This window comes from Chlorocebus sabaeus, chromosome 25 (assembly GCF_047675955.1).
Source record: "Chlorocebus sabaeus isolate Y175 chromosome 25, mChlSab1.0.hap1, whole genome shotgun sequence".
NCBI classification, from domain to species: domain Eukaryota; kingdom Metazoa; phylum Chordata; class Mammalia; order Primates; family Cercopithecidae; genus Chlorocebus; species Chlorocebus sabaeus.
This window is the reverse complement of record NC_132928.1, coordinates 17912242-17984330: the sequence shown is the minus strand read 5'-3', so window position 1 is coordinate 17984330 and position 72089 is coordinate 17912242. Positions and strand designations below refer to the sequence as shown.

At 45.4% G+C, this 72089-nt stretch overlaps 1 protein-coding gene and 1 pseudogene across 1 annotated transcript; one reads left to right on the top strand and one right to left on the bottom strand.

Annotated features, from left to right (window-relative positions):
* LOC140710163 (histone-lysine N-methyltransferase SETMAR-like) overlaps positions 1–28523 on the top strand; it is a 32294-nt pseudogene extending 3771 nt beyond the window's left edge.
* A 21817-nt stretch (positions 28524–50340) lies between these two features.
* SLC30A1 (solute carrier family 30 member 1) lies at positions 50341–57944 on the bottom strand. Its single transcript, XM_007988520.3, has 2 exons — positions 56730–57944; positions 50341–55085 (listed from the first exon to the last, which is right to left on the bottom strand). Exons 1-2 carry the CDS (start codon positions 57349–57351, stop codon positions 54184–54186), a joined length of 1524 nt encoding a protein of 507 aa, XP_007986711.1. The 5' UTR covers positions 57352–57944; the 3' UTR covers positions 50341–54183.
* Positions 57945–72089: the final 14145 nt, after the last annotated feature.

Genomic DNA, 72089 nt, shown 5'->3' with positions numbered 1-72089 from the left:
CCTCCCAAAACCAGGGAAAGAGGTCCTCCGATTTTAGGAGTGTTCCTGGCTCTGTTAGACTGGTCTTTGGGATGTTCTTGTTCTGACCCTGAATGTCCCTCTTCTAGTCCGATCATGGACCAACCTGAGATCCCCAGAGCCCTATTCTTGCATGGGAAACCCTAGGCCCCTCATCCTTATTTGAAGGAAGGAGAAAGAACCGCATGTGCTGCTGCAGCTCATGGGCAGGCAGGTTGAGGGTCAAAGGCATGGACTGTGAAACAAAGGTGTTCCTTGCCACAGACTTTCCAGGACACTTCCCCTAAGGTTTTCCCTTTGCAAAATGACTCCTCCCCTTCTCTGCTGCTAGCCTGCTCTCCCCTGAACTTTCTGCTTTCTGCACTCTTTCCAAAAATGTGTTATCAGGTGTCCATGCAGTGTTTGCTTATTTCACAAATGACCCAGTTCTTGATGATGTCCCAGGTCCCATTGACCTTTCTTGGCTAGAGTTAAGTAGCCCATGGAATAATATCTTTCTGGAACTGTTTGACACCTAGTCCCTCTCCTGGGTCCTGACTGAGAGCTAAGAACCATTCATCCAGGGCTCGTTATTAATGACCTATTATGTGCTAGACACTGGAGATGTAAAATGAACAAAACCCAGTCCCAGCCCTTGAGAAACCTTTCTGCCAGTGATTTTGAAGTGTGATCTGGACCATTTCCTCCTAAATTCATTACCACCCTCTTCACCATATTAAAACCTCTTTTCTGCTCACTTGGCTTTTGAGTTGTCTCAAAGATCATTAATGCCAGTGGCTATCATTTACCGAGGGCTTATTATGTATCGGTCTTAGTAGAAAGCACTTCACATCCTTCATCTCATTTAATCTTCCAAACACCCTGTGAAGTAGGTTCTGTTTCTCCCACTTCACTCTTGAAAGCCTGAAAGAGATTAAGTCACTTGCCTGAGTTCAGACAGCTGGGATTCAAAACCAGCTTTAATCTGACTTGAAAATACCTGGCTCTTAACCACACTGCTGTTGCCACCTTTGATGGGACGGATGGCTGCCTGTTTCCTGAGAAGTTGGTGTTAGCTACAAACTGCCAGGTTTATTTGAAGGCAGACCCCGGGAGTACAGGAATCTTGTCTTATTTAGCCCTTATCCCAAAACACCGAGGATGGTGCCTAGTAAATATTTGTTGAATGAATTCGAATAACTGAAACTCTTTGCAAATCCCCCTCCCCACTCACCACCACCAAGCACAACCTTGAGAACTATCAAAGGTAATGTGTTCAATACATTAGCATAATGCAGAGAATCTCTAGCTGGAAGACTTGGAGTCCCCTCCAGGCTATAGGCCCAAAGAAGTAGTTTCTCTTTATTATTATTATTATTATACTTTAAGTTCTAGGGTACATGTGCATAACGTGCAGGTTTGTTACATATGTATACTTGTGCCATGTTGGTGTGCTGCACCCATCAACTCGTCAGCACCCATCAACTCATCATTTACATCAGGTATAACTCCCAATGCAATCCCTCCCCTCTCCCCCCTCCCCATGATAGGCCCCGGTGTGTGATGTTCCCCTTCCCGAGTCTAAGTGATCTCATTGTTCAGTTCCCACCTATGGGTGAGAACATGTGGTGTTTGGTTTTCTGTTCTTGGGATAGTTTACTGAGAATGATGGTTTCCAGCTGCATCCATGTCCCTACAAAGGACACAAACTCATCCTTTTTTATGGCTGCATGGTATTCCATGGTGTATATGTGCCACATTTTCTTAATCCAGTCTGTCACTGATGGACATCTGGGTTAGTTTCTTAAGTGGTTTGTTAAACCATTAGCAACTGGATAGCTACTTCCATGGCTCGGGTGTGTTTGAATTCCTTCCTTTTATACTAAGGAGCCTAATTCTAAGATACCACTTTTATCTACCAGTGACCTTTAATAAAGCCAAGGTTTGTTTGTTTGTTTGTTTGTTTTTAGCAAACAATGATGCAATTACTTTTGAGAAAAAAAGAGTAAATAGAAATAAAGTTTATTATTTTCAGGCTGGGTGGGATGGCTCATTCCGGACAGTGCACGTGCAAAGGCCCCTTGGTATGCTGAGCCTGTGCCTGTGCCGGTGGCAGGCAGCTGGCTGCTTCGTCTTCTGGTTCTGGAAATGGCCTCCTGCCTCATCTGGGCCAGCCTTCCTCAGGGAAGATGAACTTCAGCCATTTCCCGGGAATTGGGTCAGCAGACCGTGGGCTGCTCTCCCAGCGGCTTGCCCTGGCTAGTCCTGCTTTCTGAGGCCAGGGGAGGCCTCGCCAGTGTGCTGAGACTTCCCCAGCGTGCCACACTTGTGCCTGGTTTTGTTTCTGCTCCAAGCAGGAGGTAAGCCCCAGCTCCCTGAGCTCCCTCCCTGCCACCCAACCACCCCCCCGCCTGCCCCACGTCTGCTCCTCAGGTGGAGTAGCCCATTGCCAGGAGGATAAAGCAGAAGACCCAAGCCCCTCCCAGAGCAGAAGGAGCTTTGGCAGCAGCAGCAATGGGGGAGGCTGGGTATGTCAGGGGAAGTGCCCTGGAAAGGGCTAAGGGGTAATAATTATGTATTCATAAAGAAAACAAATAAAAAGGCCAGGCCTGATAGCTCACGCTGTAATCCCAGTGCTTTGGGAGGCTGCGGTGGATGGATTGCTTGAGTCCAGGAGTTGAAGACTAGTCTGGGCAACATAGAGATCTCCGTCTCTACCAAAAATTAAAAACACACACATATATATATACACCTGGATGTGAAGCACACATCTGTAATCCCAGTGCTTGGGAAGGCTGAGATGGGAGTGTCAGAGGCATTTGAACTAGAGCGACTCCATCTTGAATAACGGGGATTGGGCGGGGGAAATAAGGCTGAGGCCTGCTGGGTTGCATTCCCAGGAGGTTAGGTGTTCTTAGTCACAGGATGAGATAGGAGGACAATACAAGATACAGGTCACAAAGACCCCACTGATAAAATAGGATGCAGTAACAAAGCTGACCAAAACCCACGAAAACCAAGATGGCGGTGAAAGTGACTTTTGGTCATCCTCACTGTTCCTTATATGCTAATTATAATGCATTAGCATGCTGAAAGACACTCCCCCAGCGCCATGGCAATTTACAAATGCCATGGCAACATCTGGAAGTTATCCTATATGGTCTAAAAAAGGGAAGAACCCTCGGTTCTAGGAACTGCCCACCTCTTTCCCAGAAAACTTATGAATAATCCACCCCTCATTTAGCATATAATCAACAAGTAACTATAGCTATACTCAGTAGAGCGGCCCATGCCACTGCTGTGTCTGTGGAGTAGCCATTCTTTATTCCTTTGCTTTTTTTAAAATTTTTTTGCGGCAGAGTCTCACTGTGTCACCCAGGCTGGAGTGCAGTGGTACAATCTCAGCTCACTGTAACCTCCACTTCCTGAGTTCAAGTGATTCTCCTGCCTCAGCCTCCCGAGTAGCTGAGATTACAGGTGTGCACCACCACGCATGGCTAATTTTTGTATTTTTAGTGGAGACGGGGTTTCACCATGTTGGCTAGGCTGGTCCTGAACTCCTGACCTCAAGTAATCCACCCGCTTTGGTCTCCCAAAGTGCTGGGATTACAGTCGTGAGCCACCGTGCCTGGCCCCTTTGCTTTCTTAATTAACTCACTTTCACTTGACTCTCACCCTGAATTTTCTTGCCCGAGGTCCAGGAACCCTCTCTTGAGGTCTGAATCAGGACCCCTGTCTGGTAATAGGAGGATCACTTGAGACCAGGAGTTCAAGGCTGCCGTGAGTTCTGATTGTGCCACCACACTCCAGCCTGGGTGACAGTGCAAGATCTTGTCTCAGAAAAAAAAAAAAAAAAAAAAGGCAAAAGAGTGAGCAAAGAAAAATAAGAGTCAGAAAACAAAAGGCACAAAGAAGTGGGACCTCCACAGACCAGGGTGGGGACAAATTTTTCACAGGTGACCCAGGGTCTGTGCCCAGGACACCCTGGGATTAGTCACTCTTGACCAACCAGAAACCAGCTGAGACCTGGCATGGGCACCCCAGCCATGCCTGGGGGGCCCATCCAAGAGCCTTGAGACAAAGGGGTCCCAGGACCCCTGCTTTGCCTGATCATGAGCCCAGTCAGCCACCGTGATGCAAGACAGAGGAACACAGGCTCTGGTCCTGATGGACTCCTCCCTTCTGCCCAGAACTCCCAACGTACCTATGAGATGGGCCAGGGCTGGGACTGAGGAAGGGTGGGCAGGGTGGGAATGCAGGGCCATTGGAAAAGAAAGGCATTTGATGTCAAAAGCCTGCTTTGCAACAGGAAACAAAACTTCACGAGGATTCAGGAGGAGGCACCTCATCTGGCTTCCTTCCTTCCAGGCCCTGCATCAGAGAGAAGCCTGGAGCCAGAAAGCTCCTCACCCCCAGACACCTTGCCCCCTCCACCCCCATCCTCCTAGTAGGAGGGTTCCCTCCTCTCACACACCTTCCTCTACCCCTGGCTTCCCTACTGGGGGTGAAAGGGAGCATCCTTTGCTCAGATTAAGGGAATGCAGCCTCCCCTCCTGCAGCCCCCACCCAAACAGGGCCATGATTGAGGGGGAACCCCATCCACTTCTTCCCAACCTAACCTTGCCCTGCCCTGGCACATCAGAGAGGGAGGGCGGGGAAAGAGCAGGGCCTGGGGGAATTCCCTGCGCTGTTCTCGACAGTACATGAAAAGCATGCAAATGTCCTGCAAAAATAGCATGCAAATCAGCACATCTTCCACCTCAGCATCCTCTGTCCATCCCCCACTCCACAGGGTCCCCGGATCCTTCAGGTCCATACCCCACACAGCATGAAGGGGGAGGCTTTATTATCCTCCCCTCCGCTGGAACCTCTTCTTTCCCTTCCTCCCCCGCCCCTCACCCAATCCTTCCTCGTCCTCACCCTGCCCCTCTCAGTGTCTGACCTTCAACAGTTTGAGAAACATTGTGATTTGTATTTTCAGCATGGGAATGCATTTCAAGCCTTAGAACCCTTGGCGTGTTGCTGGAAGGTCCAGATACTCTCCCAGCAGGACGTGGCAAAGGTGATCTCTACCTCCTAGTAGAGTCCTCCCAGCAGGTTTTCTGCTGAACCCCAAGTTTGAATAGTACTATTGATACTGATTTTACCATTAGGGCAGGAACCCCTAGAGCCCAGAGGGTGAGATTCATAATAAAGAGCTGCATGGCTGTCAGCCCTGAGCTGAAATAAGCAGCCAAGTTTAGAACCCAGCATTGGGAGAGTTGCATGCAAAGCAAAGGCCTGAAGCTACCTAGAGTACTTTCACTGATGCTGGTTCTTTTAGTGAACTGCCTTGGGCCCTGCTCAACCTCAGGCTGCCTCAGGGGGACAGAAATGGAGCTTTATCCCCCCGTCCTCAAAGTGCCAGGCTGGGTGCCTCTGCCCCCTGCACGTGGTCCATGACTGATCCCAGCAGCACCAGCTCAGCCTGGTCCTGCCTCCTCCCCAGCCCGTTCCCTGAACTGGAAGGAAGGCCCCCACACCCACTGCCTTCCCGAGCTTGGCCCAGACTCAAACAGATCTGGCTACAGCTCCTGGAATAGAGAGGAAACCCAGCGACCCATGAGCCTCACTCTGCCTTGGACAGGAAATGCTTCAGCAGGTTTCAAAGGCACAGGAGCCAAGGGAAGGAAGCTACTTGGGGAGGGTGCCCAGGGCAGACCAGGGCCTCCGGAGGGTGGAAGAAGTGAGAATGCCAGGCCTTGAGCCCTGCAGCGAGGTCAGAGGCCTTGTCCATGACTGAGCTACGGAGTTCAGTGGGAGCAGGTAGCAGTACTCAGATCTGCCACTGAATCCAGTACCCATGGACAACTGAGCTTGCAGCCACTTCCACACTAGCCGCGCCTTCTTTTTTTTTTTTTTTTTGAGCCGGGGTCTCACTCTGTCACCCAAGGTAGAGTGCAGCAGGATCTCAGCTCTCTACAGTCTCAACTCCCCGGGTTCAAGCAATCCTCCCACCTCAGCCTCCTGCAATTGCTGGGGCCACAGGTGCACACCACCACACCTGACTAATGTTTGCATTTTTTGTAGAGACGGGGTTTTGCCATGATGCCCAGGCTGGTCTTAAACTCCTAAGCTCAAGCAATCAGCCTACCTCGGCCTCCCAAAGTGCTGGAATTACAGGTGTGAGCCACCGTGCCAGCGAGCCATGCCTTCTTCATGGCCCAGCCTCGAGGGGTGGCAGTTGCATGGTTCTAAGTGACCACCACTCAGTACATCATTCTTCTATTGAACACAGTTATGTTGCCAGTCAGTCCCTGCAAACCACTTGGATTTAACCAATGTGTCCCCAGAGCAGTCGGTGAAAATCCTAGGATATCAGGTCACCAGGAAGGCAAGTGTGATGGAAGGTTGAGGAGCTATATACAGAGAGGACACATTTTTGATCCCTGGTTCCACCACATCTTCTCCGTGTTGCTGTGGGCAGGTCACTTAATCCTCTGAGCCTCCTTTGTCTCATCTGTAAAATAGGATGGTCATATCTATCTCAAACAGCTATTTATGGGTTGAATGAAATAGATCAGTGTTTGCCTGGCACACAGTGGTTGTGAAATAAATAGTAGTTCTTAAAATTAATTGGAGAGACAGAACGTACACATCCAAATAGAATCATTCAGCCACCCCCACACCAACCCAAAGTAGTCTCGCTCCCACTTCCCCAGCCTTGCACACAGCTCTTCCAACTCCTACACCCTCTGCCAAAACCCCCAGACACGCCTTCTGCAGCAAGCCTTCCAGAACGAACTTGTCTATTCATGGCAACTGTCCCTTCACGCCAGACTTCCACGATGTCCCTGCTGCTCATGGAATGCCACTCCCGTGGTTAAACTTGGTCATCTTCTCCATTAGACATGAGCAGGATCTGCCTCTCCCAATCAGCCTAGTATCCAGATGCTAGCCACTCTGGAGCCCTTCGTGCAGAACCTACAGAAGTCATGCTCCTTTCCATCTCAAGGTCTTTGCATGTGCCCCTCCCTGGGCCTACAATGCTTGATGCTCAGCCCCCTCACCCACTCCGCTCAGCAAGTGGCCAGAAGAACTCTTAGACTGCCTCCAGGACTCAGCATAAATACCACTTCCTCCAGGAAGCCTTCCTTGACTCCCAAACTGAAACAGGTTTCTTATTTTACCTTTTCATGCAATCCAGGAATCTCTTTCAGAGCACTGGCAGCTAAAAATAATTAGCAACACTCCTTTAATGCTTGTCCCACATTAAGCTGCAAGTTTAACGAGGACAGCAGCAGGTATATTGTTTTCCCTGGTATATTCTCAACACTTAGCTCAGTACTCGGTGTATAAAAGTGCAATAAGTACTTGTCAAATGAATGAATGAATGAATAAATGAATGAATACAACCTCTCCCCACCACACCCAGGTTTCAGCATAAATCTGTTCATATAACACACTCAGGGGCCAAGAAGGACAGACAGAAAGACCTTCTGGTTCTCGCTGTGGTATATTTCTTCCTGGGAACATACTGCCTTTTCTTGGTTGAGTCTCCAGGTTTTCTGTACACTGCGAACCACCCTTTCCCCTCCCTGAGGAACACATTCCCCAGTAAGAGGAAGACACCCCAAAGGCTTCCCCCATTGGGAAAGGCTGGGTGCTAACCACATCAGGTTAAATATATGGTTTGCATCCTGTTTGCTTTGAAGCACATCTGGCAGACATGAATCACAGGCTGGAAATCACCCCCTCACCCACTTACTCGCTCCAGCCCCACTGGGCAGCCCCCACAAACCGTGGCTGAAACAGCCTATCTAGATCCTGAAGTCCCCTCCCACCCCCAGTACCCCTCAATGCTTATATTTGGCCTTTGCCCAGTTCTAACAGGGGATGATCTCACCAAAGCCTTGGGCAGCAGCCAGAACCCCTGGGGCTATGTAGTGTGGACTGTGGGCTGTGGCCAGGTGAGCACTGAACCAGGAGACCCATGGTCTGCTCACTGTCTGCCTCTTCCTACCTCTCAAGCACTTAGCTCAGTACTTGGTGTATAGAAGTGCAATAAATACTTGTCAAATGAATGAATGACTTCACTTCTCTGAGCTTGTTTCCTTGCTGATAAAATGGGGGCAATGGAGTGATGATACCTGTGCTTCCCACCTCACCAGGTGGGTGTAAATGCCAACTAGGAAAATGGAGGTGAGTCTCTGCAATGGGCTGGACACCATGCAAGGCACTGGGGAAATCAAAATGAAGGAGACCAGTCCCTGCCCTCAAAGAAATTGAGTCAACACTAAACAAGCGAAGAGGCCCTCGTAATACAGCATGCTACAGGAGTGAGAGGGTTGCTGCCAAGGCGGCCATGCCACCCATGAAAAGACCTAATGCCAAGGGTCACAGACAGCCTCGGAGTGAGTAAAACATCACCAATGGGGAACTCAGGCCAACCTGCTAGTTGCTCTTGCACACTTGCTCTGTGACCTTGAGCAAATTACTTGCCCGCTCTGTGCATTGAGATGGGAGAAATTCATGAATGAGCACATATGAGGTGCTTGGAATGGTTCTAGGGCAAAAAGTAGGGGCCAAGACAGTGTCAGCTATGATTACTGTTATTCTGTTTTTAATCCATTCAACAAATGTGTACAAGAGTCTGTGCTGGGCATGGGGAGTGTGTCGGTAAACCAAAAGGACTGAAAACCCTGCTCTCGTAGAGCTTCCATTCTGGAAGGGAAAGAAGCAAACCAAATAAGCACAGTAGTTAGTGTATTTGATGAGTAGGAGTGCTTTGTAAAAAAAGAAAGCAGAAAGCGGGTATAAGGCGTTCCATCACTGTGGGACGGGTTCCCCAGGGAGGGTTCCGATGGGAGGCACCCAGTCAGGGAAGAGGCTGGGGTGAGCAAAGGCCTGGAGGAGGTGAGAGGAGCCATGGATTTGGCCGGAGAAAGTGGTCCAAACAAGAACAGCCGGGCCTTATCCTGTGTTGCTATTAATACATCTTCAGCTGCAAAATGGAAATGAGAAGTTGCTGTGAGGATTAAATTAGGTAACAAATGCCCGGCACATGGTGGGCACAGAATAAATTCTAGTGCCTCCGCCACTCCCTTCTCATTCCACAGGGCTCCACGCAGTTATTAGAAGTTTGGGTTCCCCAGGCCAGATCATGCTTCCTCTCTGGTGCAGGGCCTCTTCTGCTGGTCTCCCAGTGGCCCCTTGAGCACTGCATGGGCTGGGATCTGGAGGAGGGGCAGCAGGCTGCTGAGGGCCCTTGGGATGACCTGGGGATCTCAGACCAGAGTGTGGAGGGCAGACACTGGCCTGTTGCCTTCTAACTGTGGGATCTTGGCCAGGGACAGTAATAACAGTTGTCACCTACACCAGCACATTTTATCGCTTAATCCTTCTCCTGCCCTGGGAGGCAGATATGGAATGTGAGCCTCAGAGAGGTTCACACAGTGAGAAGATAGAAAAGCCGAGATCTGAGCCTAAGGTATGAGACTCCAAAACCCCTGCTCTAGGGAGGGTTGCCAGATTTACCAACAACAAACAAAAACAAAAGCAGTACACCAGCTTAAATTTGAATTTCAGATAAACAAGAAATAATTTTTAGAAGTACAGCTGTCCCTTGGTATCCCAGGGAGATTGGTTCCAGGACCCCACAGATACCAAAATATGAGGATGCTCAAGTCCCTCATATAAAATGACAGTGTTTGCATATAACCATATAACTGCCCACATACTTTAGCTGATCTCTAGGTTACCTACGATACCTAACACAATGTAAATACTATGTAAATCATTGTTAGTTATGCAGTATTTTTTATTTGTATTATTTTTATTGCTTTTTAAAAATGTTTTCTATCTGCAGTTGGTTGAATCCATGGATGAAGAACCCACAGATATGGAGGGCCAACTGTAGATTCCCAAATACTACACGACATGTTGATAGTAAAAAAGTATTCGTTGGCCGGGCATGGTGGCTTATGCCTATAATCCCAGCACTTTTGGAGGCCAAGGCAGGTGGATCTCTTGGTCAGGAGTTCGGAACCAGGCTGACCAACATGACAAAACCCCATCTCTACTAAAAATACAAAATTAGCTGGGCGTGGTGGTACACGCCTGTAGTCCCAGCTACTCAGGAGGCTGAGGCATGAGAATTGCTTGAACCTGGGAGGTGGCAGTTGCACTGAGCCGAGATTGTGCCACTGCACTGCAGCCTGGGTGACAGAGTAAGACTCTATCTCAAAAAAAAAAAAAAAAAAAAAAAAAAGAGGTCAGGTGTTATGGCTCATGCCTGTAATTCCAGCACTTTGGGAGGCCGAGATGGGTGGATCACCTAAGGTCAGGAGTTTGAGGCTAGCCTGGCCAACATGTCGAAACCCCGTCTCTACTAAAAATACAAAAATTAGCTGGGCGTGGTGGCAGGCACCTGTAATCCCAGCTACGCAGGAGCCTGAGGCAGGAGAATCACTTGAACCAGGAAGTGGAGTTTGCAGTGAGCCGAGATCACGCCATTGCATTCCAGCCTGGGCGACGAGAGCAAATCTCCATCTCAAAAAAAACAAAAACAAAAACAAAAACAAAACCAGTATTCATTGTTTATCTGAAATTCAAATCTAACTGGGCATCCTGTATTTTTATCTGGCAACTCTAGCTCTCAGCCACTCTGCAGTACTATCTTCCAGAATCAGAGGCCACTGCCTGTAGGGATGTTAGAAATACTAGAGATGCCCAGCACAGTGGCTCACGGCTATATCCCCAGCACTTTGGGAGACCAAGGCAGGAGAATGGCTTGAAGCCAGGAGTTTGAGATGAGCCTAGGCAACACAGCAAGACCCCACCTCTACAAAAAATACAAAAATTAGCTGGGCATAGTGGTGCTCGACTGTAGTCCCAGCTACATGGGAAGCTGAGGTGGGAGGATCACTTGAGCCTGGGAGGTCGAAGCTGCAGTGAGCCATGATCGCACCACTGTGCTCCAGCCTGGGCAACAGAACAAGACCCTGTCTCAGATGAAAAAAAAAAAAAAAAAAAAAAAAAGAAAAAGAAAAGAAAAGGAAGAAAGAAAAAAAGAAAGAAAAAAAAGGTGAAGACACCAAGGGTGCCAATCAATTTTCCAATGATGCCCCTTGCTTGAGATTAGTTCTCACTTGAAGACGGATTGAGGCCCACCTCAGAAAGTAGGCAAAGGGCCCCCTGCTCTAGGTCCTGAGCTTTTTGGGGACACAATCTGACCCTCTTCTGGTCAACCCCCTCCTCACAAAGAGAGGAGTCTGCAAGTCCAAGATACATCCACCCAGAACCTGCCTCCCCCACCACTCCCTAGCCCGGGATTCTTGGAAGGCCCTGCCTAGCAGGCTCTGAGCCCACTTGCAGGGTTTTGAGGGCCTCCCAAGGGCTGATTATACTGCTGGTGGAGGCACCACTGGCTGGAGCTGCAGATAAAACACAGGATTCCCAGTTACATTGGAATTTCACATATATAAGGAACACTTTTTTAGTATAAATATGTCCAAATATTACAACCTTTCCCTGGGCCCAAGAAGTGGCCAGGGACTGCTGTTTGGTGGTGTGTGTTTGTGCAGGCTGGGTGTCCACACAGATATTGGTGTCACTGGTGACCTCTCATGGTTCAAAATGGTGCCAAGAGTGGGAAGAGAATCGGGCATGGGCTGTGATCTGGGAATATCATTTGGTCTCCACTGGGCCCACAAAAGCTAGGGCAGCCTGCTTATTTCAATTTATCTGCCTTCTCTTACCACCTCTGAGCTACCAGCCTGCACTCCCCAGAGGGAATGCTCTGAGCTAGGCAGTAAATGGCTGGCTGGCTCCTCTATGTGGGGAGACTGGTTGCCGAGGCTGGGACACTGAACTCCACAGCCCCCAGCCCAGCCCAACCCAGCCCAGGACCCCCTCCTGCCCTCTGTTCCCCACTTATCCCCATAGCTTCCTCTATTCTCTCTCTTTCTTTCTTTTCTTTCTTTTTTTATTTTTTATTTTTTTTTTTGTGAGACAGAGTCTCCCTCTTTCACCCAGACTGGAGTGCAGTTGTACGATCACAGCTCACTGTGGCTTCAGCATCTTGGATTCAAGAAATCCTCCCACCTCAGCCTCCTGAATAGCTGGGACTACAGGCACACACCACCACACCTGGCTAATTTTTTTATTTTTTTGTAGAAACAGAGCCTCACTTTGTTGCTCAGGCTGGTCTCGAACTCCTGGCCTCAAGCAATTCTCCTGCCTTGGCCTCCCAAAGTGTTGGGATTACAGGTGTGAGCCACTGCATCCAGCCCTCTCTTAATGTTTGCTTTCCCCAGGAGGGTCAGAGGGCATCAGCCCCAGAGGTGGGCTGGAGAGACTGGGTCATGATTGCTTTGGTGCAAAAAAGTCTGATCTGGCCAGCTCTGAGCTGACGGAGGTAGGAGTGAAGGCTGCGGGGACTTCCACTGGCCTCTTGACCTGTTCTAGAACCCTGTGGAAAATATGCTGTTCTCCTCTGGAGGAGCTTCCCAATGACTGAGGTGCGCTGGGGCTCTGCTCTGATGTCTCCCATGCCCTGCGTGGGCCTCGATCCTGTGCATACATGCACATATATGTAAAGTGCTTAGGACGGTACCCAGCACATGTGAACACTGAATGTGTTGGCTATTTTTTTTTTTTTTTTTTTGAGACAGAGTCTGGCTCTGTTGCCCAGGCCGGATCTCAGCTCACTGCAAGCTCCACCTCCTGGGTTCACGCCATTCTCCTGCCTCAGCCTCCCGAGTAGCTGGGACTACAGGCACCTGCCACCTCTCCTGGCTAGTTTTTTGTATTTTTTAGTAGAGACGGGGTTTCACCGTGTTAGCCAGGATGGTCTCGATCTCCTGACCTCGTGATCTGCCCATCTCGGCCTCCCAAAGTGCTGGGATTACAGGCGTGAGCCACCGTGCCCGGCCATGTGTTGGCTATTATCATTATCATTACTTACAAATGACACAGTCACCAACTTTTTTTTTTTTTTTTTTTTGAGACCGAGTTTTGCTCTTGTTGCCCAGGCTGGAGTCCAATGGCATGATCTCGGCTCACTGCAACCTCTGCCTCCCAGGTTCAAGCGATTCTCCTACCTTAGCCTCAGGAAAGTAGCTGGGATTACAGGTGTCCGCCACCACACCCAGCTAATTTTTGTATTTTTAGTAGAGATGGGGTTTCACCATGTTGGCCAGCCCAGTCTCGAACTCCTGACCTCAGATGATCCACCTGCCTCGGCCTCCCAAAGTGCTGGGATTACAGGCGTGAGCTACTGCGCCTGGCCAGTCTCCCACTTTTATGTTCCTCTTACTCTCTGGACAGTGAATTCCGTAGGGGCTGGGGTCGTGTTTGGTTTAGTAGTCTTAGTGTCTGGTACGAACACATATATGTTCAATAAATGTCTCTCTGATGAAAACAATGGACAGGGATAGGCTCAGTGGTTCATGCCTGTAATCCTAGCACTGTGGGAGGTCGACATGGGAGGATCGCTTGAGGACAGGAGTTCAAGACAAGCCTGGGCAACACAGCAAGACCCCATCTCTATTAAAAAAATTTTTAAAATTAAGATAATGAAAAACGGAAAACAATGGATAGTCTTTAATTATTCTGGCTTTGTGTACCTGAATTTTCTCTCGCTGCTATTGGTGTCAATTGGATCACAATAAAATGCCACTGACTCTTATGCCTCTTTCCCGGGGCCTCAGACCCTTGACACCTCCCTGCTCCCTTGCCCCCACCCCTAGACACCTGGATCTCTGCCATCCCAGTGGCTCCATGGTGTGTCACCAGCCACTGCCACAGGTTGCTTGGCCGTCAGGTGTCAGGGGCTCTAGACCGTGAGGATAGACGAGACTCCCCTTGGGGTTATGTGTGGCAGGAGGGGCCAGAGCCCCATTCGTAGGAATGGTGATCCCGTTTTGTGTCAAGTCCTCTTCCCGAGGCTCAGACCAGCACTGGGCTGGAAAGAACCCTCCTCCAATGTGCTGCAGGTTGCTTTGCACTGCTGATGGCAGGCTTGGTTACCCATCTCCTTCCTGGGGTGAGTCTGCTCCCTGGAGGCTGGAGGCTCTGGGAACTTGGAGCAAAACTTCTTCTGTTTTCTTTTTGTTTGTTTGTTTGTTTGTTTTGAGACAGAGTTTCACCCTTTTTGCCCAAGCTGGAGTGCAGTGGCGCAATCTTGACTCACTGCAACCTCCACCTCCTGGATTCCATCGATTCTCCTACCTCAGCCTCCCAAGTAGCTGGGATTACAGGAGCATGCCACCATACCTGGCTTATTTTTGTATTTTCAGTAGAGACGTGGTTTCACCATGTTGGCCAGGCTGGTCTTGAACTCCTGACCTCAGGTGATCTGCCCACCTTGGCCTCCCAAAGTGCTGAGATTACAAGCATGAGCCACTGCGCCCAGCCTGGAGCAAAACTTCTGTAGGTTGGCCCCGCCAGCCAGACACATCTGAATCCTACCTTAGACCCATGTTACCCTGGGGAGCCATAGGCACACACACCTCCACATACATGATCACACCCACTCACACCCTTCAACACACACTCACGCCCTCCCTCCCCTGATTCACTCTACTGACAGCAGCTCACAGATAAGTCACAGTGTGACTAACCCACAAAGCACACACTGTACTGGGTTGTTTACTGCCTAGGAGCACCAGTTTAGGAGGAGCATGGCAGATTTAAAATCTCTTTTCACCCTTCTTCAAGCTCAGCACTGTTTCCTCTTATTCTAGACCCCTGCATCCCTTCTGCTCCCCACAACCTAGAGCACCTGCTTTTTGCAAGTGGAACCCCCACACCATCAACAACACCTCCAAAGACCCAGAGCTAGGAAGGCTCAACCCCTTCCCAGGGCAGGCTGGGAGGACAGAAAGGCTTCACATGCCCCCTGCCGTCTCTGGGTGCTCTGCTGGACTCGTGAGCCTGGGGGCCCCTGGGAGAGTGTGTCATAAGGCCATGAGTTCAGGCCGGGCATGGTGGCTCACGTCTGTAATCCCAACACTTTGGGAGGCTGAGGTGGGCAAATCACTTGACGTCAGGAATTTGAAACTAGCTTGGCCAATAATGGTGAAACCCTGTCTACTAAAAATACACAAATTAGCCAGGTGTGGTGACTTGCACCTGTAGTCCCAGCTACACGGGAGGCTGAGGCAGGAGAATCGCTTGAACCTGGGAGACAAAGGTTGGAGTGAGCCGAGATTGTGCCACTGCACTGCAGTCTAGGCAACAGAGCAAGACAGTCTCAAAAAAAAAAAAAAGAAAAAAAAAAGAAAGAAAGAAGGACACGAGCTCAGAAGCAGGGATCTAAGGCTCCCTTTGCTCCGGGCATCTGGGTGCATCTGTGGGGCCCAGGCCTGAGCTGCCTACCTCCGCCTGCAGTGACTTCTCAGCCCCAGGCCCAGCACTATGCCCTGCCCTGTGGCTCTGTTTCTTTGTCTCTTTCTCAGCTCTCCTCCATCCTCCCCCATCCTTATCCAGTCTCCCTCCCACCCTGCCCGCTGCACCTGGTCCTTCCTGTTTCTCCCTGGCCTTCTTGCAGGCTTCGTCACTTGCTTCCTGGCTGCTCTTTCTTTGCCCGGCAACTGGTGGCCCCATCCATGGCCCCTGAAGGGCAGGGCCTTTCAGGAATCCGCTTCTGAGAAGGAACCATGCTCAATCCTGGGGGACAGAAGGGGCAGATGGGGGAGGGGGAGATGACAAAAATAGCTCCTTGGCTGAGCAGGGAAGAGAGAGCGGGAGCATCAGGGATGGGAGCAGACAGTGAGAGGAAGGGGAGCCAGAGCTAGGAGGTCAGCAAGCAGGGACAAGCAGATGAACAAACCACCACCTGACAGTGATGATGTCTGGGCCTGGAGTGGGGCTGGGGAGAAGACCCTCTCCAGGTCTCTGCAGGGAGTCCCCTGGATTTCCCATGTCTGGAATCTCTCTTCAGATCAGTGACAGTCAATGGGGCCTCCCAGGTACCTGGATTCGGGACTCCCCCCGGGGCTTCTCGAGAGCAGATGGTGGGCCCTACAGACACTGCAGTCAGCCTTAGAACAGTCACCCCTGGGCACATGTGTCCATTCCATTCCCATTTACCAAGTGCCCACAGGGATTTGGGCATGGTGCTGTGGTAGGGGCTCCCTGTCTGGAGGTCCTGAAGAGACCCTCTCCTTTCAAACACAGCACTAATTTTGGGCTCAGCAGCAAACAGGGCTTCATCCCTGTCTCACTCCCAGAGCACTCAGTCCAGGGGAGACACAGGGCTAAGCAGGCCATTACAACCAGAGAATGGAGGATACAAGGTATGGTGGGACTTGGGGCTCAGCACCTACCCCAGTGCTCTGGTGGACTGATTGTTAGTTTAGACCAGATTTTGATTACTATGTAATCTGATCCCTACCTCCCTTGCCAACCTCTTTCCCACTGGGCCTGTCCTGGAAACACACACACCAATACACCCTCTCCTGTTAAGCAAGTCCCATTCAGTCCTCAAGTAAAGTTCAGCTCCCACTCCGCACCTCTGCAACACCTTTGCTTTCAAGTGAATGTCCCTTGCCTTCAGACTGCCCAAATCTCCACATCCTTCTGAACCCAGCTTGGGTGCCCATACCTGTAAAGTCCCTGACCATGGAAAGTCATTCCTTGCCCTGGCAAATCAGTCACAGCCTGTGCCTGGCAGGCATGGATTGCTGCCCGTTATTCCATGTAGGTCCTCCCCGGTGATGGCTGTGCTGCCCAAGGACAAGGGCATGTCTTATACAGTTTTTCGTGAGGCATAAATAAGCATCATAATCATGGTTATCATCTTCTTTTTATCATCATTCATATGCATGAATTTTCCCACAGAAAGAAGGACATTGAGTGTGACTTAAATGTACCATATGCTCCCTGTACATGATTTCATTTAATCTCCATCACACCTCTTGGATGGACACTGTAACTGCCTTTTTTTTTTTTTTTTTTTCCTGCGACAGAGTCTTGGTCTGTCACCCAGGCCGGAGTGCAGCAGTGCAATCTCAGCTCACTGCAACCTCCACCTCCCGGGTTCAAGCGATTCTCCTGCCTCAAGCCTTCCAAGTAGCTGGGACTACAGGCATGCATCACCAAGCCCAGCTAGCTTTTGTATTTTTAGTAGAGATGGGGTTCCACCATGTTGGCCAGGCTGCTCTTGAACTACTGACCTCACGTGATCCACCTGCCTTGGCCTCCTAAAGTGCTGGGATTACAGGTGTGAGCTGCCACACCTGGACCCTGTAACTCCTATTTTAAAGAGGAGGGAATGGCAGCTTGGGGCACAGCAAAAGCAGCAAGACTAGATTAAGCACCATTTGATACAGTTGGTCCCTCTCTCCTGCTTGAAGCTATCTCTTCTGGGATAAGCCTTTCGTGGCTTTCCTCCTACCTCCCTGATTGTGCCTTCTCTTCTTCTGGGCTTCTGAAGAGTGCAGTGTTCAAGGCTCAGCCCTCGTCCTTTTCCCCATCTGCACTCCCACTCTTATGATCTCATTCACCATCTGCAGAATGACACCCCGAACTTACATTTCTAGTGCAGACCTTTCTCCCATAATCCTGACTTGTATACATAACTGCCTGCTAGGCTCACCCAGCTGGAGTCTGACAGACATCTCCAGTGGACCAGACGGAAGGCAGTGCTCCTGAGCTCCCCTGTATTAGTCTGTTTTACTTTTTCTTTCTTTTCTTTTCTTTTTTTTTTTTTTTTTGAGATGGAGTTTCACTCTTTTTGCCCAAGCTGGAGTACAATGGTGTGATCTTGGCTCACTGCAACCTCTGCCTCCTGGGTTCAAGTGATTCTCCTGCCTCAGCCTCCCAAGTAGTTGGGATTACAGGTATGTGCCACCATGCCTAGCTAATTTTGTATTTTTAGTAGAGACGGAGTTTTTCCATGTTGGTCAGACTGGTCTTGAACTCCCGACCTCAGGTGATCCGCCCACCTTGGCCTCCCAAAGTGCTGGGATTACAGGCATGAGCCACCGCACCCAGCCTGTAGTAGTCTGTTTTCACACTGCTGATAAAGACACACCCAAGACTGGGCAATTTACAAAAGAAAGAGAGGTTTGATGGACTTACAGTTTCATTAAACTGGGGAGGACTCACAATCATGGCAGAAGGCAAGGAGGAGCAAGTCACATCTTACATGGATGGCAGCAGGCAAAGAGAGAGAGAGCTTGTGCAGAGAAACTCCCTTTTTAAAACCGTAAGATCTCATGAAACTTATTCACATCATGAGAACAGCACAGGAAAGACATGACCCCATGATTCAGTTATCTCCCACCAGGTCCCTCCCATAACACATGGGAATTATGGGAGCTAAAAGATGAGATTTGGGCGGTGACACAGAGCCAAACCATATCATCCCCCACCCCTCCAAAGCCTGCCCCCAGCCTCTGCCTGAGCCCCCATAGCCTCCAGTCTAGGTATCATGCTGGGCTCTGAGAGCTGCTCTCCCATTTCCCACCTTCTTGCTCAGCAGTGGGAGGCATCCTTTACAAAGAGAAGACAGGCCACTGTCACACCCTAAGTGATGTAGCCCCCACCCTTGGACAATCCCTTGGTCTCCTATTCTCCATATCACCCCCTCCACTCCAGCTTCCTGGTCTCCAGCTGTTGCTCAAATACAGAGGCCTGTTCCCTCCTGCCTCAGCTCTGGAGACATGGTGTTCTCTCTGCCTACCACATGGGCAGCTCCTTCACTTCCCTGACCACTCTCTTAAGATTGTAGCCCCAACCTCAGCCATACATGTGCTCCTGATCCCCCTTTCCCTGCTCTATTTTGCCTTTATTCCACAGCCTTAGGACCTAATTTACTTCCTTTTTAGGGTTATTATTTATTACCTCCCCATCTCCCACCAGAAGCAACCCATGGTCAGGGATCTGTCTTTTTGCTTCACTGCTGTGTTCCAAGCACCTATAATGATACCTAGCACATAGTAGGTGCTCACTAAATACTGAACGAAAGAATGAACAGATTTTTCCATTCTCCCCTTTCACTTCTCTGTATGCTGGAACTTCGTGAGGCTCTATCTGGGAAGCTGGCCAGATGGACATGCTATATTTTCTTAGCTTAGTGACCTGGGAACAAAGAAGGGAAGGCCTTAGAAAGCCAGGAAGCTGCTGGGACACGTTTGGCTGGTCCTGCTTTTAAAAACAAGAACAAACAAACAAAAAACAAAAACAGCCACTCCGATTGGGCTGAGTTCTGATGGGCCCAGCTGTGACCTCTGCACACAGTAACACCTCCCTTATCACCCTCCTGTCTTAAACTCGAGGGGCCCAGCTGAGCTTGTCACCCAACCTGCTTGTGTCACTTAGCCTGCAGCATGCCCCACCTACTGCCCCAACCTGTTTCCTCCCATTCATTCCACCCGCAGCTTCTCCAAACACCTCCCTGCAAGGAGCTGCCTCCCAGTTCCACTCACACTCACAGATCAAAGGAGGTCTGCTTTGATCTGAACTAGCACTGGGTACAGGCAACTGAAACACCCACCGCACGCACACACACACCCTCTGAGGGTTCTATCACAGGAACTGCTCTGAAGGCAGGTTGATTCCATTCAAATCCTAGCTCCACTCCTAACTAGCTTTGTGAGTGAGGACAAGTCTACTGTGTTCCCAGGGCTTTAATTTCCTCATAGGAGGGAAATAATGCTGCCTTTGGGGTTATTGTGAGGATTAAAAGAGATTGTATTTGCAGAGAATCCAGCAGTGCACCCGGCACCCAAGGGTGCTAAATAATGGTCAATAGTCTCACACACCCCTACCTCTTGAGAGTCCAGCATGTGCCAAACACTGTTAATGGTGCTGGTGAGCAGTTAGCCCCATGGTGGGTGGGGGCGGGGCACTCCTCTTAATGAACAGCATCTAGATGAAGGGCTGCAACGCAGAATGGCTACTGGAATTCAGCCTCTGGGTGGCAAGGAAATAGAGGAGACAATGTGACTTGGGGTTGGGGGAACCCCGGAAGTTATCTTAACTTCTTGCTGAGAAATGAGTGACATTTATCAAGGAGAAATTAACAGCTGGTGTTCTAAAAAGACTTGAGGCTCATTCGCAAAACCCATGGAGAGAGGGAGAGTTTGGGGATTAGGTAAACCTGAGTTCAACTCTCAGTTCCATAGAAAAAGTCTGGAAGGATACACACTTCTCTGCGTAGGACTCGCTTTTCTTCCCAGACCTTTCATCTCCATCCTGTTGGCAATGGGAGTCACAATAGGCTGCCACCTCTGGGCACCTGCACCTCTGGAACCCATGGGCAGTGAGGGTGAATGGCTATTCACCCGTGAGTGGCTGCATTTTGAGGGTTTCCTCTCTAGAGGTGCTTTTGTGCTGCGTCTGTGCTCACTGGCACCGCATACTTTTGCTATGCTATAAGCTATGAAACTTCTGACCTCACAGGTAGCTGAGCTAGGTGAGCTCTACCAGAGGAAGGCTGACATTTCCAAATGTCTTTTTTGTTTTTTTTTGTGAGACAGAGTCTTGCCCTGTTGCCCAGTCTGGAGTGCAGTGGCGTGATCTTGGATCACTGCAGCATCTGCCTCCTGGGCTCATGTGATCCTCCCACTTCAACCTCCCCAGTAGCTGGGACTACAGGCATGCACCACCATGCCCAGCTAATTTTTGTATTTTTTTCTAGAGATGGGGTTTCATCATGTTGCCCAGGCTGGTCTCAAACTCCTGGCCTGAAGTGATCCTCCTGCTTTGGCCACCCAAAGTGTTGGGATGACAGACAGAGCCACTGCACCTGGCCCCAAATGTCTTTTTAAAACACTGTGTAACAGTCAACACTTTCAAGTGTCTTTGAAACAACAAAAAAAGGAAAACCAGAGCAACCTGTGTGGCTGTAAGCTCCAGGCAAAGTCAGGGAGGCTAAGCTGCCTTTCCCCACATCTGCCTGGCTTCCATACTCTGCTCCTCACTCTCCTTGTGCCCAAGTTCCACATTTAAATCACATATTTATACTGCAGAATGAAGATGGGCAAAATGCTTAAAATCACATATTTAAATATTCAGTTTTGCATAAAATAGACTATAAAAATAAAGCTTGTGATGTTTCCAATGGATTATCAAAATTCCTTAATCTCCTTCTTTTCTCTAATATTTTAAAGGGAAACTGATTTTTATTTTTATTCTTTGGAGACACAGTCTCAGTCTGTTGCCCAGGCTGGAGTGCAGTGGCATGACCACAGCTTATTACAGCCTCTATCTCCTGTACTCAAGCAATCCTCCTGCCTGAGCCTCCCGAGTAGCTAGGACTACAGGCACACATCACTGTGCTCAGCTAATTTTAAATTTTTTGTAGAGACAGTCTTGCTATGCTGCCCAGGCTGGTCTCCAACTCCTGGCTTCAAGCAATCCTCCTGCTTTGGCCTCCCAGAATGCTGGGATTACAAGTGTGAACTACTGTGCCCAGCTGATAAATACATTTTAAAATTACACAAGTGTGTTTTAAAACATGGCCCTAGAGTCCTTTTGTACCACATTTTGTGTGTGTATGGGTATGTGTCTAATCCCACTTCCTCACTTACTCGTGACCCAGCACAAGGTGCTTAATTCCCTGAGCCTCACCTCTAACACCCATTGGACATTCCTGCCATAAGAATCCATTGGGTATCTTCTAGGTCAGGCATTCTTCTAGGCCTTGGGTATGGAGTGAACAAAATGAATGAGGCTTAACCAGGTATGTGGGGAAGCCAGACAATAAATCATGTATCTCCCATCATTTTAAACATTCAGAAGAAAAAGAAAGCAAAGAAGAGGCAGAGTGACCTGCCTTTCGAGCTGCTGTGTGGGTAGTGCTACCTGCCATGCCTGTATACTCCTCTGGTCTCCTTGGCTTACCTCATCATCCCCCACAGTCCCCTGACCACAGGTGGTATACCCCACCCACACTCCTTACATTATTATGTATTTTTCCTTTTTATCTTTTTCAGCAGAAACCCAGGATAGGAATGGCAGGGGACATGGGGAGTGGGAATGGGAGAGGACCTCAGGGACACTTTGTTTTTTGAGACAGGGTCTTGCTCTGTTGCCCAGGCTGGGGCGCAGTGGCACATCTAGCTCCCCAGCCCCTCTGGTCCTTGACCACCTTGCTTCTAGTGGGCTTGTCCTTCATCTCGCCTCAGCCACTCACTCTCGTGGCCATGCCTTAGGTACGTTATTACCAAGAACTCCATAATCTCAATTTCATGCCTCCCACTCTGACCATCGCCTCATATCTTCCCCGTGTACTCCCTCTGGGACACCAGCTCCAATAATTCTTCAGTCCCTCAAGTCTTACCCACCTTCCCCTTTTCCTTCACCTCCCCACTTTCCTTCTCATCCAGTTTAGATGATCTAATCATCATTATAATCACTCATCTCCGTACATCCTCAACTCCTTTGACCCCTCTTCCTTCACTCTGCTCTTCTGGAAAAACACCAGCTTTGATTGAATCTAGCTCTCTACCTATTTATTTATTCAGAGACAGAGTCTCACTCTGACTCCCAGGCTGGAGTACAGTGGCGTAATCTCAGTTCACTCCAACCTCCACCTCCTGGGTTCAAGCAATTCTCATGCCTTAGCCTCCCCCATAGCTGGGATTACAGGCGCACAACATCATGCTAGGCAAATTTTTGTATTTTTAGTAGAGAAGGGGTTTTGTCACATTGGCCAGGGTCTCGAACTCCTGACTTCAGGTGATCTGCCTGCTTCGGCCTCCCAAAGTGCTAGGATTATAAGTGTGAGCCACCACACCTGGCCTCTCTACCTATGTAACACCTGCATCACAATAGTTAAATGTGTCTAGAAAATATAAACCATGGCCAGGCGTGGTGGCTCACGCCTATAATCCCAGCTACTAGGGAGGCTGAGGCATAAGAATTGCTTGAACCAGAGAGGCAGAGGTTGCGGTGAGCTGAGATTGTGCCACTGAACTCCAACTTGGGTGACAGAGCAAGACTCTGTCTCAAAAAACTTTTTCGAAAATAGAAAATATTGGCCAGGAGCAGTGGCTCACACTTGTAATCCCAGTACTTTGGGATTCCAAGGCAGGTGGATCACTTGAGGTCAGGAGTTCGAGAGCAGCCTGGCCAACATAGTGAAAGTTCGTCTCTACTAAAAATACAAAAATTAGCAGGCGTGGTGGCATGTGCCTGTAATCCCAGCTACTGGGGAGGCTGAGGCAAGAGAATTGCTTGAACCCAGGAGGCAGAGGTTGCAGTGAGCCAAGATTGTACCATTGCACTCCAGCCTGAGTGAATAAGCAAATAAGCAAGACTCCTTCTAAAATATATATATATGTGTGTGTGTGTGTGTGTGTGTGTGTGTGTGTGTGTATATTTCAACCATGCTAACTGGCCTTTATTTTTTATTTTTATTTTTTCGAGACAGGGTCTCATTCTGTCACCCAGGCTGGAGTGCAGTGGCCTGATGTCAGCTCACTGCAACCTCCACCTCCCACCTCACTTGAGAGTGATCCTCCCACCTCAACCTCCCGAGTAGCTGGGAATACAGGTGTGCACCACTATGCCTGGCTAATTTTTGTATTTTTTATAGAGATAGGCTTTCACCGTGTCAGGCTGGTCTTGAACTCCTGGACTCAAGCCATCTGCCTTCCTCAGCCTCCCAGAGTGCTGGGATTACAGGTGTGAGCCACTGTGCCCAACCTAGCCTTGCTTTAAATCATAGTCAACTAATGTCAAAAATCCTTCACTTAGAAACTAGAGTCCATGCTCTCTTATCTACCCAAGGATCGTACTCCAGCAGTTGTCCTTTCTTTCTCCTTCATCATCAAATTTTCACCCTCTATCAGATCACTGTCATTATCCTACAAATACGTTATTTCTCCTATCTGAAAAACAGCCCTCTCCTAATCTCACATCCACTACCGGCTACTTCCCCATTTCTTGCTCCACTGTCTCCAGTTCGTATTCTCCTGTTCTCTCCAAACCCCACTTCAATCAGGCTTTTCCCTTCATATCTCCACAAAACAGGCCTTCTCAGCGCCACCAATTACTTGGCAAATACTCAGCTCTCTGTTTCTGTCTGACTTTGTCTCAAAATGTTTAAACCCAGTCAATTGTTCATTCGTTGGGATGCTGCCCTCCCCTCTCCTGGCTTGCCTCCTACCTCACTGGCTGCCCTCTTTGTGGTGTCCTTTGCTGGCTCCTCTTCATTTTCCTGACCCCCAAACATTGGAGTGTCTTTGGACTTCCTATCTTCTCAAGAGCCCATGTTGGTGGTTGTGAATTTAAAATAAGGCCAATTTCAACCAGGTTTATGGCTTTAAATACCTCCTCTAGGCCAGGCATGGTGGTTCACGCCTGTAATCCCAGCACTTTGGGAGACTGGGGCAGGTGGATCACCTGAGGTTAGGAGTTTGAGACCAGCCTGACCAACATGGTGAAACTTCATCTTTACTAAAAATTTTTAAATTAGCCTGCATGGTAGCACACGCCTGTAGTCCCTGCTACTCAGGAGACTGAGGCAGGAGAATTGCTTGAACACAGGAGGTGGAGGTTGCAGTGAGCTGAGATCATGTCACTGCACCCCAGCCTAGGGAACAGAGCAAGACTCCATCTCAAAATAAACAAACAAATAAATACCTACTCTAGCTGACGACTCCTAAATTGGCCTTTCCAGCCAAATCATTCCCCTAAATTCTAGGTTTGAACATCCAAATGTCTATTTAACATCTCCTCTGGCATGTTCAATAGTCATCTCAAATCTAACATAGTGAACATGAAACTCCCGATCTTTCTCCCCAAAATCCGCTTTTCTTGTAGTTCCCCCATCTCTGTAAGTGGCGAATCCATCCTTCCAACTGTTTGGGCCAAAAAGCTTAGAGTCATCTCTGCCTCCTTAGTTTCTTTCATATGCACATCTAATCTGTCAGGAAACCCTGACAATTCTCCCAGTGTATCTTGAATCTGGCAACTTCTCGCCATCTACACCACTGGGACTAGTCTGAACCTGACCTTGCCCTTGCCCACCTTCATTCTCTCCTCAACAATGCAGTCAGAGGATCCACTTCAAACATGTCAGATTAGGTCATTACTCAGTTGAAAGTCCTTGAATGGCAGCTCAAAACCCTCCATCACTTTGAGAATAAAAGCCAGCGTGCAAACGCTCTAGTGTTTCTTTGATCCTAGCTTTATCTCCGACTCTGTTTCAGCCGCACTGGCCTCCTTTTTCCTGATCATGGACCTCTGCAGGGCTCTTCACCTGGCATGTGCTTCCCCCAGATGTGTGGCTTGCCCTTTCTCTTCTTTTAGGCCTTTGCTCAAATAGCACATCATCAGTGATGCTTTCTTTGCTCATCCTTATAAAATGGGAACCACTTCCCCTCCCAGCTTTATTTTTCTCCTTAGCACTCCTCACTGTTTGACTTACTATAAATTTTGCTCATCTCCCCCTACCAGAATGTAAGTTCCACAAGGGTAGGGCTTGTACGTGGTTCACTGGAGTATCCTCAATGCCTAGAGCAATGCCTAGCCCACAGCAGCCGTTCAACACTATTTGTTGCATTAATTCAGGAGCTAGGTGTGGAGGTCACAGGTGTGAGGTGAGGCTGAGAGGTGGGCAGGAGCCAGACCGGCAGGCCTCGTAGGTCTTGCTAAAGATCCGGAGGAGGTTGAAATGATCATGGCTATGTTTGGGAAAGTCCCCTGGGCTCCAGGAGAGAGAACACTTTCTAGAAAGGTGATTCTTGCCTTTGTGGGGCTTTGCGTGGGCAGGTCTGAAGATTCGTTTTCTGGAAAGGCAGCTCCTACTTAGAAGGGGTAGGGGGAGGAGCTCTGGGACTAAGGAGGTCTCTGCATTTTGACAAGACTACCACATGGGGCTGTAATTATGGGTAATCAGCCCTGTGCTTCTGAGTCAGCAGCTCAATCAAGCCCTTTAAGGTGACAGGTTGCAGCACCGCCTCCTCCCTCCAAGCCTCCGTGCTGGGAGCCTGCTCCGCCCTGCTGAGGGCTCACGTCTCAAGAGCATCAGGATATGCCAGATGCAGCGTTCTCCCACCTCCCTGCCACCCACTCTCATCCCTCCCTTTCCTCCTGCACTCCTCAGTCTGAAGAGACTTTAGTGGAGATCAAGTCCAAGGGGCAAGAGGCCAGCTGAGCTTCTCAGTCTTGCAGACAGTCGGGGAGGAGCCACCTAGGCGCAGGAAGAGATAGGCACTGAGCAGAGAGCAGGCGGCACATGCAGACCCTCTCGGGCTGGGGCCACCGGGAGCCACAAGGCACAACCTGGGAGCAGCTTTCATTGAAAAGCTGCCTCTCCCCAACATTCCAGCTATCCAAACAACTAGACTCTTTATTCAGCGTCTCCTAGGCCTGCTGGGCTCCTCAGACTAAATTTGCCTTCTGCACATTCCTTGAGGGTTTTAATAACCTACCAGTAAGAACAACAAGTCCATTTCTACTAACCTAATAAGTCAAGCCAAGGTGGAAATACCTTTCAAGGGCCCCTCCCTTCCCGATTCAGCTGGACTTTCATTGCAGAAGGAAGCAAAGTTAAATTTGGGTTTGCTGTCGAGATGCACTTAACTATTTAGTTTTGCCAAGGAAGGGGGTGGGGGGATCACAGCTGGCAAGGCAGAATGTTCTGTTCCCAGGCACTCAGGGGTTCAGAATTCTTTCCTACCCTCTCACGTGCTGGCCTGTAGGATTCCTGCCAGCTGCTGACCTCCCGGGACCTGCTCTGGTGGCCTTGCCAGGCACGTACCACCTCATGAGACTGCAGGTCCTTGAGGAGGACACCAGGGCCTGCTTGGGCTTGCTCTGTCACCAACTACAGGTTACAGGGCAATCCCACATGGGGCATCCTCCAAGTACAGGGATACTGGTGACAAAGGAGACCAGATAGGAGGAAGCTCCCAGAAGATCACAGTCCAGACAAGATAATCAGTGGTTCAGACAGAAGCCAGTCCCTCTCTGGCCCCTCTGTCTCCACTCCCAGCTCAGCAGCCATGTCCATCCAGCCTTTCCATTCTCTCCTAGCCCAAGAAAAGTTTCTCTTTTCCCAGTTCCTACTCATGAAAACCTAAATACTTGATTCATTGGCTAATAGATTTCACCTGTGGGGAGAAAAATTTTTGTTCATTTTTGGGGAATGGAAAGAAGGGGAAGGCAGGGCAGAAACTGCATTTTGAGTTGCTTCTATCCTATGTTAGTTATCCTGGTGTTTGGAAGATACCCCACTACCTGAGCTTGCAACTGGAAGGACTTGGGTTTGAATCCCAACTCGCCCTGTGTTGACTGTTTAGCTCTGGGCAAGCTATTTAGCATCCCCAGGCCTCTGCAGCTACAACTGTAAAGTGGGGACAAGGGTTCCTTCCTTCAAGGACTTCTGCAAGGACTAAGGTGACTGCAAAAGTAATTGCGGTGTTCTTTTTTATTGGAATTTGCTGTTTGATTTTGGAATACATTCTTATCTAAATGTGGTAATGTTATACATCGTTTAAATGAGAATTTATTGCTTTTTTTGCTAATGACTTGCTGTTTATTTCATGTTTACTTTAGACTATAGAAATGATATTAGACAAAAAGCAAATTTGAATAATTTTCTTATTCGAGTTCAAAATGGGTCATAAAGCAACAGAGACAACTCACAACATCAATAACACATTTGGCCCAGGAACCGCTAACGAACGTATAGTGCAGTGGTGGTTCAAGAAGTTTCACAAAGGAGAGGAGAGGCTTGAAGATGAGGAAAGTAGGGTCTGGCCTTCAGAAGCCGACAATGACCAATTAAGAGCAATTGTCGAAGCTGATCCTCTTACAACTACACAGGAAGTTGCCCAGGAACTCAACTTCGATCATTCTATGGTCGTTCGGCATTTGAAGCAAATTGGAAAGGTGAAAAAGGTTGATAAGTGGTTGCCTCATGAGCTGAGCGAAAATCAAAAAATCGTCCTTTTGAAGTGTCGTCTTCTTTTATTCCGTGCAACAACAAGGAACCATTTCTCGATTGGATTGTGATGTGTGAGGAAAAGTGGATTTTATACGACAACTGGTGACGACCAACTCAGTGAGTGGACTGAGAAGAAGCTCCCAAACACTTCCCAAAGACAAACTTGTACCAAAAAAAGGTCATGGTTTTTTGGTGGTCTGCTGCCACTCTGACCCACTATAGCTTTCTGAATCCCAGTGAAACCATCACATCTGAGGAGTATGCTCAGCAAATTGATGGGATGCCCCGAAAGCTGCAATGCCTACAGCCAGCATTGGTCAACAGAAAGGCCCGATTATTTCACGGCAATGCCCGATCGCACGTCGCACAACCAACTCTTCAAAAGTTGAACAAATTGGGCTATGAAGTTTTGCCTCATCCGCCAGGTTCATCTGCCTTCTTGCCAATCAACTACCACTTCTTCAAGCACCTTGACAACTTTTTGCAGGGAAAATGCTTCCACAACCAGTAGGATGCAGAAAATGCTTTCCAAGAGTCCGTCAAATCCTGGAGCATGGATTTTTATGCTACAGGAATAAACAAACTTATTTCTCGTTAGAAAAAATGTGTTGTTTCTAATGGTTTCTATTTTGATTAATAAAGACGTATTTGAGCCTAGTTATAATGATTTAAAATTCACAGCCCAAAGCCGCAATTACTTTTGCACCAACCTTAATAAATCAGATGCAGGCAAACTTAACCCTTACAATCTCAGTAGTAAACTGTTAACAATACAAAATTTCTTTCCCTTCCTCAAAAGGTGGATATTGTGATCTGTATTTTAACAGATGAAGAAACTGAACTATTCCAGCCTGGGCAATACGGCAAAATCCTGTCTCTACAAAAAAATACAAAAATCAGCTGGGCATAGTGGCACATGCCTGTAGTCCCAGCTACTCGGGAGACTGAGGTGGGAGGATTGCTTGAGCAGGGGAGGCAAAGGTTGCAGTGAGCCGAGACTGCTACACTGCATTCCAGCTTGGGTGACGGAGCAAGACCCTGTCTCAGACAAAGAAATGTAACTACAAAGAGATTAAATCAAATTATGCCAACAGAGGAATTGTCTAAGAGATGTTGCAAGCCTGAAAGCTGAGCCCTGGCGGAAGGGTGAGTCTCCAGCGATGTCTAGGAATTTGGAATTTGTCAAGGTGGGTCTTCACTCTTTGGTGACCCTTGGGCCTTTCAGCTTGGTTTCTTGCAACCCCAATTACAAGCAGGTTGGACCTCTCTCTGCCAACAAGTTTGTGCCCATTCCTCTGCTAGATATCATAGGAGGATTTAAAAAGGAGTCCCAAACAGTCCCAGGCTGGCTGGCCCCCAGGCCGGGCAAACCAGACTGGCCGATCACCTTAGTTCTCATATTCCCAGATTTTGCAATTTTACTAGAAAACAAGACTGACACCAGTTGCTCAGAGAGGACCACTGAATGGGGCTTCTGAAAAAGGGACTAATACTTAAGTGCTGTTTACAAATCTTGGGCTGAGTGCCATTTCAAGATTACCCACTGAACACAAGCTACAGCTTTCTCTTTTGGCTCAAGTCCTTCAAATCACAGTGGGAAGAAACACACTTTTTAGTGTCAGAATTTATTAAGGCATAACTTACCTATAAGAATTCGCTCCTTTTATAAGCTTATGGTTTTTGACAAACGCATACAGTTATATAATCCCTACAATAGATATAAAACATTTCCCTCACACCCGAAAGTTCTCTCCTGCCCATTCGCAGTCAATTCCCTCCCTGCAGCTCCCAGCCACTGGCAACCACAGATCTGATTTCTGTCCTTACAGTTTTGTCTTTTCCAAAATGCCATTTGGCAGGATTTATATAAGGGAACTTTTTGAGCCTGGCTTCTTTTACTTAGCATAATGCTTTTGAGATTCATCTATGTTGTGTATATCTGAAGCTTTTTTTTTCTAACTCATGTTCCATTGTATCAAAGTGTGCTGACTGTTGCCAGGTGCAGTGGCTCACACCTAAAATCCTAGCATTTTGGGAATCTGAGGTAGGAGGATCACCTTGAGGCCAGGAGTTGGAGGCCAGCCTGGGCAACACAGACTTCCTCTCTACAAAAATAAAAGTATATATATATACACACACACATATATATACACACACACACTTATATATATATATGTATTTTTTTTAAAGGTGTCATGATTTGTTTATCCCTTCACCAATTGATGGGTATGGGGATTGTTTCTAGTTTCTGGTGATTATAAATACAATAACTACAAACATTCACAAACAGATCTTTGTGTGGACGTAAGTTTTCATTTCTTCTATGTAAATGCCTAAAAGCAGGATTGCTGGTTTATAAGGTAAGCGTATATTGAACTTTGCTAAAAATTGCCAAATTTATTTTCAAAGAGGCTGTACAATTTTGCATTCTCATCAGTAATGAATGAGAGTTCCAGTTGCCCTGGCTCCTCACCAGCACCTTTTAATTTTGGTCATTCCAGTGGACAGGTAGTGGTATCTCATTCTGGTTTTAATTTGCATTTCCCTAAAGCTGCATTTCCCTAAATGCAGTGGCACATGCCTATAATCCCAGTATTTTGGGAAGCAAAGGCAAGAAGATCGCTTGAGCCTGGGAGTTTGAGACCAGCCTGGGCAACACAGGGAGACCCCATCTCTACAAAAAAATTAAAATAAAAGAATTGGCTGGGACCACAAGCATGCGTGGTGGTGAACACCTATGGTCCCAGTTACTCAGGGTCCCAGGCTGAGGTGGGAGGATTGCTTGAGCCTGGAAGGTAAAAGTTTCAGTAGGCTGTGATTGCACCACTACACTCTAGCCTGGGTGACAGAGTGAGACTCTGTGGTGGGGGTTGGGGGGAAGAAGAATGACATTGAACAGCTTTTCATGTACTTATTTGTCATGCATACCCTTTATTTAAGGAAAAGTCTGTTTAAATATCTTCCTCACTTAAAAAAATGAATTATTTAAGGCTCAAGCCTGTAATCTCACTCTTTGGGAGGCTGAGGCAAGGCAAGAGGATGGCTTGAGACCAGGAGTTCAAGACCAGTCTGGGCAACATAGTGAGATCCTGTCTCTCCAAACTACTAAAAAGTACAAAAAACTAGACGGGCGAGGTGGCGGGTGCCTGTAGTCCCAGCTACTCGGGAGGCTGAGGCAGGAGAATGGTGTGAACCCGGGAGGCGGAGCTTGCAGTGAGCTGAGATCCGGCCACTGCACTCCAGCCTGGGCGACAGAGTGAGACTCCGTCTCAAAAAAAAGAAAAAAAAAAATTAGCCAGGCATGGTGGCTCATGCTTGTAGTCCCAGCTACTTGGGAGGCTGAGACACAAGCCTTGCACTCAGAGGTTCAAGGCTGCAGGGAACTCTGATCATGCCACTGTATTCCACCCTGGGCAATGGGGCGAGATCCTGTCTCTTAAAACAAAAGAAATGGATTCTTTGGTTCTAATTATTATATTTTAAGAGGTTTTTTTTTTTTTTTAACATATTCTTCTTCCAAGTCCTTTATCAGATATGTGTTTTGCAAATATCTCTTCCTAGTGTATAGATTATCTTTTCATTTTCTTGACAGTGTCTTCCGAAGAACAAATTTGCATTTTAATGAAGCCAAATTTATCCATTTTTTTCTTTTGTGGTTCATGCTTTTGTAAGAAATCTTTGCTTAATCTAAGATACTGAGATATTGTGTTTTCTTGCAAACGTTTCATAGTTTTAGCTTTAGCATTTGAAAATATAACTGAAAAATAAAATAAATCTGCAATCAAGCTCAAAACAAGAAAAGGAACCCCTACTGGGTCAGAAATTGTATGAGATCCCTGAAAGGCAGAAAGCATATGGGATTGGAAAGAAGGTCACTGTTCTCACAAGAAGTTGGGACCAAGAAGGCTCCACCCTGGAGGAGGTAGAGTGGGTAGAGTGGGAGAGAGCCGGGGCTTGAACCTCCACAGACCTTCCCAAGCTACTCCTCCCTCTCCGCCCATCTGCATCTAGACGCATGGTAGCAAATTACAGAACACCAAAGAGAAAGTTCTATATCCTTCCCCGGAAGAAAAAAACATATTATCTACAAAGGAAAGAAAGGCAGATTGAGATGAGCTCTTATCAGCTATGTTGGATGTTAAGAAGACAAACACAGAGCTAGGCTACTGAAAGAGGCTGAAGTGGGAGGATCACTTGAGCTCACGAATTTGAGGTTGTAGTGTGCCTGTGACTAGCCACTACACTCCAGCCTGGGCAATACAGTGAATTCTCTTAAAAAAAAAAAAAAAAAAAAAAAAATATATATATATATATATATATATATATATATATATATATATATATATCACTCTGTCTGTCGCCCAGGCTGGAATGCAGCGGTATGATCTCAGCTCACTGCAACCTCTGCCTTCCGGGTTCAAGTGACTCTTGTGCCTCAGCCTCCAGAGTAGCTGGGATTACAGGTGCGTGCCACCACGTCTGGATAATTTTGTATTTTTACTAGAGATGTCGTTTTACCATGTTGGCTAGGCTGGTCTCGAACTCCTGACCTCAGGTGATCCGCCTGCCTTGGCCTCTCAAAGTGCTGGGATTACAGGCGTGAGCCACCACAACCGGCCAAAAAAATTTTTTTTAAAGAAAGACAAACAATACCTCTTTAGACATTAAGGGAAAATAAAAGAACCTAGAATTTCATGTCCAGCCAAACTAGACCCTTTCTGAAATAAAGATATATTCCAAAAAGAAGAAAAATGTATCTGTGAGGAATAAGTGAGTTTCAAGAAGTAGGGAGGTGAGGCTGGGCATGGTGGCTTCCGCCTGTAATCCCAGCACTTTGGGAGGCTGAGGTGGGTGGATCACCTGAAGTCAGGAGTTCAAGACCAACCTGGCCAACATGGTGAAACCCCATCTCTACTAAAATTAGCCTTTTGTACTAAAAGTACAAAAGGTGTGATCATGGGCGCCTATAATCCCAGCTACTCAGGAGGCTGAGGCAGAAGAATCGCTCGAACCCGGGAGGTGGAGGTTGCAGTGAGCAGAGATCATGCCACTGCACTCCAGCCTGGGTGACAGAGGGAGATGGAAAAAAAAAAAGGTCTCCCATCCAAAAAAAAAAAAAAGCAGTAGTGAGGTGAAATACATGCGTATATGTGTACATACACAAAAACATATGTATGTGTGTATATTTATATATGTGTGTGTCTTTATTTGTATATATAGGTTTTGTGTTGTTATCTTCATGTAGGAATATACAAATGCTTATTATAAAAAAACAAAACAAAACAAAAACTTCTAAAACCAAATCTGTGATAAATTGGTAATTACCCTTGGTATTATTGATATGGATGAAATGGAAAGACATCTGTCTTCATGGACTGGAAGATGTGTTTGTTTATTTGTTTGAGACAGAGTCTCACTTCGTTGCTCAAGCTGGAGTGCAGTGGAGCGATCTCAGCTCGCTGCAACCTCTGCCTTCCAGGTTCAAGTGATTCTCCTGCCTCAGCCTCCTGAGTAGCTGGGATTACAGGTGCACACCACCATGCCTAGCTAATTTTTGTATTTTTAGTAGAGACAGGGTTTTGCCATGTTGGCCAGGCTAGTCTCAAACTCCTGACCTCAAGCGATCCACCCATCTCAGCCTTCCAAAGTGCTGGGAATACAGGTGTCAGCCATCGTGCCTAGCTGGTGGGAAGATTTTAATTTTTAAATTTGGTTTCATTTTCCCTGAGGCCTCTTCCCTTGGTTGCAGGCAGACATCTTCTCATTGTGTTCTCATATGGCCTTTTCTCTGTGCCTGTGCATCCTTAGTGTCTTTCTTTCTCTCTCTCTCTCTTTTTCTTTCTTTTTTTTTTTTTTTAAGACAGAGTCTTCTTATGTTGCCAGGCTGGTCTTGAAATCCTGGGCTCAAGGGATCCTCCTGCCTTGGCCTCCCAAAGTGGTAGGATTACAGGCGTGAGCCACCACGCCTGGCTGTTTCTCTTTTTATAAGGACACCAGTCATATTGCATTAGGGTTCCATACTATGGGTCTCATTTTAACTTAGTCACTTCTGTAAAGACTTATCTCCAAAGACAGTCACATGGATTAGGGAACCAACCTATCCCCCATGACCTAATTTAACCTTAACTACCTTTTTAAATGTTCTATCTCCAAATATGGTTACATTCTGAGGTGTTGGGTGTCAGGACTTCAATACATGAATTTTGGGAGGACAAAATTCAGCCCATAACACTATTCAGTGGGGGAAAGAACACTCTTTTCAACAGATAGTTTTGGGAAAACTGGATATCCACAGGCAGAAGAATGAAGTTGGACCCTTATCTTAAGCCATATACAAAAATTAACTCGAAATGGATCAAAGACGTACATGTAGTGACTAAAAATAAAACTATAAGACTCTTAGAAGAAACCATAGGGAAAAACATTTGTGACATTGGATTTGGTGACAGTTTCTTATTATGACACCAAAAGCACAGGCAACCAAAAATATATAGATAACTTGGACTTCATCAAAATTTAACTTACACATCAAAAGGCACTGCTATGGTTTGAATGTGCCTCCTCCAAAATTCAGGTGTTGCCAGTGTGGTAGTATTAAGACTTGGAAACTTAGAGGTAAGTAGATCATGTGAGTTCCTCCCTCAGGAATGGGCTTAAGGCCTTTATAAAAGAGGCTTCAGGGCCGGGCGCAGTGGCCCACGCCTGTAATCCCAGCATTTTGGGAGGCCGAGGCGGGTGGATCACCTGAGATCAGGTGTTCGAGACCAGCCTGGCCGACATGGTGAAACCCTGTCTCTACTAAAAATACAAAAATTAGCCAGGCGTGGTAGTGGGCACCTGTAATCCCAGCTGCTCAGAAGGCTGAGGTAGGAGAATCGCTTGAGCCCAGGAGGCAGAGGTTGCAGTGAGACGAGATTATGCCACTGCACTCCAGCCTGGGTGACAGAGCAAGACAACTTCTTAAAAAAAAAAAAAAAAAAAGAGGCTCTGTTGCCCTTCTGCCTTGGGCCAAGTTCTTCTGATGCACTCCATTCTTCCCTTAACCTACCTTTAGGACCACATGGGAAGTTCTGCATGATTTGAGAAAGAAAAAATTCAACTCCACTTAAGGATGGTTCCTCATGATATGTGGCAGGAGCTGGAAGTGGACTGGCTTCCAAAGCATCACAGCTTTTTGCTCAGGGTGGGTTAGAAAAGACAGGAGTTACTGAAACACAGCATTACTCCTCCCCTCTGGAGGACAAGCAACACAGCACCCTCTTGGAAAAAGAGAGCTGCCCTCACCAGACACCAAACCTGCCAGTGCCTTCTTTTTGGACTTCGCAGCCTACAGAACTGTAAGAAAATAAATTTTCTGTTTTTTATAAATTATCCAGTCTCAGACATTTTGCTATAGCACCACAAACAGACAAAGACAGACAATATCAAGAGAATAAAAAGACAACCCCAAGAATGGGAGAAAATATTTGCAAATCATATAGCTGGTAAGGGGTTAATATCCAAACTGTAGAACAAATTTCTAAAACTCAAACAAAAAAAAACAATTCAATTAAAAAATGGGCAAAGGGCCAGGTGTGGTGGCTCATGACTCTAATCTCAGCCCTCTGGTAGGCCAAGGCAGGAGGATCACGTGAGCCCAGTAGTTGGAGATGGCAAAACCCTGTCTCTACGAAAAATACAAAAAAATTAGCCAGTCATGGTGGTGCGTGCTTGAAGTCCCAGCTACCTGAGAGGCTGAGCTGGGAGGATCACCTAAGCCCAGGGAGATCAGGGCTGCAGTGAGCTGTGATCATGCCACTGCAATCCAGCCTGGGCAACAGAGTGAGACCTTATCTGAAAAAAAGCGGGCAAAGGACTCGAACAGCATTTCTCTAAAGAAGATATACAAATGGACAATAAGCACATGAAAAGATACTCAACATCACTAGTCACTAAAAAGCTGCAAATCAAAACCACAATGAGACACCACTTCACCCACACATTAAGATGGCTATCAGCTATGACTCCATGGATATCCACAGAAGCATTTGATAGGGAGCAAATGATTCTGCAAACACAAAATGCACATGTCAAAATTTGGATTCGCAAACCAAACCACCAAGAGATAAGTGAATCTGCATTCCTAAAACACATACAATGCAGATTTTCTTGAAACGGTGATCTCTCTTGCCACATTTAAAACAGATTTCTGGTCAGCTGTGCAGGTTTACACCTGTAATCCCCGCACTTTGGGAGACTGAGGCGGGCAGATCGCTTGAGGCCAGGAGTTTAAGACCAGCCCAGGTGACATGGTGAAATCCATCTCTACTAAAAATACAAAACATTAGCTGGGTGTGGTGGCACATGCCTGTAGTCCCAGTTACTTAGGAGGCTGAGGCATGAGAATAGCTTGAACCTGGGAGGCAGAGGTTGCAGAGAGCCAAGATGGCACCACTGCACTCCAGGCCTGGTTGACAGAGCAAGACCCTGTCTCAAAAAAAAGAAAAAAAAAAAAAAGGGGGAAAGGAAATAAAATGAAACAGGTTTCCGTTCACCGGACTCCATCTGCAAATGACCTCCCTAAGGAATGGCACAAGGAGAATGGGAAGCACTACTGTAACAAAACAAGAAATCAGAAGTATTTAACAGGCTTATCTGATACGTCTCTACCCCCACACCCAACCTAGTTCCTCCAGTGCATATGGACATCAAGCTGCCCATTTTCAGTTGCGATTCTGGATGTCCACGGACCACAATTTCATCAATATGAAATTCTACTAGCACGCAAGTTCTCAAGAGGGTAAAAATAATCATAACGATTATCTACTGAGCTTCCACTAAGTGTAGGCTCTGTGCTAGGCACGCCCTCCACATCACCACACTCTTAGTCGCCTAAGACGTTAAGTGTGAGTGTCCTCATTTTGCAGGTCAGTAACTTGCTCAAAGTAGAGTAACTCATAAACCCCAGGGTGAGCACTTAAACCAGTTCTCTGGTTCCGAAGTCCCTGTTCTCACTCGCTGCATTCAGTAGGCTCTCATTTTTCCAGGAAGGCAGAAATCAAGCTGGAAGATCTCTACTCCTGGGATCAAAGCATTTGCTCAAAGCTCCAAGAGTCCAGGAAGTGAGATATTGACATCAAGGTCAGGCTTTGAGAAATGGCTCCTTCTTTTACCCTGCAGAGCATCTGAGGGATGTGGAAAACCTTGCGGCTAGAGCTTGTCAACCCACAGAATGCACTGAGTTACAAGGGCAATTGCCATCATTACACAACAAATCAGAACTTCACAAAGCCAGCCCTGCTCCTTGGGGTTGCTTCAACACCAGGCATTAGTGACCCAGCAAAGGACTGGTGCCTGCTTAAGGGGAAGTCCAAATGTTAGAAATACTTGCTTTGGGCAAGAGAGAGGCCTCACAGTCTAATCAAAAGATGAAGAAATTGTTTCTAGAAACTCAGACTTTCCTCCAAGGCATCTCCTTCTGTCCTGCAAGAGCTGATTGGCTCCCACCCCAGGGCCCTTGCCCCTGCTATTCCCTCTGCCTGGAAGGCTCTTACCACAGAAATCTGAGGGGTGTGCCTCCCCACTTTAGCTCTCTACTCAAATGTCTCTTTCTTATTCATTGAGGCTTTCCTGGATATTATATCTAAAATGATAACAACCCATCCCCATCCACACACACTCACTTATTCTCTTTCCCTGCTTTATTTTTTTCTCCTTAGAATTTGTCACTATCAAATCTAATCTACATTTCACTTCTTTATCTTATTATCTCTATACCTTACTAGAATATACATTTCACAAAGGCGGGGATTTGTGTCTGTGTTCACTGCTTTTTTCCCCAGCACTTAGAACAGTGCCTGTTGCCTAACAGGGATTCAATAAATATTTGGTGAATGCATAAATCAATCTGTACTTCGGAGGAGAGCAGTGACATCCTGGAAAACCCACTCAAGGCTTAATTGTGGTATGAAGGGAAACATCAAGAGATTTTGAAGCCTGGGTTTGCATCTAGGCCTAGCCAGGTGAATAATACTTAATCTCACTAGGCCTCATTTTGTGGTTGGTTAGGAGAGAATAATATTTACCTCCTGGGATTATAGTGGAGGGACCACTGATAATATTTCTAGGGAAAGGAAATGGGGACAATATTTGTGACATTTCCATGGACGCAATAAGAGAATTTTATTACCATATGCGGGTCAAAATTTATTGAGCATTTATTTAATACTGGGTCCCATGCCAAGACCGCACATGCATTTCTTCAATCCTTATGACAATCCCGTGTAGGATGTACATTATCTCTTTAGGGATATTTATCAAAGTGATTTGCCCAGGGTGATAAAGTTAGAAAACAGGACAGGACTCCCAACCCTAATCTGTCTCTAAAATCTGTGCCCTACCATTGAACCAGATGTAGAGTTAACTTGTGTGCATAAAATGGTGGACCCTAGTGGGAAAATGGTGCTTTACCAATGTCCCTTTACTTTCCCTCCCAGCCTTCAGCCAAGTGGCTCCTGACCAATAACACCAGGGTGCTGCCCCTGCCACTGAAAAAGACAAGGGGCAGCCAGGAGCCCTATGGATGACCACCTCCTTTGCCCCTCCCAGCCTGGTGACTTGCTGTAGCCTTCAGCATTAAGGTATACTTTCATCACCCCACCCCTACCCCAGGATCTTATTTGGTACCAGTACTGGGTATCTTGTCACTTTTCTGGGATTTTGTTTGTTTGTTGGTTGGTTTTTTGCTGTTGTTGTTTTGAGACAGGGTCTCACTCTGTCACCCAGGCTGGAGTGCAGTGGCACAATCATGTCTTACTGCAGCCTCCACCTTCTGGGTTCAAGTGATCCTACTGCCTCAGCCTCCTGAGTAGCTGGGACTACAGGTGTGCACCACCACACCCGGCTAATTATTGTATTTTTTTTTGTAGAGATGGAGTCCCACTATGTTGCCTAGGCTGGTCTCTCAAACTCCTGGGCTCAAGCAATCTTCTCACCGCAGCCTTGAAAAGTGCTGGGATTACAGGCGTGAGCCACTGTGCCCAGCCCCCTGTACTTTTGCAAAGAGCAAGCGATTTATAAGGGAACGGTATTTTTACTTTAGAGCAATCTATCATTAAAATTGTTCTATACGCTCTTTCTAAATGTAAACTTTTCAACTTTTTGATATTAACAAGTGTCAAAAGTTATTCAACTGACTTTCATTTATTTGAACAAGAAAAAAGTATATGTTGACTCATACATGCACATTTAATGTGTGTGTATATATATGTATATGTATATATATGTGTGTGTATGTGTATATATATATATAGTTTTAAAATGTAGGTTGACCATGTGTCCCAGCATCACAAATAGACAAAAAGGTTGAGCGCAGTGGCTCATGCCTATAATCCCAGCACTTTGGGAGGCCAAGGTGGGTGGATCACCTGAGATCAGGAGTTCAAGACCAGCCTAGCCAACATGGTAAAACCCTGTCTCTACTAAAAATACAAAAATTAGCCAGGCGAGGTGGTGGATGCCCGTAATCCCAGCTACTCGGGAGGCTGAGGCAGGAGAATCACTTGAACCCGAGAGGTGGAGATGGCAGTGAGCTGAGATTATGCCACTGCACTCCAGCCTGGGCAACAGAGCAAGACTCCATCTCAAAAAAAAAAAAAAAGACAAAAAATGCTTTTAAGACCTAATTTATACACTCAATAAAATTAACTGTTTTTTTTTTTTTTAAAAAATACATGCGGCCGGGCACGGTGGCTCAAGCCTGTAATCCCAGCACTTTGGGAGGCCGAGATGGGCGGATCACGAGGTCAGGAGATCGAGACCATCCTGGCTAACACGGTGAAACCCCGTCTCTACTAAAAACACAAAAAACTAGCCAGGCGAAGTGGTGGGCGCCTGTAGTCCCAGCTACTCGGGAGGCTGAGGCAGGAGAATGGCGTGAACCCGGGAGGCGGAGCTTGCAGTGAGCTGAGATCCGGCCACTGCACTCCAGCCTGGGCGACAGAGCAAGACTCCGTCTCAAAAAAAAAAAAAAAAAAAAAAAATACATGCAAAGTGCTAGTACTTTGCTTTCTTTTTTCTTTCTGTCTTTTTTTTTGAGGTTTCACCATGGGGTTTCACCATGTCGGCCAGAATGGTCTCGATCTCCTGACCTCGTGATCCACCCGTCTTGGCCTCCCAAAGTGATGGGATTACAGGAGTGAGCCACCACATCTGGCCGTATTTTTTTTCAATGATGAGGCAAGAGAGAAGGTTTCACGTTGCCCTGTGCAAGCCCTTTTCCACAAATCCCACACAAGGCAAGAGCAGTCTACGCCAGTAAATGAAAAGCCACATTGGATAGAATGAGCACCATCTTTTCTCTTTTATGCATTGAATGTTAGAATAAGTGTAGACGTTTTCAAGTCCTACAAAATAAGATTTATCAAATGAATGTCACACAGTGATCCTGGGAAGCAGACACTGTAGGAAATCTGCAGAATCATTATTTATTTTTGCCATTCATTAGCTTACATTTCAAATAGGTGCTCCTTATGTGACTTGTCCCAAAGTTATAATGAAGAGAGGGAAAATACAATTTAAGACTTGAAGATGGCTGAGTGCGGTGGCTCACACCTGTCATCCCAACACTTTGGGAGGCTGAGGTGGGCAGATAACTTTAGGTCAGGAGTTTGAGACCAGCCTGGCCAACATGGCCATCTCTACAAAAAAATACAAATATTAGCCAGGTGTGGTGGTACACACCTGTAATCCCGGCTACCTGGGAGACTGAGACCCGAGAATTGCTTGAACCTGGGAGGCAGAGGTTGCAGTGAGCTGAGATTGTGCCACTGCACCCAAACCTAGGTGACAGAGGGAGACCCTGTCTCAAAAAAAAAAAAAAAAAAAAGACTCTAAGACAGCCAAAACCCCCAGAGCAGCTAGCAGTGTTCAGGAATGCCTGAGCTGCTGACTTGGGATTGTTCACTTGTTTCACCCACTCCACAGCATAGCTCACTCTCTGCACACTCAAGACATTCTAAGGCAGCTCAGTTTTTTTTTTTTTTTTTTTTTTTTTGAGACGGAGTCTCGCTCTGTCCCCCAGGCTGGAGTGCAGTGGTGCAATCTCGGCTCACTGTAAGCTCCGCCTCCCGGGTTCATGCCATTCTCCTGCCTCAGCCTCCCGAGTAGCTGGGACTACAGGCGCCCGCCACTGCGCCCGGCTAATTTTTTCTATTTTTAGTAGAGACGGGGTTTCACCATGGTCTCGATCTCCTGACCTTGTGATCCGCCCGCCTTGGCCTCCCAAAGTGCTGGGATTACAGGCGTGAGCCACCGCACCCGGCCAGGCAGCTCAGTTTTAAAGAAAAGCATTGATGAAAAGTATCCATTGATTACAGCAACAACAACAAAATCAGTGGAAGTGGATGTCTTCCATTGGGTGTCACACACACCTAAACACTATGGTGACACCTAACCACCCATTCCTTCTATAGCCCACACACAGTTTTGGGAACTGCCTCCCTGGAATTGCAGGTAGATGGGGCCAGGCCTGCATGGTCAGTGCAGTGGAAAACCACATCTCTTCCCAGACAGCCCTTCCTTTCTAGGTAAACACTCCTCTTTTATCTTGGTCCAACCCTTGGGCCACTCTACTGGGGTGAGAGTTGGGGCTGACAGATCCCTGGAGGAGGAAAGAGCTGTCAGGGAGAGTGAGCTGCAGGTCACTTCATCAGGAGTCTCTCTGAGGGAGGGACATATAGACATCCCTGCTTGGAAGCTCTCCTGGAGTTTCCACTAGGCCAAAAACTCTAGGGAGGCAGAGGCTATGTCTATTTTATATATTATATACCCAGTGCTTAGCATAAGGTGCTCAGTAAATATTTTAAGAAGGAAGGAAGAGGCTGGGTACAGTGGCTTATGCCTGTAATCCCAGCGCTTTGGAAGGTCAAGGTGGGAGGATCACTTGAACCCGGGAGTTCAAGACCAGCCTGGGAAATATAGCAAGAGTCCTGTTTCAAAACAATATTTTAAATTAAAATTTAAAAAATAAAAGAAGAAAGGAAGGGAGGGAGGAAGTAGAAGAGAGAGAGGGAAGCAGAAAGATGAGAAAAAGAAAGGAAACTTACAAGGAGGGGCCCATCCCTTGGGCCACAAGTTGGACATGTGTAGAATGTCCCAAATAGGAGACAGGCTTCCATTATTGTTCCAAAGGGAAAGGAAATGGAGGAAGTGTTTGTGACATTTCAATAGAAGCAATAAGAGGATTTTTCAACTCAGGGTCGGCTATAGGAAAGGCAGTATATATAGCGTATGTATGATATGATTGGAGGAAACCCCTGCCCTCCCATATTTTGTCCCCTGATGTGCCCTGTCATCACTTCTCTGGCACTACCAATGAGTGCGTATAGACCTGGGCTGCAGAGACCTCAGGTCCTATCTGTGATTCCTGGGAGCCACCATCTTGGTCTCGCCCAGTTTCACTCATTTATTGGATGTGACTGAGTGATGGATGGAGTGGAGAGTCTGTCAGGGTGAATCCTGGGCAGAGGAGGGAAATATGAGTTCCACCCCTCATTTTACAGATGGGTAAACTGGCCCAGAGAGGAAAACCAACTTGCCCATGGTTATAGTTAGGGGAAGAGCAAGGACCAGGATCCAAGTATCTGGGCACCTTGTCCAGGATTCTTTCCACTGTGCCACACCACACTGCCTCTTAAAAGGACTTCTCATAAAATCTCCCACTTCAGCCGGAAGGGTCTCAAGAGGTTATCAGGTCCAAGCTCTGCCCTTAGCGGAAATCACCACCAAGCATTCCAGCGAGAAGAGGGCAGGCAGCATGTGCCCAAACACTATTGGTGATGGGTACACCTAACCACCCATTCCTTCCACAGCCCACACAAATTGTTGCAATTGTTCTTCTTGTTTTGAGCTGCAACCATTTCTCTAAAGGAAACAAGCTACTGCTTTTCCTTCCCAAGTTCTTTCCTCATAAAAGTACAAATCCTATAATAGATCACTAGGTAAACACCTGTTTGCCCTCAAGACACCCCTATCTTCTGCAGGTAGTGTTTGTAACTAGAGTTACCTGGGCATAAGAAAAGACTAATGATTTTTTAAAAGAGAGAGAAGTGTGGTACCATTGAAGGGAAATGGATTAATCAAGGTCTTAAGGATCGCTAATTGGGCTTAGGAAGAGAGAGAGGAGAAGGAGAAAAGAGAAGAGGGGAAATAAGGGGGAAAGAAAGAAATAGGAAGGGAATAAAATAGATGACTAATACATATCGAGCACTTAATAAGGAGCAGGCACTCTTCAAAGTACTTTACTTATATTGATTCATTTAATCTTTAGAATAACCCTCTAAGAGAATTACTATTATTATCCTCATTTTTCAAATAAGGAAACTAAGGCAGAAAGTGTAAGTGCCTTACCCAAGGTCACGGTCAGTGAGCCTAGAATTTGAACCCCGGCAGTCTGACTCTAGGACTACACACTTTGCTATGTTGCTGAATGTGTGGCGCCCCCATTGACTGGGGCCTTTGCCAGGTACTCTACAGACTTAATGCCAGAGCTCAGAGCACAGACCCTGCGAAGACAGAACTGGGTTCAAATCCTGATTCTCCACTTACCTGTTGTACGGAAGTCACTCAATTATCTTATCCTCAATTGCCTTACCTCTAAATTGGAGTTAATAATACCATTTAAAAGAAAAAAAAAAATAGGCCGGGGGTGGTGGCTCACATCTATAATCCTAGCACTTTGGGAGGCTGAGGCGGGTGGATCACCTGAGGTCAGGAGTTTGAGACCAGCCTGGCCAATATGGCGAAACCTCGTCTCTACTAAAAAAAAAAGAAAAATACAAAAATTAGCTGGGCATGGTGGTGGGTACCTATAATCCCAGCTACTCGGGAAGCTGAGGCAGGAGAATTGCTTGAACCCGGCAGCCGGAGGTTGCAGTGAGCCAAGATTGCACCACTGCACTCCAGTCTGGGCGAAAGAGCAAAACTCCATCTCAAAAAATAAAATAAAATAAAATAAAATAAAAAGTAAAAAAATAACAAAGAGGCCAGGTGTGGTGGCTCACACCTGTAATCCCAGCACTTGGGAGGCCGAGGTGGGAGGATCACCTGAGGTCAGGAGTTCAAGACCAGCCTAATCAATATGGAGAAACTCTGTCTCTACTAAAAATACAAAATTAGCTGGGCGTGGTGACCCACGTCTGTAATCCCAGCTACTTGGGAGACTGAGGCAGGAGAATCACTTGAATCCGGGAGGTGGAGGTGGTGGTGAGCCGAGATCATGACACTGCACTCCAGCCAGGGCGATAAGAGTGAAACTCCATCTCAAAACAAAAAACAAAAACAAAGAGAAAAAACAAAACAAAACAAAAATAATAGTATTTAATTCACAGAGGGATTGTGAGGATTATATGGGCTAAAACATTTATCACAGTTCTAGGACACATGTGGTAGATAAATTTTAGTTTTTTGCCTCATGTAATCTTCACAAGGGAATTGGAAGATTTTTTGGTTTCATGTAGTCCTCGCAATGCATTCTATAAAGAATGCATTTTCAATATTTCACAGACTTGAAAACTGAGAGTCCAAGAGGTAACCAGCCTGCCAAGGTCTTATGCCTAATAGGCATGGGGGTTGGAAGAACAGGATAAAGGATGAAGGAGGAAAGGAGGAGGGGCAGACTTGAAATGGGACAAAAAAGAAAATCCAAGAAGAGCCTGCTTTGGTGAATGCCACTTCACAGAGATCTCAGGAGGCCTCAGGAGGCCTCAGGGGGTTTCAGGATGACTGTCTCTAATACAGAGGATGAGGAAGTTCTCACAGAAGCTCTGAGTTCAGACTGGGGCTCACTGAGGAAGCTTGGGCTCCCACCAAATCCCTTAAGGATTTCCCCCTTAAGCTTGATATCTCACCACACGACCACATGTATAAAGAAAATTGCTTATTGTATTTCACTATTTAACCTTAACCTCTCCTTCCTACCTTAAAACCACAAATCAATGTTTCATGAACTTAAGCATTAAACAAAATGTTGTACCACCAGAGAAGTGGCTCATGCCTGTAATCCCAGCACTTTGGGAGGCTGAGGCAGGAAGACCACTTGAGATCAGGAGTTCAAGACCAGCCTGGGCAACATGGTGAAACCGCATCTCTACCAAAAAAAATATAAAAATTATCCGTGCATGGTGGTGCATGTCTGTGGTCCCAGCTAGTCAAGAGACTAGAGGTGGGAGAATTGCTTGAACCTGGGAGGCGAGGCTGCCGTGAGCGGAGATCACACCACTGCACTCCAGCCTGGGCTACAGAGTGAGACCCTATGTCAAAAACAACAACAACAACAACAACAACAACAAAAACTGTTATACCACCATTTACAATTGAACTCTAAAGAGAGAAGTCGTCTTAATAATAATATTAAAATTTAGTGTTTATGTGAGAATATACGTATATCAATTTCTTATTGCTGTTGTAACAAATTACCACAACTTTAGTGGCTTAAAACAGGACAAATTTATTATTGTAAAGTGCTAGAGGTCATAAGTCCAAATGAGTCTATGGAATAAACATAGGCATCAGCAGAGCTGTGTTCCTCGGGAGGCTCTGACTGGGACAAAAAGAGAAAACGTAGAGAGAATAAAGAAGAGCCCAGGCCAGTCTCGAACTTTAGGGCTCAAGTGATCCACCTGCCTTTGTTTCCCAAAGTGCTAGGATTATGGGCATAAGCCACCACGTCTGGCCCTAAGTTTTGATGCAAATATTTAAATTTGTGTTTTAATAGAAGGCCCTGGTTTTGAACCTCTTTTATAAAGCCAGAAACACATTTTTACTTTATATTTCAATAGAACTAACCCAGGGTTTCCATGGCCAATTCAGAAGGCCATATCTGCACTGTTTTCTTGGACAGAAGAATCATCCTAACAGATCAGAGGAGCTCCTGGCTACCTTGTGCTATAGTGATCATTGTATCAGAGGTTATGAACCTCAGACATCAAAACTTCAGATTTTCAATTTGACTATCAAGGCATGGAATCACAATTCCTGGACTTAGAGATGGAACTGATGTTCATACAAAACACAAATATCTCTGTAAAAGGAAGGGACTAGATGTAGTGTCTGGTTCCTGTGGGAGAGACTGAAAGAGGACCCACTGGGTTGGCCATCTATGGTTTCTAGCAGGGCAATACCGCCTCTCTAGGAGACATTTGAAATAGTTGGGGTATCTTGATGATGGGGAGTGAAAAGCGATAGCTACAGGCATTCGTGTAGAAGTAAGCCAGAGTTGTTAAACTCAATGCGTGGGACATTTCTGCACTGATGGTCTCACGCAAATGCTAATAGCACCCCTGTTGAAAAGCGGATGGTCTTCTCCCTTAGTCTCCTCATCCACATTTACCTCAATCACCTCTACTCCTCATGCCCCCAAAGACTCACTGTTTTCAGTGTAACCCTAAGGATATTTAAGCCAGCCGGACAATATTAGGTGAAAACAATACTAGTTTGTAAAGAATGCTACTTGTCCACAAGGCTGGATTAAAACCAAGAGAGGCCCTAAATCCTTAAAAAACTGTAATTTCTCTCCCTTATGTAATTAAAAATAAATGCTACCAAACCATAACTTAAGAAGGTCTACACAATGAGATACCATCTCACACCAGTTAGAATGGCGATCATTAAAAAGTCAGGAAACAACAGGTGCTGGAGAGGATGTGGAGAAATAGGAACACTTTTACACTGTTGGTGGGATTGTAAACTAGTTCAACCATTATGGAAAACAGTATGGCGATTCCTCAAGGATCTAGAACTAGATGTACCATATGACCCAGCCATCCCATTACTGGGTATATACCCAAAGGATTATAAATCATGCTGCTATAAAGACACATGCACACGTATGTTTATTGCGGCACTATTCACAATAGCAAAGACTTGGAATCAACCCAAATGTCCATCAGTGACAGACTGGATTAAGAAAATGTGGCACATATACACCACGGAATACTATGCAGCCATAAAAAAGGATGAGTTTGTGTCCTTTGTAGGGACATGGATGCAGCTGGAAACTATCATTCTTAGCAAACTATCACAAGAACAGAAAACCAAACACCGCGTGTTCTCACTCATAGGTGGGAACTGAACAATGAGATCACTTGGACTCGGGAAGGGGAACATCACACACCGGGGCCTATCATGGGGAGGGGGGAGGGGGGAGGGATTGCACTGGGAGTTATACCTGATGTAAATGACGAGTTGATGGGTGCTGACGAGTTGATGGGTGCAGCACACCAACATGGCACAAGTATACATATGTAACAAACCTGCACGTTATGCACATGTACCCTAGAACTTAAAATATAATAATAATAATAATAATAAAAAAGAAGGTCTAATTTAGGTAAGAAAGTTCTGATTTCTGAATATTTTGTTGTTTTTTTAAAAAATAAATACTAAATGCCCTGAAAATTATTTTATTTATGTGCTTATTTATTTATTAGACAAAGTCTTGCTCTGTCACCCAGGCTGGAGTGCAGTGGCGCAATCTCAACTCACTGCAACCTCCACCTCCTGGTTCAAGGGATCCTCTGGCCTCAGCCTCCTGAGTAGCTGGGATTACAGGTGCCTGCCACCACGCCTGGCTAACTTTTGTATAAAAATTACTTTTCTTATTTCTTTTGGTTCCCCTGCTTTGCTAGTACTCAGTGCCTATGCTTTGTCTATTGCTGCTCATTGGATGAAAATTAGAAAGAACATTTTGAATTTACTTAAGTGGGTTGTTGAAAAGTCCACAGTGGTGGGAATGCAAGTGACTTGCAGAGGCCTAGATCTTTTGCTGAGTTCCAGTTCTGGCTCCATCACTGACTAACTATATGACTTGAGGTAAAGACTATATGCTTTAATATCTGTTTGTCTGTAAAATAAAGGGAATAAAGGAATACACCTAATGGTTTGTAGGGATACATGAAAACATATGTGCCTTATATGTAGTAAGTGCTCAGTAGTAAGTGATCAGAAGTGCCCAGTATATTTGCGAAACTACATCTCTACAAAAAAATACAAAAATTAGCCAGGCATGGTGGTGGGTGCCTGTAGTCCCAGCTACTCCAGGAGACTGAGGTGGGAGCATCGCTTGAACCCAGGAGGCAGAGGTTGTAGTGAGCCAAGATCCCGCCACTGCACTCCACCCTGGGCAACAGAGTCAGACTCTGTCTCAAAAAAAAAAAAAAAAAAAGAAAAAGAAAAAAAAAAAGTTAGTGCTCAGTGTATCTCATCTATTAATAGTGTAACTACTGTATATATTTTTCCATTTCCGCCATTCCTCAATATTCCAAACACCTTTGAATACCTACAGTGTGCTGGTCCCTGTGCTATAACCTTAGGAAATAAATATAGAAAAGACATAGTCTTGACCGAATACAGTTTATAATCCAGAAGTGAAACTGGTTTTAAAATAAGAACAAAGTGCCACAAATTACTTGCTTTAAAAGAAAAAAGGCTGAGCTGGGTGTGGTGGCTCACGCCTGAAATCCTAGCACTTTGGGAGGCTGTAGGGGGCGGATCATCTGAGCTCAGGAGTTCGAGACCAGCCTGGGCAACATGCTGAAACCCTGTCTCTACTAAAAATAGAAAAAATTAGCTGGGCGTAGTCCAGCTACCTGAGAGGCTGAGGCAGGAGAATCCCTTGAACCCAGGAGGTGGAGGTTGCAGTGAGCTGAGATGGCGCCACTGCACTCCAGCAGGTCGACAGAGCAAAACTAATAACAACAAAAAAAATTGAATAATCGGGGGGGAAATGATGGTCAATTCTGAAGGCTCAGAAATGTCTATGAAATTATTTAAAAGCAATGTTACTTGACTTTCTTTTTTCATTATTTTTATCCAATTCAAGGAACAGCTTTCATCTAAATGTGCAATGCACAGTACATGAAATTTCAGGGAATATTGTCATATAGTCTTTTGAAAGACCATATTGCCTGGGAAGATAATTCTTTTCTGAACTCTGAACAATAGACACATTGAGATAAGAAAAAAGTTTGGCCAACAGCAATCGTAAGATAACACTGATTATACTATGCATTCTGATTTCAGAAATGTTAAAGTATAAGAATGTGTGTGTGGAATCAATTGAAATGTAGTATATGTACATGTGGACATGTGTATTTGGCTTTTAGCATTGAATTATGTGGTAAACTGATTTGTCTTCCTGTCTCACTTTGCCTACACATGTCATTCCAAATATGTAGAGTACCTTTCCCACTTTCTCACTTATCTACTAAAAAATGATTGATAGTGAAATTGGTAGTCTCCTCCTTTCCTATGAAACCACATTTAAAGTGGTTGTCATGACACTTTTAACCTTTATAATCTCTTTATATATCTCAACCCCTTAACTTTTTTTTTTTTTGAGACTGGGTTGAGCTGTTACCCAGGCTGGAGTGCAGTGGCGCTATCTCGGCTCACTGCAAACTCCATCTCCCCAGCTCTAGTGATCCTCCCACCTCAGCCTCCTGAGTAGCTGGGACTACAGGTGTGCATCACCACATCTGGCTAATTTTTGTATTTTTAGTAGAGATGGGGTTTCCACATGTTGGCCAGGCTGGTCTCAAACTCCTGGCCTCAGGTTATCCACCTGCCTCGGCCTCCCAAAGTGCTGGGATTACAGGCGTAAGCCACAATGCCCAGCCCTGGCTAATTTTTGTATTATTATTATTATTATTTCGTAGAGACCTGGTTTTACCATGTTGCCCAGGCTGGTCTTGAGCTCCTGAGCTCAAGTGGATCTGACCCACATCAGCCTCCCAAAGTGTTGGGATTACAGGCATGAGCCACCCTGTCCAGGCCCCCAACTCTTTATACCACCATTCCTGCTTCCTCGCCTTTCAAACCCTACTCCTTTCCATTTTAACCTACATAATCCTTTCCAAATGTTTTTTACCTCCTCTTTGGAATATCTACTGTATATAGATCAATTCCTTTATCTACTGCCATTTATTGTCAATTCATTTTTTCAACTGTTGTCTCACAGTCCAAAATACAAGTTCTTTAATGAATTTTTTTAATGAGTCTACATTTGTGATAGTCCTGACGCTCATAGAACCACAATAATATACTATAGGGTTAAGAATTTTAGATGATTTACAGGTGTAAAATATTTAATAAACCTTATTAATAACTATGCCTATAAATAAAAAATAGCAAGCACCAAAAGCAAGTTAACCATAACTATATAATCTATAAGCTTAATGCTTATAATAAAATTCAAAGTCACTGAGTATTTCATATTAGTGAACCTTTGCAGTGTTACCCTTTCAATTTTTAATTACAATTTTTGCTTACATTTTCTTCCACACCCATCTTGTAACCTAGTCACTCTGTACACTTGCAACATTTGTGTTAAACTGAAATTTCTCTTTCAATTTTCTGAAATCCAACTCTCTACGTAACTAAGCCTAGTATAGGAGGGGAGGCCATATGCACGAATGAAGTAGATATTAAAATTAGTTTATTTTTCTACTTAACTTTTAATAAATGAGAAGAAACACAGTAGTCTGTCTCATATAGAACATTTATAATACATAACAATCCATAAAGCCTCATGGTGAGGTAGGAACAGCTTTGGAAAATAACACACAGTCATTAAAACATACAAAAAGGTAAAATGTTGCAGCACTAAAGATATTTTATCTGCATCTGTATTTAATGAGATGATAACTGCATTTAACTGCGCCACATCTGGCCCAAAGGAGAGGCAACAGCAGACACAAAACAACACAACATGGAAGTTTCATAATCACAGAACATACTGATACACTTCATTGTGCTGTTTCAAGGCAGAACCATAACATGGCAATTTGTGTCTTTTTATATATATATATATATATATATAACCACATATTAATTGTATGTTACATTCCCTCCAGCATCTTTTTGCCAAAGACACTGGACCATATAATTTTTGGTTTAAAAGTTTAAATTGAATAACATACAAAAGGCTCTTGTGCCAGTGAAAATGACTGCTAAATATTCCAGAGCTTGTTAGTAAAACAAAATAGCATTACCACATAGTATCGGTAGAGCTACATCAAAATAGTGCTATTATAATCCCAATTGCAGAGACATGAAATACTGTATGACACAGTTTCAATTTTAAAAATGACAAACAAAAAACCCCTACACCTTCCCAAGAGTTTTAACACTGTTTATGACTTAACTGAAACTCAGTATTAAAATAAATATTTTTATATTGTAGAATTATTCTCCATATTTGTGTGAACATCTTAAGACAGCAGGTTAATGACATTTTTATCATTCAAATTATATCTGCTTATACACAGTAAAAATCTTCAACACCAGTTAACATACGAAATACTTCACATTAGGTTCCATAGGTCTTTTCCCTCAAAACTGTCAAAAATTCAAAGTTAACTTAAGGATGTTAATAAGACACGAACGGTTAACATAGCCTTCTACCTACTGTGATTTTCCAAGGTGCATTTGATGGACATTTTTCCTATTCAAGTTACATACCTTAGTTATTCAACATACTGTTCTCTAAAATGTTAAAACACATATAGCAAAGTTTTTGAGGATTCTGTTTTTTAGGTTCTAGTCCACAGTTTTACAATGCAGACATCCTTCAGAAAAAACTAAGCAATCATAAAAGCTAAAAGGTGACAATGGAGAATTAAATCTCTCATCACTAAGGCTGCATTTGGCTTGGAAAAATTTCTTGGTTTTAATTCAGGCACATGCAGCACCTCCTTTTCACTAAACTGAGACAACAGACAAGTTTCTAAACACATATTCTATACTGATCTTGCTCAAATATAAAAGAGCCAGCAGGAGAGATGCAACTCCTAAAACTGATGCAGTGTTATAAAATAGCATATTTAAATATTGGGTTTAAGTCTCCTAATAATTCAGAGTACTTCCCTCATTTTCTTTCAGAAAGGAATAAGCTATTTTGAGAAAGACACTTAAATCCTACAATATTTAAATACAAAAGCATGTCTTTTTTTTTTTTTAAAGATAATGCTAATATAGCTAAAATGGGTTAGAAAGTGCATTGTAAAGAAATAAATAATTCTCCGCTAAAACTCAGAAGGTTGAGTCAGTGCCCACTGTTTTTGCTGACAGTCATTTGAAAAAAGAAAATCCTATGGTACCACTGTTATATATAAGCTACTTAAAAATTATGAAAAGTGAAATAACTAAAACCTAAAGGCTGTTATCTTCAAAGCACTTTTGAAAAACAAACATAGCCCTTGTCCCATGCTTATATACCATTTTTTAAAATCCTCACTCAGTTGATGTCTTACACTTAGGTGTTATACCATCTTTAAGACACAGACCTCGAGTAGAGCATTTGTAAAAGAAAACCTCATTGAATGTAATATATTTTATCAGTTATCTTTGTATCATTGCTGAAATGTTTATATAACAAATTGATATCTGAATAAAATGTTCTGTAAAATATTAAATCAGGAATGTACATGATACAGTACAATTCACAGCTTTCTCTTCTCGTTCGCCCAGATGAGATCCCTCAATTTCATGTTTAAAAAAAACCCTCCCAAGCCTTTTCGCAAAATTCATGGTAACTATCAGTTTAGGAATTGAATTACACAATATCAGATAAGAATATTAAAAGATCAAGATGTATTGCAAACTGGCAGTTTATGGTTTTGGCCCATTATAGTAAATGTGAACTTACAAACTGTGTTCCTAAAATTACCATATTTTCACTGGAAAAAATCAGCTGTTCTTAAATAGGCCCATTGCCAGCAATAGGCTTATACTACGAAAAACACACACCACAAAAGATCATCCCTTTAAAAAGTTAACTGTCAAATCCTAACACTTTTCCCTCTTACAACCCATTAAACAATGAACTATTTTAAATCCCAAAACATAGCCATCCCAAAAGTAGTCAGCTATAAAAGTTAAGTAGTCAGAATACCTTGTTTCTAGAAAAATAGAGCTATACATAACTGATACTAATATTCATCCTTTCAAGGACAAAAATCTAATTTTGTCACAAAGTATACCCTCTATCAAGAAAAATATAACTTAAACACACTTAAATAATATTTGTGTTGGATTTGAAATCTATAGCAATAATGAAATAGCCACAAACAATTTTCTGTGTAGATATTGTGGCATCTTGCAAAATAAGCCACTACTGGAAGATCTGAGTATGTGAAGACAGGATGACTTACAAAATCTTAATTAATTTTGCTTTAATTATTAATTTTGCTCTCTAAGAATTTAATATCCAAACTGCATTAACCTTCTGGTTTTCTTTTCTCTCAATTCAGTGGCTCTTAGAAAGCACAAGCATTGCTGGTTGTGCTCAAAAAGCTCCATTTAAATCCATTCATGATTGGTTATCATGAGATGACTTTGAAAATTTCTTTTCAAACACCCCGTTTAAAAGATTACATTAATAGTTTGCATTTAGCATGTAATTATTAGGTGTCAACATCCTTAAAAATACTTATATATTTTGTGAGTAAACTTGCAGCTCAATGTTTTTATACCAATCTTTCAAAGAAAGTAATGCTGGTGAACATGTCCAAGTTTCAGATTAACTTTGGTAGAATAAAAAGTTGAAATTCTCAAAATAATTTAAAAATGTAGTCTCAATATTATCATACAATAATCTAAATATTTAGTTTGGTAAACTTTCTTCCCTGCTCTTACTACCCCGTTTGCCCTACTGTGTGTAAACTGTAGTTCAATTTGTTAATTATCTTACTGTTTAATAGTCAGCAATACAGAATACAGGATAGTAACTGATCTTATTTCCTACTAATAGCCATGAGTCACTCTTAAAATATGCTGCCATTATGCTATGTAATGATCTCAAAGGGCAATATTACCTAAAATGTCAAAGGAAACAAACTGTTGATGATTTTAAAGTTCTATCAGTTATAATTCTAAGAAAGTGTAACACTGGGGGAAAAGAAAAGCAGAGAAATTCCAGTAACAATTTTATTTATCCCCCTAATTTTTATCATGGGAAAAATCCAGAAATCAAATGCCATTATGTTATATAAGGTTTAACTTACTTTAAACAAAAATGTAACATAGTGTTAAAACTGGCTTTCCAAAACAGTCACAGCATAGCTGTACTCTGTACTAATAATCACAAAGTTGTAATATAGAACTCTGTTATGCAGTCCCATTATGTTCTTACAAAAATAGAATTAAACTGTGTGACCAGACAAGGACTTCAATTACACTACTTGGCAAACTTAGAATTTCAATGGAGTCTTTTTCCTCTTGCAGTTTAAAGCAAAAGTCAAATATCACATCTTTTTCAAGACTCACAAAGATGATTCAGGTTGTTTGTTTGGCATGTTTTTAATCTCTATCACAACAGCAGGGATGTTTTCGGCTTTAGTCCTCCTGGGTTTCTTCTCTAGATTGTTACTAAGTTCTAAACAAGAAATGCTAACTGTTGGGGTCTTTTCTGCATCCTTTCCAGAATGGGCTTGTGGTAGTGTCCCACAACATTGCTTCAAAGCACACTGAGTTCTGCAGGCAAGTTCACACGGGACTACACTTGATTTAGAGCCTACACTAGCAAATTCAGGCTGAATGGTAGTAGCATGAATTCCGTGATTATGAAAAACGTCTTTAATGGTTTTAGCCACCTCCATGTATGATGTTGGATCTTCACATTTTATGTGAGCAGTGGCAATGATTCTGCTTCCAGCAAGCTGCCAAACATGCAATTCATGAACTTCCTCAACTCCTTCAACATTTCGAAGTTCTTTTATCAAATTTCTGATATCAATTTGTTTAGGAACAGTTTGTAGAAGAATAAGAGCAGATTCCTTAAGTAATGGATAGGTTGTGTAAAGAAGTATACAAACCATTACAACACAAAGAGTTGGATCTAAATATAGCACCCAGCAAGGACCAGCCTCATAAACTGATGCATGAGTACTATTAATTATTTCTACAAATGCTTTGCAGGGGTCAGGGAAACATGGGTTCACACAAAAATCCCCTTCAGAACAACCTTTCCAAGAAAAGTAAAAGACTAAAGCATTTACTACTACAATCACTGAACCCAAGGCATCTCCAAGGACATGCAGAAAAACTCCACGCATGTTAAGTTGTCCAGCCCTATCTTCTTCCAGTTCCACATGGTCAGGCTCTCTGATAAGATTTCCATTCACTTGTACTTCCACTGTATCACCACTTCTGGGTTTTTCTGGGTCTACAAAGAAATAAAAATTTTATAGCAAATACATTTAAAGTGTTTATATAAACATCCTCGTCTAATTCTTTTTAAGTGGTGATGAAGGTGAAAATTTTTTCACAAAGTACAATTAAAAAAATGTGCCCAGAGCAATTTAAAATAAATTGACATTCTGGGAACGAGCCAGGACACAATGGCCAGGGCTAAATTAAGTAATTGTGATACGGATTCTTCTCCCTCCTAATCACTCTCCTGCCTCCTCCTCTCTCAAAGAGTATCTTTTCTGTGGGGGTGGAGTCTTGCAAACATTCTGCTATACTTTATGGCATATACAAAGGAAAACCTAAAATTGAGGGCTAACACCAAAATTAAACGCAGCTAGGAATAAGTCTACTAATACAAAATACCTGATTTGACACTTGGGCACTCTCTAGTCACTCTTTGTCACTGAGGCCAATTGCTTGAGAATAAAACCAATTTTAACTTTTAAACTTTTATTATGAATACAAAAGTTTCTTGGTAGAGGGGGTTTAAAAACTGACAAATCAACAATATAAATCAATAATCACAGAGATTATTAGAAAAATTGAAACTAAATGACTATCTCCCCTACTTTTAAATCAAAAGTATTGATCTTTTCAAGAAATTACACACCAGAGAAACTTAATTTTCTTTGGAATAACACCTTGCCGAGTGGAGTGAGAGGAAAAACAATTACTTATTAAATCTGTCCAATGTACAACTTAATTTCACTAACTTGATATTCTGCACTCGGAAAGGAAAATTATGTAGCAATATTTATAATGATACAAGGTAAATAAACGTAAGTGAAGGAAATAAGACCAAATTGTTAAGCACCATTGAGCCTGGGTAGTAGGACATTGGTTGAGTCACTTCCATCTCCTTTCTTTCCACATTTATTTTCCAAATTTCCTTCAAAAGCACTTAATGTTAAATATAAAAAGCATCCACTCAAAATATAAGATGAATAAATTACCATCACGTTTAGTTCAGTACGATTATGAAAAGTCCTAACAAAATGTTAAACATGCCCAGACAAGTCCTAAATCTATGATTTCCAAGATTAGGGATCAATTAGCTGAAGCATACACTGCTGTTCATAAAAGAAACCTTTAACCAGGGTTTACATACTCTAACGCATATTATGAAACGGAGCTCAATGGGCATAACAACTACTCTGGCAGAGCAAGGTTTCCAGCACCCAACAACCGGGGACGAATTGGGGATTCTTTCCGTTTCCCAAGAGGGCCAAGGAATTGAACTGGGAAGCATTTCTGATGCTGTTATAACCATAACCAGACAAGTCTCCAGCAAAGTTGCTGCAGTCTGTAAAGACAGCCAAGTGCAGGTGTGGACTGCAGCGGGATGATGGTCACCTCCTGACCCTTTTCCTTAGGGTCTGACCCACAGGCCCCACCTACAAATATGCCAGACGCGTCCCCGGCTCCTTGCACCCGGCTGAGGGGGTTCTGATTTCCTGAAGCAGCGGGGCGTGTGCAGGACGGGGAGGGAGCAGGCAGGGGCGGCGCGGCGCAGGCCCGCTCAGGCAGCAGGGGGCGTGCGGGCCACCCCGCCGAAGCCCAGGCGAGGCTCTGGGCTCCCCAAACCCAACCACCTGAGGCAGCGACTTTCCCGGCTCACCTGCGGGGTCCAGTTTCAGCCCGTTGGAGTTGCTGGTATTGGCCACCAGGGTGTTGGTCTCCTCCTGGTCGGGACCCTGCTCGCCCGGGGACACGTTGATGTCGCTGCTCCCGGGGCGGCTGCTCTTAACGCGGGGCCCCTTGGGGAGGCCGTGGCCGTGGCCGTGACTCCCGTGCGAGTGGCCGTGGCCGGAGTCCTGGCTGAAGCCGCTGTGATGGTGGAAGAGGCAGAGCCCCAGCACGTTGACCAGCAGCCCGGCCACGCCGACCCCAAGGACCACCAGCGGCTGCTGCATCTCGTGCGGCTCGACGAAGCGCTCGATGGCCTCCAGCAGGATGGCGAAGCAGAGGCCGGTCAGGAAGATGGCGTTCACCAGAGCCCCCATCACCTCGGCTCGGATCCAGCCGAACGTGTTCTTCTGGGTGGCGTGGGTCCGCCGGGCGAAGCGCTCGGCCACCAGCGCCACCACCAGCGCCAGCACGTCCGACAGCATGTGGAAGGAGTCGGAGAGCATCGCCAGCGACGAGGTCACCCGGCTCACCACCACCTCCAGCACCATGAACATGAAGGTCAGCGCCAGCATGCACAGCAGCCGGCCCCGGTTCCGACCCCAGCACCCCATGGCTGCGGCTGCGGGGCCCGCCGAGCCCGGCCCGGAGACTGGTGTGGCGGCGGCGTTGGCAGGGGGCGGAGGGTAGGCGACCGCGACACCGAGGAGCGCCCGAGTCGGGCCGTTCGGGAAACCGCTGAGGGGCCCCCGCGGCCGCACGGGGACAAGCCCGGGTCAAGCCGCCGAGCCCCGCGCCTGTGGGCGTCCTCCGCCAGCCGGCGGCGCCGCGCCGCGCAGCTCCTCAGGCGTCCGTCCTCAGAGCTGGCGCCGAGGCCCGGCTCAGCCCCAGCAGCCCCCACACCCAGGCGGCGGCGGTGGCGGGGAGCTGGGCTCCCGGAGCGGGGTACCAAGAGTCGGAGCCGGAGCAGGAGCAGGAGGGCGGCGGGCGAGGGCGGCGGGCGAGGGCGGCAGGCGAGGGCAACGGGCAGCTTCGCGCCGAGAAAGCTCCGAGCATCTGAGGGCTCTGCTTGCTGGTCTCCTCCGCGGCGGCTGGACTGAGGAGCGGATGGCTAAGGAGCTAGAGAGGAGGCGGCGGCCACGGCAGCTGCACTCGGCCCGGTCTCGGGCGCCTTCTTCGCCCCCCCGCCTTTGCAGACGGTTTACAAAAAAACTTTGCTTTGCACTCGGAACCCCCGTTTTCACACGGACCCGAGCGTGACAAGGCCTTGACGCCCCGCCCACCAGGCCCGGCACGCTTCCCCATTGGTCAGGGCCCCCTCACGACAGCCTCGGCGTCCCGCCCAGCCACGCTCACTAATGGATGTAGCCTCGGAGGGGCGGGAAGGGGGCGGGGTCGCGGCTCCAACAGATGGGGGCGGGGCCTTTTCCTCCCGGAGCCGGGCGTGGGCCGGGGGGCCGTGGCCGGGTGCAGCGGCGGGCGAATTGGGGGCGCGGGCCGCGTGCAGCGGGAGGGGGAGGGGCGGGCCGGGTCCCCTCGGGTGTGGCGGAGTCCTGGCTTCTGCGCTGCGGACCATTGCAGCTCCCAGCACACCTGCGGGGGCCGGGCTGCAAACAGACTTTGATCCTCCGAGCCGAGTCCACGTGGGGGCGGGCCGCGCGGCTGCTGTGTGACAGTTCGGCGGCGGGGGAGGGGCCGGAGGGGAGCCCCTGCGCGCGGGGCCCTTGAGTACTCGGTCCTGTCGGAGGAGGCCGACAGACGCATAAACGAGTGCGGCCGTAACTTGGGACTCTGCTGGACGCCGAGCTGAGGAGTTAGTCCTCCCGAAGGTCTGTTAGGGGCGTGGACCGAATCTTTGTACATGTTTCGGGAAAGCCAGTTTCTTCTATCGTCATCAACCGCTGGAGACCTTGTGTGAACTCAGGTGTCTCTGTCACTGATTGATTATCTAAGGACAGTTTAGGGTACAGACTTCAGGCAGGAGAAACCTGGGCTCTGCTCCTTGCCCTGTCAATAGCCAGCTGTGTGGCTTTGAGCAAGTCACCTAATCTCTCTAGACCTGTTTCCCCATCTATAAAGGATTGGACAAATACAACTCTGAAGATCCCCGTCTGACTCCAAAATTCTAAGGCTCTATGATTTAACATTTATTTATAGACTACACACGGCGGAATCTTGTGCTGGTTGCTATGGGGAGGGGGAGGGGCAGTAAGAATACAAAAGAACGAGCTTCTGTCCAGGTGGAGGTAAAATATAAACATGACATTTTAAAATTACGATGGAATACTCTTGATAAATTGTGCTGTTTTAGACTGAATACATAAGCACTGTGTTGTGGATGGAGATGAATTGATCTGGAAAGGAACAGCTTCCCCATCTAAGGTGGGGTGGTGGCTGGAATCAGAATGGCTTAAGCTGGACCCGAAAGGCCTCACCACAGCCCCTGGGCAGCAGAAGGACCCCCCCCCCCCCACACTGCCCTAGATTGCTACTGGACAAATACAGTGCCAGCCATTGCCTGGAGATGTGTATACAAGGCTTGTTTGGAGCTGTTATTTTGTATTGTTTTGGTATTCTTGTAATTCCTATAAAATTTTTTTCACTTGTATGTGGTATGTTTCAAGTCTCCCCATCCAGACTGGAGAGCTGGATCCTCACCTTCTGTTTCTGTTTTGCTGGAATATAAAGAATGGAGGGAAATTTCCAAGACATTATAAAGAAAAAAATGATAGAATTTGATTATTAATTGGGTATTGGGAAGGAGAAAGCTAGGTAGGAGAACAAAGATAGTTACAATGTTTCTAACCTGACAGGGAAAATACTACCTTAAAGAGGTGAGGAAGTTGGGAAGGGAGGCCAAGAAGCTGATTTTTAGGAGAAAATATGAACTCCATTTTTAATGTGCTTAATTTGAAGTGAAGTCTGGGTTTGGGCAGTGCTAAAGGGTGGATTAATGGGTTTAGGACTTCCATAACTTCCTCTCCCTTGATATGGGCACGTGACATTTTTCTGAACATATGTAAACACAGCTTCAAACATCCTATCAACTAGCCCCTCATATATAGAAATTGGGGAGCCACTTATGGGTCAAGATATCCTCATGGAAATGGCCTAGAGGCAGTTGGAAGACCATTTTGCTTTCTACTGAGGGCTGCTGTGCCCCGCTTTTTTTAAGAAATATATTCCTCCAAATGTGAGGATTTGATACCCATAGAAGAACCCGTAAGAAGATGTAAAAGTCAGGGATTTGCAAGATGTAAAAGTTTGCTTTGCAAACGCAATAGCAATCCTTCAATAACTAAACAGACTAAATTGGGAGATTTTTAGACCCATATAAAAATAGGCTCATCTCATAGCCACTTCTGAAAACCTACTTTGTGCCTGCATTTCAGCCATTTCCCAGACAATGTGCTTTATTCCCTCCCGGTGGGTGGCTGGGGTGGGGCAGAGGGGGCAGGGAGTACCTTTTCCAGGTTGTAGAGAAGTTATAATCACGTTCTCTGGAGAGAGTAACATTTACCACACAGCAGAACACTTCAGTCAAACTTTGTTTCCCTCTAGCATTGTATAGGCAAAAGACTTTGGTACCTCAACTCGAGTTTTTTCCCTTTTCATCTGGTTGTCCTAGTAGAGTGTCAACACAGGCAGGAATAGATTAAAATGAAGGGACACCACACTGTTATTCACCAACACCCCTGGAGGCTGTGGCCCTGGATTGAGTAAGATGGCTTGGCTTTCTCTTCTTAATGTTTGAGAAATCTTCTGATAACTTGCTTAGTATCCAAACTGACTAAACCCAGCATACTTTAAAGATGAGAGAATAATGCTCTTTTTGGAAAAGAGACTGCCAATTTGAATGAAAGTCAAGTGCTTCAGACAAACTGCAATCTCAAAGTCTTCTGGACCTCTCCTTGCTTTTAATGAAAGTTTAAAAAGATCTTGTAGAATTCTTGTAAAAACTGCTAAACACAAACATACTTCTGAATTTTGGTTATCAAAAATCATGAGTATATAAAGCTGTACCTTACTTGGAAAGATAAAATAACAAAACCATGTGAAAACCATGTTATATTCGACTTTGGTTGACAGTAAATCACCTCTAATGTTCAAGCTTAAAACTGGTGGGGACATCTCTCAAAAAGTACATGAATAATTATTACAAATATGAAGTTAAATCTCTACCAACAACATGAGGGCCAAGGTTTGATTTTTCAGCTGCTCCCAAAGGAACAGGCAGTGGAACAAAGAATAAACAAGTGACAATGCAGCAATAAAGCCCAAAAATAGCACTAAAGTCTCAGAGGTATGAGGGAAACCATAAGAAAGAAATGGTCAGAGCAGGAAACCCACGTAGAAGCAAAGGGGAAACAGGAACAGTGTAGAGAGTGAAATTGTACAGTGAGAGACTGGGAACAGTCACTGACCTTTTTATATTTGTTTGCTAATTTAAAGAATAGGCCGGGCACAGTGGTTCACACCTGTAATCCCAGCACTTTGGGAGGCCTAGGCTGGTGGATCATCTGAGGTCAGGAGTTCGAGACCACCCTGGCCGATATGGTGAAACCCCGTTTCTACTAAAAATACAAAAATTAGCCAGGCATGGTGGTGCATGCCTGTAAAACCAGCTACTTGGGAGGCTGAGGCAGGAGAATCGCTTGAATCAAGGAGGCAGAGGTTGCAGTGAGCTGAGACAGCACCATTGCACTCCAGCCTGGGCGACAAGAGCAAAACTCCATCTCAAAAAAAAAAAAAAAAAAAAAGAATAGCAGATGAGGGCTAGCAGCAAAAGGAACTTATTTTTCTTGGAGCCTGAAAACTGGGTCTAAGTTCTCCAGTCATGCCTGGAAATTCAATCTAGAAATAAAGGCACTGCTATCTATACAGAAACACTCATTAAAAGCTTATGTGAATATCTTGGGTGTAGTGCTATGTAATATTAATACCAGAAACTGGTGAAGGTTCAGGTAGTCGGTGTTAAGACTTTAGACTGAATGCCCATTCTTTCTTTAGCCCTTCTACTCTTGGGGCTGGAGATCATAATTAAAGTACAATGTACAGAAAATTTGAAAAAAATAAAATTTAATTTAAAAGTGTGTTTTTATGACTCTCTCCATTACTCATCCCTAAAGATGCTGGCCAGTAGAGCATTTTGAAAGGATCACACACCTAATGAGTTTCAGGATGATAGTTTGGGGAATGGCCCTTAAAACTTACTGTATGATGTTGGACAAGTTGCTAAACCTCTCTGGGCCTCATTTTCCACATCTTTTCAGTGAGGGGGTGTACATGATAGCTTCTTAACTGGAGTTAAAAGGTGAGTACAGGAGATGGAACTGCCTAGTGAATATTCTCAGACAGGGCCTTTCAGGCCTCCTGTACTTGGGGTCACCAAGAATCCAGGGCTGAGTTTTCAACTTGCAAATTCAGAAACTACTTTTTAATTATTTCACCCAGGCAAACTCATTCATATGGACTCAGAAAGGATTTATTTGCCAGCTGGACTCCCAGTTTGTTCACTTCCTCTGTCTCGGGGGAAAGCTCATTGCACAGGTCCTTCCTCCTTCCCTCTTGGTAGGCAAGACCTCGCGGAAGGAAGGTTGCATGAGGACGGAACTAGGCTGCAGGAGCTGGAACTTCTGTGGAAGGGAGCATTTCCAGGCTCTCTTCTAGACTGTAAAAGTATCCTGCCTTTCTCCAAACAGCCACTCTGCCCTCCTGTTCCTGAGTTATACTCCATTTTACTGCCAGAGTGATCTTTTTGAAATCCAGATCTAGTCCTTGCAAAATACACATCCTCCACCACCCCCAAGCCATCACGGCTGAGACCTTGCAGTGGCCTCCCAGTGCTAGGAGAAGGAGAACCAAACTTGGGGGCACAGGGCCGGACCAGATCTGATCTGGCTCTGGCTGCCATCCCCAGCCTCATGATGTCACTCCACCAGAGAAATTGGGCACTGGCCTTTCTGACCACCATGAATCCACACACTGCCTCCTGCCAAAAGGCCTGCGTACACAGTGTTCTCACCCCGGGACACTCTTTCCTCCCTTCGTCCCACATTAATTCTTGCTCGTTCTTCAGCTGTCAGCTCAAGGGTCACTTACTCAGGAAGTCTTCCCTGATTTCCCTGACCAGGTCAGATCGTTCTAGAGCAAGTTCTCTCAGTTCATCGCCCGGCTCTTTTGTGGCATTTAGCAAAGATGCAATTTTACATTAAACCAAGTATTTGTTTGGATTGAAAGCTCTGTGAGGGCAAGGACAGTGTGTACATTTGCTCAGCATTGTGTCCTTAGTCAGCTTGGCACATGGAGGGTACTCAGTAAATACTTGTTGAATGAATGAGTGTTGATAAATTTACCTTTCCCAACTTAGTATTTCTTTTCTTTCTTTCTTTTTCTTTTAGTAGACACGGGGGTTTCACCATGTTGGCCAGGCTGGTCTTGAACTTCTGACCTCAGGAGATCCACCCACCTTGGCCTCCCAAAGTGCTGGGATTATAAGTGTGAGTCACTGCTCCCACCAACTTCGTATTTCATGCATTCATTCCAGAGGTCCTTACTGAAACTCCATGATCTCCTATCTATACTAGAACACCAGAAACAGAGGTTCTGTTTCCTCTGGAGTGTAGAAAACATCATGGCACATTCTTTAGTTAATTAACTTTTTCTTTACTTCAAGCAGACTACCGCCCCTCTGTTGTGATATTATCTCACACAACATGCAATTATTGGATGAAACTGGGACTCACCCTTGAAATCTGCCATGATAATATTCCAGGTTCCCATACAGTTTTCAGAACACTTACTTGAGCTTCCTGATTAGATACAGATTAAGGACTGACACCCCAAGAAGTTAAGGAATTTGCTTAAGACCCTACAGCTTGTGAATACAAGGCCCTAACTGCACCTGCAACTTTTTTGTTGTTGTTGAGACAGAGCCTCTCTCTGTTGCCCAGGCTGGAGTGCAATGGTGTGATCTCGGCTCTCTGCAACCTTCGCCTCCTGGGTTCAAGAGATTCTCCTGCCTCAGCCTCCCTAGTAGCTGGGATTACAGGCACCTGCCACCACGCCAGGCTAATTTTTTATGTTTTTAGTAGAGACGGGGTTTCACCATGTTGGCCAGGCTGGTCTTGAACTCCCGACCTCAGGTGATCCACCCGCCTTGGCCTCCCAAAGTGCTGGGATTACAGGCATGAGCCGTCATGCCCAGCCAACATTTTTATTTTTAATTTCATACCCAAATTTGGGGGAAACAAACCCAGTCAGAGGCTCGAGACCTCATGTGCACCAACTACTACAAATTCTACCATTCATCTCAGTTCTAAAAGTTTCTGGTTCTATGATTTTCTTATTTGTAATTACTATAAGGACCAAGGGGAGGTGGCCTACTTGTGAGTGACGCCTCTTTAACAGGTCACTCCAAGTTCGGATTCTCTAGTGATGTGTTCCAAAATTGGGTCCCATTCACACATAGTTCTGTAGGAAGAATTAGTTAATTTTTCTGCCTCCCACTTTTATCTATTTTTTACTTTCAATTCTTTAACAACCTGAATATCCTTCAAAGGGCTAGTGTTAGTAAAAATACTGTCCCCTCAGTCTGTGAGTTCGGTGCTTCTGGTATTTGAATGTGCACACAAATCACCTGGGAACTCATGAAAATGCAGATTCTGATTCAATAGGCCAGCAGTGGGACCTGAGCTTGCATTTCTAACAAGCTCCTAGGCGATGCCCATGTAGATGGCCCCCAGAACACATTTTGAGTACCCAGGCATTATAAGCCTACACTTTTTAACTCTGGAGAGAGGATATTATCTGGAGTTCATATAAAAAGTATTTTTAAAAAGTATCCTCACACTTACCAATTTATTAAGTTTACCTTTTTTTTTTTTTTGAGACAGAGTCTCACTTTATCACCCAGCCTAGAGTACAGTAGTGGGATCTCAGCTCACTGCAACCTCCACCTCCCAGGTTCAAGCCATTCTCCTGCCTCAGCCTCCCAAGTAGCTGGAATTATAGGCGTGTGCCACCACACCTGGCTAATTTTTGTGTTTTGAGTAGAGACAGGTTTTTACCATGTTGGCCAGGCCAGTCTTGAACTCCTGACCTCAAGCGATCCACCAGCCTCAGCCTCCCAAAGTGCTGGGATTACAGGCATGAACCACTGCACCTGGCCTATTTTACTTTTTATTTTGTATTCATCTGTCATACTTTGAATTTTATTTTCAAATGAACAAACATCACTTCTATAATAATTTTTTTTTTTTTTTTGAAACTGAGTCTCACTCTATCATGTAGGCTGGAGTACAGTGGTGCCATCTTGGCTCACTGCAGCCTCTGCCTCCCGGGTTTAAGCGATTCTCCTGCCTCAGCGTCCTGACAGCTGGGATTACAGGCGCACGCCACCACTCTCAGCTTTTTGTAACTTTTATGTTAAATTTTTTGGCTGAGCGCGGTGGCTCAAGCCTGTAATCCCAGCACTTTGGGAAGCCGAGACGGGCAGATCACAAGGTCAGGAGATCGAGACCATCCTGTCTAACCTGGTGAAACCCCATCTCTACTAAAAAATACAAAAAACTAGCCGGGCGAGGTGGCGGGCGCCTGTAGTCCCAGCTACTCGGGAGGCTGAGGCAGGAGAATGGCGTGAACCCGAAAGGCGGAGCTTGCAGTGAGCTGAGATCCGGCCACTGCACTCCAGCCTGGGCGACAGAGCAAGACTCTGTCTCAAAAAAAAATTTTTTTTAAATTTAATTTTTAAATGAAATCAAATGTCTTATTCGTATGGGAAAGCACTTTTTAAAAACCAATCAAATTCCAGGTGCAGATAAGCATTTCAGGTTTTGCTTACACTGTGTTAGAGAAAAATAATTATGGTTTTTGACAACATATTGTTATTCTGACTAGCATTAATGGCTCCTGAAGCCTGACTAGTAACTGAGGACCCAGAGTGCCGCTGGGGGTCTCTCACACTCAAACCTTCCATTATTCAACAGAAAATGTCTTTCACATCAGGTGTTACCGAACAAATCCTCAAAGGTAGCCTAAAAGACTAAAAATGAATAAGCGTGTTTAATATTCAGCTTGCAGCAGGAGCAGCACCAGCAGTAGTCACCAAGAAGTGTAGGTGGGAAGTGAGAATAGAGGCATTTCTTTCTGCCTGTCTGCTGATTCTGGAGGAAGAGAGCAAAGATCTAACATCATTGTAGCTGTCTCTACAGCCGATTCCCGGGGAATACTTGATAGTGACTTTACTTATGCTTTATGTTGGCTTTGAGGGTTACTCCATCATAAAGTCAGAGCTGACATTATCAAGAGAGACATTATCCTCAAAGTGTCTTTACCTTAGAAGCAACCACAATCAAAATAATAAGAAATTGTGTTTCCAGGCTCTGCCCATGCAAATGTCTCCAAATTTTGAGTGCAGTCCTTAATGGAAAAACCTGTGCCTGCTAAACTGGAGCAAATGGAGATTGTTTTATCTCTCAGCTGCCTCCTGGTATGCAACATAGGAAGATGGAAGAGATAAGTCTAATGGAAAAAAAGAGTCTGGCTCCACACATTGGGATGAAAAGAGGGATAAGCTATTAAGTATTCCTTTCTGTTTCTGTAGCCAGACCTCTCTGGTCCAGGCCTACATCATCATTCTTAGCAATTGTGTGAGCATTTCCTAATAAGGTTTCCATTCCCCCTTTCTTCTTCAATCTCTTTTACACAGTCCTTTCCAATTAATATACTCATGCATCATTATTCACGTGCTACTCTTGCTCAAGAACTCCCAGTACCTGCCCATTACCTGAAGAATAAAGTACAATATTTTATTCAGGTATTTCAAATATTCCACATGTGACCTTAACTTGTCTATCCAAAGTTCTCTCTCATGACCCCTCAATACAAGCTCTCCATTCAAGTCCAATTATCCTTAGTGATGGTTCCAAGTTACCCAATGGCTCTGTGTCTTCATTTTCCCAATGGGGACCAAATTCATAACCTATCTCATTGGTTTGTTATGAGTCCGATGAGCTGATGCATTTAAGATGCTCAGGACAATGCCTGGCACATGGAAAGGGCTTATAATGGGTTGAATGACACCCTTCAAAAAGATATGTCTGTGTCCTAATTTCTGAAATCTGTGAATGTTACTTTATTTGGGAAGAGACTTTTGCACATGTAATTAAGTAACTTGAGATGAAGCACTCATCCTGGATGATCTAGGTGGGCCCTAAATTCAGTGAAAAGTGTCCTCATAAGAGAGTTACAAAGGACAAAGGAGAAGACCGTGTGAAGATTGGGGCAGAGATGGCAGTGAGGCAGCCACAAACCAAAAAATGCCACCAGCCAGTGGAAGCTGGAAAAGGCAAGAAAAGATTCCTCCCTCTGCCTCTGGAGGGAGCAGGGCCCAGCCAACACCTTGAATTTAGACTTCTGGCCTCCAGGATTCTGAGACAATAAATTTCTGTTGTTTTAAGTGGTTGATTTTGGAGTAATTTGTTATAGCCACCACAGGAAACTAATACAGTTTCATAGCTAATAAATATTTAATAGCTAAATTTTAGCTGTTCTTATTAAAGAACCTGAACATATATCTTCCTTTTCCCCGCAGCAATTTTATCTCATCGTTCTCCTTAAGTGTTTGCACAGTACTGTGCAGTTTAAAAAGCTGAATAGGCCAGATGTGGTGGCTCATGCCTGTAATCCCAGCACTTTGGGAGGCTGAGGCAGGCAGATCACATGAGGTCAGCAGTTCGAGACCAGCCTGGCCAACATGGTGAAACCTCATTTCTACTAAAAATACAAATATTAGCTGGGCGTGGTGGCGCATATCTGTAATCCCAGCTACTTGGGAGGCTGAGACAGGAAAATCACTTAAACCTGGAAGGTGGAGGTTGCACTGAGCCAAAATTGTGACACTGCACTCCAGCCTGGGTGACAGCGTGAGATTCTGTCTCAAAAAAAAAAAAAAAAGTTGAATAAATATTTATTGAAAGAATGCTTGAATGAATGAATGAGTGAATGAGTGAATGAATGAAAACCCTACCCCTACCACTTCTCTTGGTGCCACACACCCACAATAGCTTTTCCTGACTGTCCTATTCCATAAAGTATACTTTTCATTTGCTGCCCTGTAATGTATCCCTTTTGCGTATCTCTCTCCCTGCTCCCCAAAGCTACTTGAGGACAGGGATCATTGCTTTTATCTTTCTGTATCCTCAGGGTCTAGCACATGGTAGTGACTCAAGTCTATGGCAACAATAATAATCTTATTGTCAAAAGTTGTCTACTAATTTGTTACTCATTCCACAGTTTCCTCAAGCCCTAGTGCGTGTTGTATCAAAGACAGCAACTTGTTCCTTGCCTTTCCCATCTACCAATGAGCCTTCTAGTTCCAGTAGATTTCACATATATATCTCAAATGAAAGGTGAGCTTGAACAGGCTAATCCTTCCGCTGGGTAGACTTGTGTTGAAATAATTAGGCTATAGGCCCATGCCTGGAGATATTTTCCTTACACATATGGAGATGTTGGTTTTCCTGGTGTTTCTCACAGTGGAATTACTCTGTTATTTGTTTACTTATGAGCCTGTTTTCTTGGTGACCCAGGTAACTCCTCATATTGGTTGGTGAACCCCTGAACTACAGGAAGCCAGCTGTGCTTTGAACTTCTCCTGTTGGATGACGGTTATTCTCATGGCTTAATGCAGGGCATTCTTCCCCATCTCCAGTCAAGAACGCAGGGTCTTGGGCCAGGCCCAGTGGCTCACACCCATAATTTCAGCACTTTTAGAGGCTGAAGCGGGCATATTGCTTGAACTCAGGAGTTTGAGACCAGCCTGGGCAACATGGTAAAACCCCTGTGGTCCCAGCAACTTGGGAGGCTGAGGTGGGAGGATCGCTTGAGCCAGGGAGGCAGAGGCTGCAGTGAGCTGAGATCATGCCACTGCACTTCAGCCTGGGCAACAGAGCAAAACCCTGACTCAACAACAACAACACATGCTAAATAACTCAGGGTCTGCCCACCGCTCAGTAATGTGATATCAGACTCACCAGAAAAACCCCGAAAATTATTTGGACATATTCTCAAACTTAGAATGAGTTTCAAGAAACATCCCTTTACGTAGATTAGAGGAGGTAAAAAGGATAAGATAAGAAGAGGTAAAAAGGATTAAAAAATGATAAGATAAACATACACCCTTTACCTAGTTTTACCTATTGTTAGCATTTTACCCCATTTGCTTTAGCTATTTTTGCATCCTCTCTCTCTCTCTTTTGAACCATATGAGGGTAAGTTACATACATCATGATCCTTCACTTCTGAATACCTTAGTGTGCATTTCATAAAAATAGGAATAGGCCAACTCTGGGCACATTGCCTATGAGTTAGCCCTGTTCCACATGGAGTAGAGAAAAAAATAAAAATAAAAATAGGAATATTCTCTTACATAACCACAGTACATTTATCAGCCTCACAATTTTACATTGGTACTGCCTATATTCCAATGTTGTCAGTTGATCTAACAGTGTATTTTATAGCATTATCCTCTTCTCCCCACTCCTGTGCAGCACTGAGTTTAGGGTCAGTCTTACGTTTAGTAGTTTTATCCCTTCTTATCCCTTTTACCTCCTTTAATCTGGAACATCTCCATAGCCTTTTTTTGTCTTTTTTTTTTTTTTTTTTTTTGAGACAGAGTCTTGCTGTGTTGCTCAGGCTGGAGTGCAGTTGCGCAATCCTGGCTCACTGCAACTTCCGCCTCCTGGGTTCCAGCGATCCTCAGCCTCCTGAGTGGCTGGGACTATAGGCATGCGCCACCACGCCTGGCTAATTTTTGTATTTTTGGTAGAGATGAGGTTTCATCATGTTGTCCAGGATAGTCATGAACTCCTGGCCTCAAGTGATCCATCCACCCGCCTCAGCCTCCCAAAGTGCTGGGATTACAGGTGTAAGCCCCCACGCCTGGCCCTTTGTCTTTTACGATGTTGACATTTTTTAAGAATACAGTGCCCCTCACCTTTTATATTTTTATTTATTTATTTATTGAGATGGAGTCTTGCTCTGTCGCCCAGGCTGGAGTGCAGTGGTGTGATCTTGGCTCACTGCAAGCTCTTACCCCCGGGTTCATGCTATTCTCCTGCCTCAGCCTCCCTGGTAGCTGGGACTACAGGCACCCACCACCACGCCCAGCTAGTTTCTTTTTGTATTTTTAATAGAGACAGGGTTTCACCATGTTAGCCAGGATGGTCTCAATCTCCTGACCTTGTGATCCGCCCGCCTCGGCCTCCCAAAGTGCTGGGATTACAGGCGTGAGCCACCACGCCCGGCCCGCCCCTCATCTTTTTTTTTTTTTTTAAAAAAATAGAACATTCCTATTTTGCATTTGTCTGATGTTTGTTAGGTACTCTTGGCTAGAATATTGCAAAAATTAACAATGTGTCCTTTTAAGGATATCATGCTGGAGGCACACAAGTTTCATCTGCCCCTTACTGGTAAATGTAAATTTTTATCACCCTGTCAAGGTGTTGCCCAGTTTCTCCACTGTGTGATTAATTTTTTCCCCCTTGAACTAATAAGCAGTCTTTGGGGAGATACTTTTAAGACCATGCAAATAGCTTGTTCTTAACATTTCCTCCTTTGATTTAGCATCTATTGATAATTCCTCCCTGATCCCATCTTTACTACAATGATTTCCAAAATGATGATGTTTTGGCTCCAGCAGTTCCTCCACATTTCCTAGCCAACTCTCAATAGTCTGCTGTAAGCAAGAGCCCTCCCTTCTCCCCATTTACTTATTTACCTATCATCAGTAAGGACTCATAAATGCCTATTTTTTTTCAATGCTTTAGAATTCATTACTGACTTAATTTTGGTGCTTAATTTGTCCCAGATTTGGCCAGTGGGAACTCCTTCAAGTTGGCTGTTAGGTTAGATAGATATTTAATGGAGGTTTCTGGATTTTGATTGGATGATAAAATACAAGATATTAATAGTTATTCTACTCACTCTAGTATAACAGGCGAGCATGCAGTACAATGGTTAAGGGTTTGGAATTTAGATAGATTTGAGTTCAATCCTGGCTTTCCTATTTACTGGCAATGTTTTGGGTAGATTACTTATGCTCTCTTGCCTCAGTTTCCTCGTGGCAGTGTGATAATGTTAGAACCTACCTCATAGGGGTTTGTTTTGTTTTTGAGATGGAGTTTCACTCTTGTTGTCCAGACTGCAGTGCAATGGCACAATCTTGGCTAACTACAACCTCCACCTCCCGGGTTCAAGCGATTCTCCTGCCTCAGCCTCCCAAGTAGCTGTGGGATTACAGGCATGCACCACTACGCCTGGCTAATTTTGTTTTTTTAGTGGAGATGCGGTTTTACCGTGTTGGTCAGGCTGGTCTCGAACTCCTGACCTCAGGGGATCCACCCACCTCAGCCTCCCAAAGTGCTGGCGTTACAGGCGTGAGCCACCACTCCCAGCCCCTCATAGGGTTTTTATAAGGATTAGGTGAGATAATGTATGTAAACTGCTTTATAGAGTAACTGACAAATACAAACGTGATAGATGTGGGCAAGGGCCATACTTTATTTCCCCTTATTATAGCTTATGTATGGTGTAGGTTGTCTCAATTGCTATTGCTGTTTCCTACAGCCACCATCGAAAAGTCACCCCAAATTGATATCTACCTGCCCTTTCACAATACCTTTTTTTTTTTTTTTTTTGGTAGAGACGGGGTGGGAGGGATCTCTCTGTGTTGCCCAGGCTGGTCTTGAACTCCTGGACTCAAGCAGTCAGCCCAGTCGGGATTACAGGCATGAGCCACCACGTCTGCCCTACAATCCATTTTAGTTAATTGAATTGTTGAATGTTGTAGGTCTCAAGGGACCCTGAGATAATCTAACCTCACTGCTCTTTTGTTGGGATGTGGAGTGTGACTTGAGAGGTTAAATGGCTTGCTTCAGGTCACCCAGGAAAAATGAAAGAGCAAGGACAGGTGCCTGATTTTCCCCTGCACACTTTGCATGCCGTACCCTATCTCCACTGCCATCAAGAGCAATATTCATTTGGTTTCTTTTCCCAGTCAAGGGGTATTATTCAGAGCATCAGTGGGAAAGCGTCTCATTTTCTGCATGACTCATCCTCATTCCAAGATTAACATGCTCCACTTTCATTCTTTGCCTCCCACTCAGTTTCACATCCAGCCAGAGCCTTGAGAGCCTCCATGCCCAATCTGCCTCCCGCTCCCACCCTGTTCTGTCTCTTCCCCAGCTCTACTTTTACCTCCTTGCCCTACACTGTCCCACCATCGTCAGATTCCACTGACTACTTTTGTTGGACTCTGGTTTAAGAAAGGCATGTCTTCCTGAAATACCAC

What these genes read in the sequence shown, in the direction of transcription:
- SLC30A1 (XM_007988520.3), bottom strand. Translation starts at nt 57,351, where the DNA reads ATGGGGTGCTGGGGTCGGAACCGGGGCCGGCTGCTGTGCATGCTGGCG. An exon ending in GCTGAAACTGGACCCCGCAG is followed by an intron (nt 55,086 to 56,729) that starts GTGAGCCGGGAA and finishes ATTTCTTTGTAG; the next exon opens with ACCCAGAAAAACCCAGAAGT.